Below are 72,089 nucleotides of genomic sequence, written 5' to 3'. Positions count from 1 at the left end.
AGTGCATCAGTAACTTTGTTGTCTCTGCCCCTCTTGTACTTGACAGTGAAATCATACCCCATGAGCTTTGAGATCCACTTGTGTTGAGCCTCAGTAGCCACCTTTTGCTCCAATAAATGTTTCAGTGCTTGTTGGTCAGTTTTGATCTTGAATGTTTGGCCCAACAAATATGGCCTCCACTTGCCCACTGCACACACTAGTGCTAAGAATTCTTTTTCATAAGTTGACAAGGACAATGCCTTGCCATTCAAAGCCTTGCTAAAAAAAGCAATTGGTTGACTATCTTGCATTAGCACAGCTCCTAGCCCCACTCCTGAGGCATCACACTCAATTGTAAAGGCTTTAGAAAAATCTGACAACTTCAAGACAGGAGGCTTTGTAACAGCAGACTTCAAATGATTAAAGGCCTCTTCAGCTTCTTCGTACCAAACGAATGAATTCTTTTTTAATAACAATGTTAATGGTGCAGCAATGGATCCATAACCTTTGATGAACTTTCTGTAATAACCAGTGAGGCCTAAAAATCCTCTTAAAGCCTTCACTGTTTTTGGCATAGGCCAATCAAGCATTGAAGAAATTTTAGTTGGATCTGCCATTACCCCTTTCCCAGAGATAATATGCCCCAGATAATCAACTTCAATAACCATAATTTTGCATTTTGATCTTTTTGCAAACAAGGACTGCTGCAGTAAAACAGATAATACTGCTTTTAAGTGTGCAAGGTGTTCCATCATGTTATGGCTATAAATCAAGATATCATCGAAAAAGACTAACACAAATTTTCGAAGATAAGGCTTGAATACATGGTTCATCAAACTCTAAAAGGTTGCAGGTGCATTGGTAAGCCCAAATGGCATTACCAAGAACTCATAGTGTCCCTCATGAGTTCTAAATGCTGTTTTAGGGATGTCACCTTCTTTTACTCTTATTTGATGGTAGCCTGATCTGAGATCAAGCTTGGAAAAAAATTGTGCACCATGAAGTTCATCCAGTAGTTCATCAATGACTGGAATTGGGAACTTGTCTTTGACAGTAGCTTGATTAAGTGCTCGATAGTCCATACACATCCTCCAAGTGCCATCAGCTTTTTTAACAAGTAGAACAGGAGATGAAAATGGGCTTTGACTAGGTCTTATAACCCCAGTCTTCAACAAGTCTTGCACAATCTTCTCTATTTCTGATTTCTGGTAATGAGGATATTGATATGGTCTTACTGAAATTGGTGCAGCGCCTTCCTTTAAGAGAATCTGGTGGTCAAAGGCTTTAACTGGTGGTAACCCCATTGGTTCCTCAAAGACTGACCCAAACTGTTGCAATACTTCCTCTACTTCAGCTTGCAACTCGACCATTTCCAGCCTTGGTTCCACTGCCAATAGCTGCAATAACCACCCTTGTTTCCCACCAAATCAGACTTCAACAATTTAGCTCCAGCTTCCCATTCTGTTACCTCAGAATTAATACCATGAAATGAAAACTTCTGGCCCTCCACTTCAAACTGCATAGACATATTAGTGAAATCCCATTGAATGGGACCTAATGTCTTCAACCACTAAACTCCTAACACAATATCACAGCCCCCAAGAGTGAGGACATGAAATGGAATATGAAATTGAGTACCTTGAATACTCAACATCTCTTCACCTGTACCCTGACTGAATATTTTAGTTCCATTTGCCACTCTAACTTGCAAACCCCCATCCTCTATTACCTTCAATTTCGCAGATTCCACTACCAAAGGATCCAGAAAATTATGAGTGGAACCTGAGTCTACAAGAATTTCAACAGTCATGGAACCAATTGTCCCCAGTAACTTCATAGCATTACTATTAGTGCAACCTGAAATAGCATTTAATGAGACTTCAAGTTCTTCACTGTCCTGCTTCCTTTCTTCATTAGTTGCAGGTAATAAATCTCCTTCACTATTGTCAACCAATTCATGCTCCACACTAGTTCCCCCTGCAACAAATACACTTTGGAGACCTTGCAAACATGATTAGGACTCCACTTATCATCACAATGATAACAAATGCATTTTTTTCTTTTTTCATCCATTTGAGCAGAAGTAATTTTCTTTACAGGAACCATGCTCCTCTGACCTCTATTAGATAAATCACTCCCATGGTCACAATGCCATTTATCACTATAATGCCCAATCTGTCGCCAAGGTTTTCTCGAAGACAACACATACTCCTCCTGCATTTTGGCTAAACCAAAAGCAGCTCCAAGATTTAGTGGATTAAACATCTTTACAGGGAGCCTTATCTCATCTTTCAATCCACTAACAAAGCAACTCAGTTTATGTTTTTCAGACAAGCCTTTCAACCTGTTTGACAATACTTCAAACTGAGATTTATACAAACTAACAGAAGATGTTTGTTTAAGTCTGGTTAATGCTTCCATTGGATCATCATAAGTCGATGGTCCAAACCTGACTTGCATTGCTACCACCAAAGATTCTCAAGAATTGAACTGCCCCGAGTCTAAGGCATCTTGGTACCACACCAAGGCTTCTCCTTCCATATGGTATGAAGCCACCATTAATTTTTGATGGAAATGTACTTGATAAAAATCAAAGTACAGATTGGCCTTAAAGACCCAACTCGTAGGGTCAATACCAGTAAATCTTGGAAAATCTAATCGAAAATTTCTCTGAAACATAGGCCTATCCTCCTGACCTCTAGGTTCATTAGAAACTTCTCTATCACGACGACAGTTGTCATTAACAGTTTCAACTACTGAACACAACATATCATAGATTTGTTTTAACCTTTATGCCATACCATGGATGGCTTGCTGATGGTTCTCCAACTGCTTCTAAACAATTTCTTGCTGTTTCTGATATCCGTCTAACTGACCTTTCATGGCAGCACGAGTACCATCCGCCATAACTACCTCCACAAGATCGACTACTACTGATACCACTTGTAAGGAACCTTATAGCTCCTCACTGTCAATCACTCCGAATCACACCAAAATAGAGAATGCACAAACACAAGAATTCAGATCGATAATCAAGATTCCATAGTGAATCTTGTAAAGAATCTTCGAGGGATTCCCAACCTCCAAAAATATGAATTCACTAATTTCTTCAATACCCTTTACATCAACTCTCTTGCTTTTATAGCAGCAGTCGAGAAGCAGAAGCAATATATTGTTCTAATATCAAAACACAAACCATTACAAGCTAAATGCAAGACAAGAAAGCAACCAAGATGAAACGTGCCGTTTCACTTATTCCTTACAATAGACCAAAACACACCGTTTTACTAAGTGGAATCATTTCGTTATTTCTGTTACTCAGCTAGTTAATTCTGTTGCTCCTTCACGCATACTGCACTGCCATACTTCCCTTTCCTCTTCAAGGCCTCGCCCACTACACCCGTGACAAACATCCCATGTAATCTATCATTCCCCCTTTTTTTCTTCAATTTTCCAATATCTTTTTTATTGTCTTTTCTTTAGTCTCTTATTTTTTATTTTTTTTTTCTAAGAACGCATATTATATATCAAACAGCTAACACAACATAAGAAAAATAAAAAAAAATAAATAGGATTGGGAGCCAATGACTTGGTTCTCATCCATTTCCCACAAAAGAAAGCCACTTACAGCGGTTTTGTTGCAGTTTGACTTAACTGCAATACTACGACAAAAAATTGCTGTAAATTGTTTTGTGCTACACTTTACTAGTCCGATTTGGTAGAAAGAAATTCTCACTTCCTCTTTCTCTTAATCTTTGATTAGGAGAAGCGAAAATATAGGAAAATAATATCCGGAGGATGGTCTTCTATCCCGATACTAGAGAGAGGATGATGTTTATATCTACAAGATCTAAGGCAAATGATCCCATTTCTACTGTGCATGGTGGCAAAACACACACCATGGCGCGGGTGGCGCATGGATCTCACGCGCTTCATGGGACTCGCATGCTACTTGACTGGATGAATTTTTTCCAATAGCCGAAGACTAGTAGATTGGTCCATCTTCGTGCTATTTTTGAGAAACAAGAAAGAAATTAATAAAATATCACTAGATAGCTCTGAAAAAAATTGAAAAGTAGGAGGGAATGAGGAGTCGAAGCTCCAACTCCAATGAAAAAGGTGCAAGGATCTTTAAGATAGGTTTTGGGAGAGAGCTCACGGGACAGAGAGCTTACAGTTCTTGCAAGTTTTAATTTATGTAGGCCATGGCCAGATTTTGTTCCGTCCAATAGATAATAATATAGTAATAAATAACAACAACAACAATAATAAATATATGCGTTTAATGGAGCACGTGGAATTGGGAAATTGTGAAATGCATGTGCTAAGATACGACAGTAGTATAAACTACAATAGAAGTGATTGTGGTGGAACCGATATTTGATAGAAATAAAAATAAAAGTCTATTCGACAATCAAGTCTATTTCACACAAAGAGGAAGCTCTACATAATATTTTATAGCTCTAAATAATCTTCCTTGTCTTGTCTTTAAACATTTAACGACATTTTTAACGTGTTAGATGATAGACTTATAAAAAAACGTGTGTAATGATAGTAATTTATAATTTTTATGTAAATATTTTCTGGTCATTTTCTCAGTTATATTATATTGCAAAACCCATCCCCACAGCATATTACACATTTTGGGCAGATTGTTATATAAGAAATAAATTATAATTTATATGATTTTCGTTGGAGAAAAGGAAATATATTTCCCTAAAAAGTAAGGATAATTTGTCATTTTTTTAGTAAGATGCCTTTTTATCCTAAGTTTTATCTTAAGAAAGGAAACTAAATATAATTTGCGATAATAATATTTGTATAACATTTTAATATGATAAGTGTATAGGCGTGCCTCGGAGATATATAACTTTAAAGTCTGTCAGCCATTTTTCCGCAGGGGTATTAATAAAATAAGCATAAAAAATAATAATACACATACAATATTTATATTTTGAATTCCATTTTTATTGGTGGGTATTAGTTTTTTAAAAAAAAAATCTTTTATTGATTGAATTATACTTGAACTTAGCTGAGATCGTGCTCTTTATTGTTTTTTAATAGATGATGGACACAACAAATCTAGCCACTTTCTTCCAAATGCAAGTTTCCACCTTCGAAGAATCCCAGTATTCTCTACTATAAGTAAGAGTGGTAAATTGTGTTAATGGATCGTGTTTATATCATGTTAGATAATATATATAATATGGATCAACTCAAATACGACCTGTTAAACTTAACGGGTCAGATTTCCAAACCCTAACATGATTTATTAGAATAACGGGTTGACACGATCCATTTTAACTCGTTATGAATTAGTTAAAAATATATCAACATGTTTCGACCTGTTTCAACCCATTTATATAAATAGGTTGAATTAACCCAAATAATTCATTTGACCTTATTAACATAATTTTACATAAAAATTAAAATCATAATATCTCTAAAAAATATAAAACTAATTACATAAGTCCAAAGTTATAATCCAAATAATAAAAATACCAAAATTACAATCCAGAGGAAGTGTGGGAGACGATCGTGATTCGTGAGAACTAACTCTAATGAGAACTTGAATTAATCCAAATAAGTCACTTAACTTGATTAACATAATTTCACATAGAAGTTAAAATCACAATATCTTTCAAAAATATAAAACTAACTACATAAGTCAAAAGTTACAATCCAAATAATAAAAACACCAAAATTACAATCCAGAGGAAGTGTGGGAGACGGTCATGATTAGTGAGAACTGACTCAACTAAGAACTGAAAGAGAGTCTAGAAATACAAAATAGGGTTAGGGTATTTTTGTTTTTATGTTAAAAATGATATTATTATAATTTTGAGTAAAAAAAGTTTAACGGGTCATTAACGGGCTAAACAGATTGACCCGTTAGTGACCAGTTAATGAATCGTGTCATAACGGGTCAATCTGTTTTGACCTAAATCCATTAACATCAAAGCCAATTCCGTTAATTTTGTGTCGTGTTCTTTTCAATTAACGAGTCATGTCATATATTACCATCCCTAAAGTCTATAAGTCTACAACAATGAAAACTTTAGTAAATCAATGACAATTAATGTAGTCTTTGTAGGCTTTTGTGCATGGGCGATTTACATCTTTAAGGTTAAATTTGAAACTCATTGTTTTAAATTTCGTTAATGTAATCATTCCGATTTAAGTACTAGAATGAAATATTTCAATATCGATGTGTTTTCGTGTACCGTTTCAAAATTAACTATATTATATATATATGTATGTATGTATGTATAAATTATCTACTAATAGAATAAATACATGTATATCTAAGTGTGCATCATGTATGTGTGCATGTATATATGGTATCATTGATGATTTATAAAATAAATATATGTTGAAAAAATTAAGAAAGCATAGAGATTAGTGTCGAAAGATAATATTAAAAAATCACAAATTTGAGTTGAAACACAAAAAAAATAAAAATAAAATAATGATATTTAAAAAAGAGAGAGAATGAGAGGACATATTTAAATTTAAAGAGACTAAAATTATATAAATGTCTTTTATATTTTATAATTAATTAAATATCATCTAGATTTGCAAATTACAACACTGCCATTAAAATAGTCTAAAATGGAATAGTACCTAGAATGTCGATTCTGACTAGAATTTGAATGAAATGGTCGGAACGAACCAAAATTTAAAACAAAACAGAACGAGGAGGTGTATAGTATATGAGTAATGCTAGAGAGAAGCCATTATAACAGTGCACACTTTGCACTCACTGCGTGGCTGCTTCTAGTTGATTGTTCCCAACACTCACTTGGGGAGATGTGTGGTGTAGATGATGCCACATCATGTGTGCAAAATGGATGTTCCTAATAGTAGCTTCTATCTATATTTATTCATAGTATATAAATCTTATAACGTTCACTTGGGTAAGGACCGATACTGGCTATATATGTACCCAAATTCAAGTATATAATACAACTCGAGTACCCAGATGAATCCGACTAACTAGATTATGCCGATCGGTACCCAGATGAATCCGACTTTTTAAAACCCATGAAAATGGATCCTTGAATTGTATCAAGATTTTGCCAAAAAAAAAAAAATCTATTTTATCAATCAACTACATACTAGTCCACTTGATCAGGTCTAGATCAACCCCATTGGTGACTAGTGAGTTCAGCCCGAACCAAACAAAATTCACTAGTCATGATGAAGAAGCAGATCATTAAAAAAAACCTTTAGTGTAGATAACCTAGGTCTTTGCACCAATTTTCAGCTCAAAATGTCGTAATTAATCTTCCGAATGTTAAGACTGCAACCCAAAAAGAGAAAAAATTACACACATAATCAAGTATCCAACAAATAGCAATGAAGAAGAAAAATCTCATCCAAAAACTATCACACAAAAGAAGTTAAAAAATGAACAAGAGAGATATAAGAGAAACACATTTGGGGGGTGGGGAGATCAAGGATTTAGAAGCTTTGTTGCAAGACAGAGATCCAGATATAAGGGGATTATAGTAAGGCTGAGGATGGCAAGCAAATGATCTCTGAGCTTGGAGATCTAGGGTTTGTGCAAGCAAGTTCTTTTTCCTGATCATTTAGGTTTGTGTTAACGGGTTGGTGGTGCTTGGCTCTTGTTTTCTTAAAATGGATGATGAACTCTCATAACGATGGAAGTCTATGACGTTATCGGAAGCAAGAACGGGGTGAGGTTCTGATTTAGGATGGTTTGCTTTTGCATACCATGTCTCCAACTGAGCATTGTTTTATCTTCAAACTGTTATATGTCAAATTCTTTAATCAAGAAGTGTTTAAAACAATGATGAAGAATCTATGGCGTCCATCTCGGAGCTTTCATATATTCGGCTTGGGGAATAACCTTTCCCTTGCGGAGTTTTCTATTGAGGGTGGTAAAGAGAGTGCCATGCAAAATGGCTCTTGGATATTTGATTAGAGTCGGGTGGTAATGACAGAGTATGATGGCAGTCTCCAACTTTCTAAGGTACCAATGTTGTTTGCCTCTTTCTGAGTTCTATGTATGATCTCTCTTTAGATGGTATACATTCTTGTGTTGTCCGAAGAATTTTTGACACTTTAGGCCTGGTTGAGGATATTGATTTCATTGAAGATAAACTGGGTTGGGTAGAATATGTGCGTGTTCGAATTTCTCTGGACATAACCAAGCCACTGCCTTGAGGCAAAAGTGCAGTGGTGGGTGCTTCAGACATCATTTGGGTGCATTTCAAATATGAACGCATTCCTACCTTTTGTTATTGTTGTGGGCAGTTAGGCCATGGATATAGAGATTCTATCTTGTGGCTGAACAATAGGACTTACGACCCGTTTGACTAGTGAAATGAGATGAGATAGTTTGTGAATAGTAGTAAGATTATTAGTTGAAATTAGATGAGATGAAATGAGATGAGGTGAGATGGTTCTATATCCAAACGGGCTCTTAGTTTGAGAAGGAAGGTTACCCTTATAGCTCCTAGATGCGCATTGCAGGTCCTCCTTTGAAGGGTCATGTCTGACAAACTGATGTTTTGGTTAAGAAGTTGGATGATGTGCCCACTTGCTCAAAGGATATGCATCATATGGTCAGTGAGTCATCGTCGGCTATGACAGTGGTGTTTTCTAAAGCGGCTTCTAAGGAGAAAGTGGTTACTAGTCCTATGCAGTTGAGTCCGACAATTGAGCATAAGGAAACAACAGTCACATAACACTCTCCTTCTTCACAGACTGTAGATGGGCCTCCCCAACTTTTCTTCAGGGTTGGGACAATATCCTCTTATGGGTGTAGCCCAAAACTGTACTGATATGTTCTTAGAGGGTGCTATCTCCAAACCAGGGGCTTGTCATCGATAGACTTAAGGACCATTATGAGAGGGGGAAAAATCTAGGTCACTAGTGGTTCCAGTGAATAGGTATCCTTGGAAGCCAATCACTAAGGGATTTCTTGTCCATTCCTATATGAAGAAACATAAATTTGTGGAAGATGAATCTCTGGTGGAAACCCCTGTGCTATCAGCAGAGGTTAACATTCAGCCCCGCCAATAGCCATGAAAATCTTGAGTTGAAGCTCTCGAGGGCTTGGGAACTGTCAGGGAGTTCGAGCCCTTTGTGACCTTGTCTGAAGGGAAGTTCCCATTCTTGTTTTCATCATGGAAACAAATTCTACTCGTCATTGTATGGAAATGCTGAAATTCAAATTAGGGCTTTCATGTTACTTAGCATTTGCTAGTAAGGGATAGAGTGGTGGGATATACTTATTTTGGCGCACAGTGGTAAATTTAGTATTGTCTTCTTATCCGAAGCAACATTTTGATGCATGCATTTCATATGCTCAGAGGACATTAACTTGGCGGAGCATAACAATCTATGGTCACCCTGAGGCTGGTTGTAGAAAAGAAATTTGGAACTTGTTATGGAGGTGGTAGGAAACAGAGGTAGCGACATATGGACCCTAGAGGAGCTCTAGCGACGCTGCTGTGCGTTCTTCTTCAAGCCGGAAAAAAAAACCTCCCTCCCGTGCGGCGTTCCTATAAAAAATATATATAAAAAAATCGTACATCTTCCGTAAAAACCAAAAGAACCCTCCTCCTCTCTTGCGTCCGCGTAGCCCCTCATCCCACTTATTGAAGACCAAGTCAAAGATCAAGTCAAAGACTCATTTAAATGAGAGAATGCATTTGACTTTTCTTTGCATATGTTTTTTTTTTTTGCCTAAAAAGAATAAATAAAATAAAATTAGAAAAGAAATGAAATAAAATAAAATAATAGAATATAAAAAATATGTTGTGTATGTGAATGTACATTGTTCAATTAAATCACAAGTCATAAAATTAAGTATAAATCATGCTATTAACCAATTTAAATCACAACTCGGATTTATTCATCTTAATAATTTTTCATCTAAAACCAATAATAATGTAATGAAATAAATAAAATATATTGGTTCTAAATGTATAAAATATGCAATAACTCAACTCAATCACAAAAACTTGACTCACTAAAAAATGAGCAGCACAAAGGCTATTCCAAGTACAGGAAGATGTCGCGTAATAATTAAGAATAAATTCTTAAATCGTCTCCTCAAGAAAAATTACTTAAAATCAAACTCATTTAAAATGGTGAAAATATTCACAAAGAAAAAATAAAAATGATGGCATGTGCAATGAATGGAAGAGTGCAACAAGAATGAAAATGACACTAGTCATGGACTAGATTCATATTTTGGATTTTTGAGTGTCAAAATGAAATGTAAAAAAAAAAAACTAACAAATTGAAATTAACAATAATAAAATTCAACTAAACTAAACAATCTTAATTAATCTAAAAATTAAACAATAAAACAGAAATTATTTAAGTCCTAATTAAGCTTTAATCGATCTAATATGTAATGGAACTGAGATATCAATAAAACTAATCTAAGAATTAAACTATATTAGAAAGTAAATGACAAAATACGAACTAAAAATTGAAAAGTCTCAAAATCAAGATTCTAGGGTTCATCATTGTATTCAAATCACAAATTCTCAAAATTAATCTATAGCAATTATAATCACTGTTAAATGAAGCTTAAAAGAGTAAGGAAAATAACGACATTAAGTAAAATAAATAGCAAATAAATTGCCCAAACTTCTAAGCTAAAAATCTCAAAAATACTCCATAAACTTTAAACTGAAATTAAATAAAAAGTAAGGAATGAAAAGAGCAAACCAAATAAATGGAGATGGAGGTGATAGACAATAGAGATAGCTGTAGATAGACCTTGGAGGAGTTCTTCAACTCTGGCGGCGCTACTGTGCGTTCTTCTTCAAGCCGAAAAAAAAAACCTCCCTCCCTTGCGGCGTTTGTATAAAAAATATATATAAAGAAATCGTGTCTCTTCCGTAAAAACCAAAAGAACCCTCCTCCTCGCTTGCGTCTGTCGTAGCCGCTCATCCCACTTATTGAAGACCAAGTCAAAGATCAAGTCAAAGACTCATCTAAATGAGAGAATGCATTTGACTTTTCTTTGCATATAAATTTTTTTGCCTATAAAAAAATAAAATTAGAAAAGAAATAAAAGAAATAATTGAATATCAAAAATATATTGTGTATATGAATAAACATTGTTCAATTAAATTACAAGTTATAAAATTAAGTATAAATCATGTTATTAATCAATTTAAATCACAATTCAGATCTATTCATCTTAACTATTTTTCGATCTAAAATCAATAATAATGTAATGAAATAAATAAAATATATTGGTTCTAAATGTATAAAATATGCAATAACTCAGCTCAATCACACCCCCCCAACTAGTGTTTTGTTAATCCTTGAGTAAAATATTGAAAATTAATTGAGATGAATATTGCATAAATATCGAAATCTAAACAGAAACAATCAAACACAATTATGAATTCTCACAAAAGTGACACGTTGCTACTCAACCCTAGGGGCTATACCCACCAAGACTATCTCAACAATCTTTCACATAGAATTGAGGCAAATGTCCTAGAACTCAAATGTGTGTATGGAGCTAAACTGGTTGTGTGTTTCTCATTACTAGCCATGATTTGTTATAGGAGTTTTCAACCTTAAGATTAATCATTGTTGATTCTAACTACCTCAAAGCCCAAGGGACTACCAGTTTTCATGCCAGCTCTGTTTTTAAAGGTTGAACACTCAACCCCCAAAGTCTTGGTAACTATTTCTAGCAATGTTTTGAATACCGTACCGGAAGCCATACCGGTTAAGACATTGGAACGAAATATTTCGATATCAATACCGTTTCATGTATCGTTTCGGGATAGTCGATATATGAATAAATTATAGATATAAATATATATAAGTTATATTCCAAAATAATAGTCTATATATGAATAAATTATATATAAATACATATATATAAATTATAAATAGTTTAGTCTGAATTAGGGGTCGAAAAATAAGCTTGTAGTTTGAAAAAATGAAAAAAAAATAAAAATTGGAAGGCCGAAATATCGGCCGGTATCGGCCGAAATATAGGCCGATACAGGTCGAAATTGAGGCCGGTACGAAATGTATGGGGTACCTGTACCAACCCAGCGGCCGGTACGGTACGAAATTTAAAACAATGGTTTCTAGCCCTTTACTTAGGAAAGTTCACTACGTCGCCTTTATTCTTTTTTTTTTCTAATCTTTTCACATCTCTTTTTTTTCTTTTCATTTTCTTCTTCTTTTTGTTTTTTTTTAAACATGGTTCGGTAGTCTTGCAGTTTACTTCTCTTGTGTTAAATCAGTGAATAGTAAATAAGGAACACTACAAGCATAAGCATGTGCAAAATATTCTTCAAAATTTGCCTTTCGTTCTACAAAAATCTTATCAAGTCTCATCTCAATAAGTATAACATCCTGGTGTTTCAAGCTACACATCAACAAAATATGATACATAAAAAATCATGCTCTATGCTTAAGCTTCAAAATAAATCTTCACAAAATGATTCCACTCAACTACTTCACCAAAATGCTCAAATTTCACAAAATACCAGAAATGGAGTGTGTGTCAATCATATGTGTATCAATGCACATCACATTAATGCAATTTTTTTTTTTAACTCTGTGCAGACACGCTACCCCCCAACTAGTGAGAGATATGGTCCTCAATGAATCGAACGAAAGAAAACAAAGTGCACAGAAATAAGCAAGCAAAAAAAAAAAAAAATCAACATGAAATATAAAATCAAAGCAAAACAAAAAATAAAAATAAACAAAATGTAAGTAAAGAAAACTGTAAAGGGGGGAAAAATCAAAACACTTCCCTAGAATCTTGCACAAGCAAGATCTCTTTGCGTGGATCAAAGACCTTCAGAAATGACTTTAGACGTTGTCCTTTGATAGCGAAACAATTGTCATTCTTCGGATTGACAATGTCTACTGCGCCGTGAGGATGAACCTTCTTTACAATGTACGACTCACTCCATCGGGATTTCAATTTACCAGGAAAAATATGTAAGCAAGAGTTGTAAAGAAGAACTTTCTGGCCAAGTGTAAAATGCTTTGAATGAATTTTCTGATCATGTAGAATTTTCATGCGTTCCTTCGCAAGCTGAGCGTTGTCATAAGCATCCCGATGAGTTTCATCCAATTCATTGATGTGCAATTTTCTCAACTCTGAAGCTTCATCAAGTGACATGTTAACATGTTTTATAGTCCAAAGAGCTCGATGCTGAATATCAACAGGTAAATGACAAGCTTTACTGCTGAGAAAAAAAAAATGACAAGCTTTACTATAAACTAATCGATAAAGGGACATCCCTAGATTTGTTTTAAAAGCTGTTCTATAAGCCCACAAAGTATCAAGAAGCTTAACTGATCAATCTTTCCTATTAGGATTGATAGTTTTCTCTAAAATGATTTTGATCTCTCTGTTTGCCAATTCTACTTGCCTATTTGTTTGAGGGTGATAAGGGGTAGAAACTCGGTATGTGATACCATATTTCTTCATAAGTGTAGAAAATGGTTTGTTACAAAAATACGAACCCCCATCACTAATGATAACTTTGGGCATGCCAAAGTGAGCAAATAGAGATTGTAAAAATTTTAGGACAACACGATGGTCATTTGTTTTGCAAGCGATGGCCTCCACCAATTTTGAAACATAATCCATAGCTAATAAAATATATGTGTTTCCAAAGGAAACTGGAAATAGTCTCATGAAGTCTATTCCTCAACAATAAAAAATTTTTAAAGTAAGAATAGGGGAAAGAGGCATCATGTCTCTTTTGCTAATAGATCCCAATTTTTGACGAGGCTCACAAGCTTTACAAAAATTATAATCATCTTTAAACATAGAAGGCCAGTAAAAACCACTTTGCAAAATTTTAGCGACTATTTTCTTTGTGAAAAAATGACCACCACATGCACCCCATATGACAAAATCTCAACACAGAACAAAACTCATAATCAGGAATGCATCTTCAAATCAATTGGTCCGAACAATATTTGAAAAGATATGGATCATCAAAGTAAAAGTGTCGTATCTCAGAGAGAAATCGACGCTTATCTTGGGTGGATCATTCAGAAGGCATTCGCTCAGTCACCAGATAGTTGACTATGTCAACATACCAGAGATCTCTATTAATCACAAACAACTGTTCATCTGGAAAACTATCGTCAAGAGGAAACCTGACATTTGAAGAGGAGGATGGTGGCAATCTAGAGGGGTGGTCAGCTACCACGTTTTCAACTCCTTTATTGTCCTTAATATTGATGTTGAACTCTTGAAGTAGTAGAATCCAGCGAATCAAGTGTGGTTTTGCATCTTTCTTAGTCAACAAATACTTAAGAGCAGAATAGTCAGTAAAAATGGTAATAGGTGAACCAAGAATGTAAGTTCGAAATTTATCAAGTGTAAAAATCAATGCAAGCAATTCTTTTTCAGTAGTGGTATAATTTTTCTGGGCATCATTCAAGGTTCTATTGGCATAATAAATCATAAAAGGTCTACTATCCACATGGTGTCCCAAAACAGCTCCTAAGGCATAATCACTAACATCAATCATGATTTCAAAGGGGAGGTCCCACTGCGGGGGTTGCATGATAGGGGCGGTGGTAAGCGATTCTTTAAGGGTATCAAAAGCTTTTTGGCACTCATCAGTCCAAAGGTTTTGCAATAGAACTGAACCCTTGAATAAATCGCCTATAAAAGCCAGCATGACCAAGAAAAGAACGAATATTCTTAACCGTCCTAGGGATAGGAAATTTAGATATTAATTCAATTTTTGCCTTGTCGACCTTTATACCTTTAGAAGAAACAATATGTCCCAAGACAATGTCCTGAGTAACCATAAATTGACATTTATCCCAATTAAGTAAAAGATTTTTTTCCTCACATATCTGGAGAATACGTGCCAAATTATGCAAATAACTATCAAAAAATTTTCAAAAACAAAGAAGTCATCCATGAATATTTCACAAATATCATCAATCATGTCAGAAAAATACTCATCATGCATCTATGAAAAGTAGCTGGAGCATTACACAAACCAAATGGCATTATGGTAAAAGCGAAGGTGCCAAAAGGATAGGTGAAAGTGATTTTCTCCTGATCTTTAGACGCTACAACAATTTGATAATAATCACAGTATCCATCCAATAAGCAATAAAATGCATTACCAGCCACTCTTTCTAAAATTTGACCCAAGAATGGTAAAGGAAAATGATCCTTCCTACTGGTTGAATTAAGTTTTCTATAATCAATGCACATGCTCTAACTAGTAACTATTCTAGTTGGAATCAACTCATTTTTATCATTTTTTACAACAGTTAAACTAGATTTTTTTGGTACCACTTGAGTTGGACTTACTCACTTACTGTCTGAGATTGGGTAAATGACACCCACTGCGAGCAGCTTACGCACTTCCTCTTTGACAACTTCTTTCATGGTAGGATTGAGCCTACGTTGAGCATCACGAATCGGTCTAGCATCATCTTCAAGATGGATTCTGTGAGTACAAACAACAGCATCAATACCTTTGATGTCGGCTATTGTCCAACCAATTGCGCCTCAATGCTTTCTTAAGACTTCAATCAACTGGGCTTCATCCTTTTGATTTAATTTTGAAGAAATCACCACAGGAAAAGTGTCTTCTTCAGGACCAAGAAACACATACTTTAAATCTTGAGGAAGTGGTTTCAGTTCCAACTGGGGAACTTCTTCTTCTGAAGATTTAGTATGTCTGGTTGTGGTAGAGTTTCAAACTGGGATTTCCATCTCACGCCTGCAAATTGTACTTCAAGTGTCAAAGAAGAATATGCAAAACAATCCAAAAATTCAAAAGACATTTTCATCAACATGGTCAGTTTTTTCATCAAATAAAAATTCATGTGACCAAAAAATGGAATCATTATCAGAGAAAAGAAAAGTTGAGCAAATAAATTTTGTTGGTGTCAAACTCTCCACAGCATTCAAATCACTTATGTCATCAAAATGTACTAGCATCTTGCAAGTATTGAAAACGTTCAACTCAAGTGCCATGTTCCCAAAAGTATGCTTTAGAACTCAACTTCTGCAATTAATCAAAGCATTTGATGTAACTAGAGATGGACTTCCAAGAATGACAGGAGCTTGGTAAATAGTGGAGGCTGGCTGCTGCATATCAAGAACTACAAAATCCGCTGGGTAATAAAATTTTTCCACCTGGACCAGCACATCCTTAACAATATCCCTCGGCACCTTAACTGATATGTCAGCCAACTGTAGCATGATGGAGGTCCTTTTCAGCTCACACAATCCCAACTGCTCATACACTAAGAACAGTAGTAAGTTCACACTACTCTCCAAATCAAGTAAAGCTCTCCCAATGCATGACTCACCGATCATAATGGAAATGTTGGGAGAGCCGGGATCTCCGAACTTCTGAGGAGTCTCGCTCAATATCAATGCACTGACTTGCTCCGTTAGGAAAGCTTTCTTATTTACATTTAGTTTTCTCTTCATTGTGCACAAGTCCTTAAAAAATTTTGCATACAAAGGCACTTGTTGTATGGCATCCAAGAATGAAATATTAATCTTTACTTGCTTGAAAATCTCCTGAATCTCAATGTGGTATTTGTTCTTATGGCCAGCTGCTAATCTCTGATGATAGGGAACCACAGGTTGGTACCCCCTACTAGTTTCAATATCTGCACTCACAGGCTTCTTCAATTCTGCTCTCACTACCTCTGGTTCTTTTTCAGCTTCATCAGTCTCTGTTGCATCTTCAGGTGTAGGAGCAACTACCTGTGTGTCCATAGTCATCTCTGGTTGGGAAACTTCCTTTCCACTTCTCAAAGTAAGAACGACCTTCGATGTCTCAAAAACCTCCCCTGAGACATTATGCACTTGTTGTTGTTGTTGCCGGTATACTTGAGGATTAGGCTGAGGCTATCATGAGAATTTTCCTTTCTCTAGAGTGCTCAATGTCGTGCTCATCTTATTGATGGTGTCTCGCAAGTCATTTATGGCCTGAGTGTTCTGATTGTTTGTGGTGGCCTGAATTTGCATAAATTGCTGAAGTGTATTAGCCATTTGTGCCATACTGTCAGAAGGAAGGTTAGCGGAAGCAGATGAAAGGCTGGAATGAGTGATAGCGGTTGTTGAACAACTGCAAAAAGAGAACGAGGAACTCAAGCGGCAGAAGGATAATAACTTGCCCTTAAACGGGCAACCTGAAGGGGATGCGCACAGTGCCGAAGAAGTTAATAACGAAGAAGTGGAGAAGAAGAAGATGCATGATGAAATACACAGTTTAATAAACAAATACGAGGAGATGGCTAAAAGGATGGGTGGCTTCTATTCTGTGGAGCAACTCTTCACACACACGAACCTCCTTTACAGCAAGGAGGTCATGGCGGTCCCCTTACCGGCTAAATTCTAAGTGCCATAGATCAATTTGTACGTTGGGTCTAAAGATCCCATTGATCATCTTGAGAATTTTAAAGCACACATGACTCTCCATGGCTTCCCAGGGGAGGTGGCTTGTCGCGTCTTCCCGTTAACTCTAAAGGGGATAGCACGGGGATGGGTCAGGCCCTTTGCCTTGGATTAATTGGCAGCTTTGAGGAACTCGCTAAATAGTTGCTTACACAGTTTATGGCAAGCAGAAGACGCCGCAAACTAGCAGCCTATCTTTTAACCATAAAACCGAAAGAAGGGGAGAATCTGAAGAACTACCTAACATGCTTCAATAAGGAGAGACTCACCACTGAGGATCAGGATGACAAAATCAGCTTAACTGCACTATTGGGAGGAGTCTGACCCCGAAGCCCCTTCATGGCTAAACTGGCTAGATGAACTCCATCCACACCCTAAGGGAGTTCATGGATTGAGCAAACGACTTTGTCAATGCAGAAGATACTCTACAAGTTATGATAGAACCACATAAGCAGGAGGCAAAGGCAGAAAACAGAAACTAGTTCAACTCTAAGGACAAAGACAAGAAACCAAATGGGCGAAGCCACCCAGATGATAAATGAGACCGGTATACCAGCCACCAAGATCATGGGCGCCTACTTGTGCATAACAACCACAATGTACAAGAAGCTGGTAGAAACCCGACAAAGGAAGAGTTTGCACCTGACAAAGGATGACGTCATTGCACCTACCACCAAAGTTACACCCATTGGACCGAAGACTGCATCACACTAAAAAGGCGGATTGAAGAAATGATTGGGAGTGGGGAGTTGGAAAGAATGCTGGTTGATTACATGAAGTCATAGAGGGAGGCAAATCGAGAAAGATGAGGCAGAAATCCCAAGCGCTAGAAACAAGAGGAGCAGAGAAGAAATAATTCCCCGTGACCTAAGGGAGATCATGCGCAGGCCCCCTTGGGCGAAATCTGCACTATAGAAGGCGGATTTGCTGGCGGCGGCGCCACGACATCCGATAGAAAGGCCCATGCATGAAGAGCAAGATATCATGAGGTATACATGGCAGATCAGCTGCAAAAGTACCCTAGGGCAGAAACGACCCCGACCGTGTCATTCACGGATAAGGATTGCGAAGGGGTTATGTCCCCTTATGATGACGCCTTGGTTGTTACACTACTGATCTCCAACTACACGACCAGACGAGTCTTGATCGACAATGGAAGCTCTGCTGACATCCTCTTTTGGAATGCGTTCATTCGAATGGGGACAAGTTACGACCATCTCCCTTCCCATTGAAAGGGTTCTCAGCAGAAGCTGTTCAACCTGTAGGGGCCATCGCCCTTCATGTAGCAGCAAGACAAGGTGCCTACACAGTCACCAACATGATTGACATTTTAGTAGTCAAGGTCCCATCGTCTTACAACACCATATTGGGGCGCCCAACCCTCAATAACTGTGGTCACCTCCACATACCACCTTAAGATGAAATTCCCAACAGAAGTGGGAGTAGGCGAAGTCCGAGGACGATAGATATTAGCTTGAGATTGCTTTGTTCAGGAACAAAAGATAGGAGCACCAACGGTATGCTCAGTAGTAAAAGAATAGTTACCGCCAGCACCTCAGCTGGAAGAAGGGCAAGACATGGAGACCAGGGATGAAGGTAGCCTGTTACAAGCTGAAGCCAACGAGCCCTTACACGTAGTGAAGCTGCATCCAGAATGCCCAGCCGCCACCACAAGGGTTGGCTCCATGCTCCCGCCAGAGTATCAAGAAGCACTGGAACAATTGTTGATCGAGCATAGAGATGTATTCGCTTAGAGCCACGAAGAGATGCCCAAGATCAATAATTTGATCATAGAGCACAACCTTTGTATTGATCCAGAAGCCAAGAAAGTAAGGTAGAAGAGGAGGTCGTTTAGCGCTGAGAAGTGCAAGGTTGTAGCAGAAGAAATCGAGAAACTCTTGGAGGCGGGCTTCATATAGGAGGCACACTATTTAGAATGGCTCTCCAACGTAGTACTAGTCAAAAAGGCCAATGGAAAGTGGAGGATGTGCGTAGACTTCACTGACCTTAACAAAGCTTGCCCCGAAGATAGCTTTCCATTGCCGCGAATTGATGTCATCATGGATGCCACAGCTGGACACCAATTTTTAAGCTTTCTAGATGCCTACTCTGGCTACAATCATATTAGGATGAACAAGGCAGATGAGGAGAAGACGACGTTCATTACTGACAAATAACTCTACTGCTATCGAGTAATGCCTTTTGGGCTGAAGAATGCCTGAGCAACATATCAAAGGTTGGTCAACCAGATGTTCAAACACCAAATTGGAAAGACTATGGAGGTGTATGTAGACGATTTATTGGTAAAAAGTAACGACGCCGAATAGCACCTAACGAATCTCAGGGAGTCCTTCGCAATATTGCGAAAGTACAAAATGAAGTTGAACATAGCCAAATGCGCATTCGGGGTAAATTCAGGCAAATTCCTAGGGTTCATAGTCTCGCAGAGAGGAATAGAGACCAACACTGAGAAGATAGAGGCAATCTTGAGAATGACGTCGCCTTGAACCATTAACGATACTCAGTGCCTAGCAGGTTTGTGTCCTGGTCCACGGATAAATGTCTTTCATTTTTCTGTGTTTTAAAGAAGGTGCACCCTTGGAATGAAGAATGTGACCAAGCTTTTCAAGAGCTGAAGAAGTATTTAGCCAGCCCGCCCTTATTAAAGCAACCTAATCAAGGGGAAGTTTGGTACATGTACCTGGCAGTATCCCCCCAAGTCGTGTCAGCTGTCTTAGTAAAAGAAGGAGGGACGCAAGCGCTAATATACTATACAAGCAGGGTCCCCTACGAGACCCCGAAGTTAGATACCCGCAAATGAAAATGCTGGCATTCTCACTGGCAGTGGCCGCCAGAAGGTTGCAACTGTACTTTCAGGCCCACCCAATAAAAGTCTTAACAGAAAATCCTCTTGAAAGAGTGTTGCAAAAACCAGATTCCTCTGGGTGTTTGGTCGCATGGTCCATCAAGCTCAGTGAGTTCGGAATAATCTACTCCCCCAGAAATGCTGTCAAGGGCCAAGTAATCACAGACTTTATTGCGGAGTTCAGTGGTTTCCCCATTGAAACCACAGCCCCGCTCCCGGGGAAGCCTTGGACAATCAATGTTGATGGCTCAGCATGCCGACTAGAGGCGGCATAGGAGTACATATCATCACGGAAGCAAGACAAGACCATTATTTTATAGTGACGCTTGCTTTCAAGGTCACCAATAATGAAGTAGAATACGAAGCCTTGATAGTAGGGTTATCCCCCGCTAGGGCATTAGGCGCCATGCAAGTAAAAGTTAAGGCGGACTCTCAAATAGTGGTTAACAAGATCATAAGGGCCTACGTCACTAATTGGGAAAAGCTTAAAAAATATCTCGAGCAGGTATTAGCATTGCGCGACCAATTCGAACACTTTGCCATAATGCAAATTCCCAAGGGTCGATAACTCTATGGCAGACAAATTAGCAAAGGCGGCTTCAACCAAAGACGAAGCAGAGTTGCCATGGGAAACTCAACGAAGACTAATTGAAGTGCCAGTTGTCAGAATCTCAGTTGCACAGGTAGGACCCAGAACGCCAGAATAAGTCATGGAAATAGAGGAATTTTTGGATACAGGAAAGCTTCCTGTGGGGAAGAAGAAATATGCGTGATTTGTCAAAATCAACGGCGTCCTGTACAAGAGGGGCTTTGCAACACCCTTACTCAAGTGCATCTCACCAGAAGAAGTGCAATATATACTCGCATAGATACACAAAGGCATCTGCGGCAACCACTTAGGTGGAAAAGCATTAGCAAGGAAAGCCCTGAGGATGGGGTACTATTGGCCCAACACCCTTAAGGACGCCCAACAGTTCTCCAAGAGATGCACCTAGTGTCAAGTGTATGCCTCAGTTCCCATTGCCCACTAGAAAAATTAGCATCCGTCACTTCCCTGTGGCCCTTTACCCAATAGAGAGTTGACCTGGTCGGTCCTTTCCTACCTGGAAAAGGCAGGGTGAAGCACATGATTGTAACAGTTGACTACTTCACGAAATGGGCAAAAGTGAAAGCATTAGCTACCATAACGGCTAAGGTTGTAACCAGATTTTTATGGAAGAACATTGTGTGTAGGTTCGGGATCTCCAATACAATAATCTTAGACAATGGGAAGCAGTTCGATTCCGAACATTACAGGGCTTGGTTCCAAGAACTCAGGATAAAAGTGAAGTACTCATCATCAGGTCATCCATAGGTAAATGAGCAAGTAGAATAAACAAACAATTCCTTACTCAAAATTTTGAAGAAGAAAGTAGGCGATCGGAAGGGCGAATGGGCAGAAGAGCTAACATGAGTTTTATGGGCTTACAAGACTTCGGTGAAAACCCTGACAGGGGAGACACCTTTTACTTTGGCATACGGGAGTGAAGTAGTTGCCCCCACAGAAGTCGGCTTACCAACACACCGAGGCAACCACTTTGATCAGGCGAGGAACAACCAATCTCTTAGCGAACAACTAGACCTCCTTGAAGAAATAAGAGAAGAAGTGGAGTCCAGAACATCCTCAGCAAGAGAAGAATATAGCAATACTTCAACAAACGGGTCAAACCGAGATCTTTCAAAGTCGGCAACCTAGTCCTAAGAGAAGTGGGAGCCACCACACGAGACGAAGGGAAGCTTAGTTTGCGGTGGGAAGGGCCTTACGTTGTGATAGCTACTAACTACCCAGGATCATATCGACTCAATTATAGTGAGGGGAAAGAGTTGCAACACTCGTGGAATGCCTAGCACCTAAAAAGGTTCTATCCTTAGAAAGTTTATCTCTTTATTCATCTGTATTTATTTAATTCAGAGACAAAATTCTATTCATGTTGGAATATATGATCTTTTGGTCAATTATTTTGTTGTTGAACGGGCGTGGAGGTCAGAAGAACCGCACAACCCTCTTCAAAGATCGCCAACGAACAGGCGTGAAGGTCGCACAGACCACACAACCATCTCCAAACGAACGGGCGCGGAGGTCCCAAAGACCACACGACCCTTTCCAAACGAATTGGCGTGGAGGTCGCATAGACCACACATGACCCTCTCCAAACGAACGGGCGTGGAGGTCGCATAGACCACATGACCCTCTCCAAACGAACGGGCGTGGAGGTTGCACAGACCACACAGCCCTCTCCAAACGAATGGGCATGGAGGTCACACAAACCACAAGGCTATCTCCAAATGAACGGGCATGGAGGTCGCAAAAACCACATGACCCTCTCCAAATGAACGAGCGTGGAGGTCGCACAGACCACACGACCCTCTCCAAGTAAACGAGTGTGGAGGTCGCAAAGACTACATGACCCTCTCTAAATGAACGGGAGTGGAGGTCGCAAAGACGACACGGCCCTCTCTAAAGCCATACACCAAAAGTCGAGTTACACACTCATAGTGCAAGTTTAATGGGCATGGAGATTAGAAGACCTCACGACCCTCTCCCAAAAGATAGCCACTAAAAGCTGAGTTTCACACTCACAGTACAAACTGAACGGGCGTCGAGGTCAGAAGACCACACAACCCTCTCCTAAAGGTTAGCCACCGAAAGCTGAGTTTCACACTCGAGGTGCAGTCGAACGGGTGTGAAGGTCAGAAGACCCAACTATCCCCCCCAAAGGTTGCTATTGAAAAGCAAGACTAGCGAAAAGAGCACCAGCCAACACACCCTAGTACAATCCACGAAGGCATAAAAAGCCATGAGACCAAACGATTGCCAATTCCACGAGGAAAACACGAAAAGACCATATCGCCAAAAGAAAAGAATAAAAGCACAAAAAGAGACAAGGCAGTGTAAACAAACCACACGCTCATCGGCCAACCAAAATTAACAAACACGTTCAAGGCAAAAAGCAGCAGAATGATGAAAACTCAAGTCCAAAAAAGGCTTACAGATATACAAGGATTCACAAAAAGCCCAAAACATGGGCCCAACAATTGTTACAAGTAAAAAAAAATTTCTCATCCTTGAGGTGGGGGACAAGGAAAGGCATCCAACATCACATCCCTACCCATTGAGTCTGCATATTAATAGGTAGCGACATCAGGCGTAAAGTTTGCAAAGTTTAAACTCCTTAGGTCAGTCCAGGGGTTGGCCAACAAATGCATCTTCAAGCACGCTAACCTCGCGCCATACCCATATCCAAAGGCCTTGTCCCGGACAGGGCAGGCAGCAGAAAGTTGGGGATACAACCAATCAATCTCGTTGTTCGCAACAGTCAGCTCAGCATCTAGCCTTCCTCAAGTCACCTTTAACTCGTTTACTTCCAAAGACTCCAGACTCGCCAGATTCTTATCCGGGCGAGCATCAATCGTGGCGCGCTTTTTCTTGTACTTGGCAAAAGCAGCCTTCTCCTGGTCCTAGTCACCTTGCAGCTCGGAGATCTTGGAGTCCTTCTCACTGCGCTCCTTCCAGAACTCCTTTCTCCTAGTTGCCAAATCCTTTGCCACCCTCTCACGCTTCTTTTCAGAAGAAGCCAAAGTAGAAGCCACCTCATCAAGCTTCTTCTTAGCACCAGCTCAGGAGCACTCAGAGGAGTCCAATGCACCCTTAAGCCACAAAACCTCTGCCCGAATGGTGGCCCTCTCCATCTCAGCAGCATGTAGGGCAAAACTGTCGCTGGCTTGGAGGCTCTCAACACGACGGAGTTTGGACCGAAGGATGGATGACTCCTTATGAAGAGAATCGAGATCAGCTTCCAAAGATTGGACATGACCATTAGCCTGCTCTAGATAACAGCGCAGGTAATTCCTCTCATCCTTAAGGCAGCTATTCTCTTGCTTGGCAAAAATAGAGAACTTTTGCCTCTCGCGAACCTCCTCCACCAAACTGGATCTCTCCTCCACGACCCAAGACGCTAGGGCTTCAACATTCTACACAAACATAGTAAAGTTAGGAGCCAATGCAGCCAAAGAAAGTGCCTGCAAACAAAAGCAGACAAGAAGGAGAAGAAGCCTTATTGGGGCCAACATTCTTCTCAGGTTCCTTGTCCTCTCTGTGACTTCCTCCGAAGGAGGCAAAGAAATACGAGGATTGACATCCTCCTCCCAGGAAGCGTCTCCCACCGAACCGGCTTCAGCCTGTGCTGGACGCCCCAACGAGAGATCCAAGGCGGCTGTAACCTCAGGGGTGGGAGCGAGCATGCCACCTTCAACGTGAGCGCCAAATGGCTTACCAACAAACTCATCTTGGCAAAGGTCTGCTTGCCGACCAACCAAATCTTCACCCTGGGCCCTTGCCTCCATGATCACCTGATCTTCAGGGACCTGCCCACCTTTGCGAGGAGTAGTGTCCCCCTCCCCGCCAAAAGACGACGGCGTCGGCGAAGGGATGGACACCCTATCCTGGTCCTTGGGTGGAGTCTCTCCTCCTAAAATGGTGCAGGCCAGAGAATGCGAAGAGCATGCCAACCCTACACTGGAGCCCGCACTGCCACCCACAGCTTCAACCCTAGGGCTGCCAACCGCAGGGGCGGGAATATCGAGGCTTAACAATGGGGAATTTGAAAGGGCGCCCACAGAATGATTCCTCGAAGGGAGCCCAAGATCGTAAGCCAATGAAAGATCCTCAAGAGCTTGTTTCATCAAAGCATCCAGGTCATCAAGACCGAGGCTCAACAATGGGGAGGTTTTCTTGGGGGACGCCACCGGCATGGCCTGGCCAGGAACAACAACACCCATGCCCACCCCTTGTGCCATTCTCTCGGGGGAGCCAGCGATGCTGCTAGGTGTTGCACACTCAGTACTATGGCATTTCATTTTTTTCCCCTAATCTGGGGAGCACTCTGTTTCGTCGAAGGTGGAACTGGTTTGAGCTTTTTCCCCATGACATGGGCGCGGCTAGGCATCGATAAAAACCTGTCAATACTGGAGTCAGAAAGAAGATTGTCCGACCACAGACCGTCGCAGTCATGGTCCTTCGCCCATTCATGAACACGATTTACGCGATTTTGTTGACTATCAGTCAACCCCAACGACAATAGTTTATCATCAGGGACGCACCCCCAATTAGCCGCGACATGGCAATCCTTAATGAGCATTTAATCAGTGGGATACTCTTAACCATCACTAGAGATTAAGAAAAACTTACTGGTCAACTGCTTGGTGTTGGAGTAACGCCATTCGAAGGTCGCCAGACGTTGCCCGCGCACACGGAAGCTACAAATGTTCCTTGGCAAGGACATCACCCCGTAGAAACTCCTTTGCCATGAGATCAGAGTATAGCCCTTCATCAACACATCCCCTCTCCAGGACATTTATATCTACCGATTCATGAATGCAGAAGGATTCCCTCAGTTCAACAAGGTCTTCCACACCCAGAATCGACCGCCAAGAATACCCATCGAAGGAAGTGGTTCACGGGTGAGAGAAGATTTGGGCTTCTACTCGGTCACCTTCTTAGCATGACTGCGACTAGCCATTACGGAAGTCTTTAAGAAAGGAAATGCAGCGAAACAGGAAGGGGTGCGAGGGAATCTGAAGAACAGAGTGAAGGGGAATATGAGGGAAGATGAGGAAGATGAGAGAGCAAAGGAGAGTAAGGCAAGAGGTGACGGGAGGCTAAACAACGTGTAAAATGCACCCAAGAAAGGCAATGATGAAGATCCTGGGGAATCCGAAAGGTTTGGCTATGCCCGCAGTTACAATCCTTTTTGAAAACCCATTAAATGAGTGAGAACAGTTATGGCTGACGTAAGACACGTCTTTCCTAAAAAAGAAAAAAAGTGGATTGATATGAACAGACTAGCGGGGTAAGTAACCAACAAAAGAAAGAAAGGCCAATGCCTGGTTGTTTAATTTCCCACGTGCCAGCACAAATGAAATTAGCGGGGTAACTGGAGGGGACATTTAAACCCCTGGGCTGAGAGCCCATCTACGGCCAAGCCTATATATGAGGCTGAGTCCATTCGCAAGTCCAGGAAGACTTGTGGATGGCTTAAGGCTAAGAGCCCTACATGCAAAGAACTCGCAACCACAATTACGGGTGAGATAACCCCGAAGAGTTGGGGATGAGGCTCCAGATGGGGTACGAATATCTTGCATGAGATAATTCTTACAAAATAGAAGATATCATCTCTGTTTAAATAAATGATAAGTACAAAGGACTGATGATTAGAGTTAATCGTCACCATGCCGCATCCTTCTATAAATAACTCGGTGGTGGTAACATCTTCTATCTTCATCTTTTATATACTTATTCTCATACTCTTACTGACTCAAGCATCAGAGTTTACACAGGGCGCCCAGTGCCATCCCTTCATTGCAGCACGTGTCATCCGTGCAATTGGTGATGTGAAACACGTTCTTAACAAAGTTGATAGCCTCCTCCAAAACCCGGTTATCCGGATTTCAAACTGAACTAGAATAAAACTTGCTCCGGTTGAACTAAATTTAATATTAAATTCAATGTCTTTAGGAAAGATTTGCTTGATATATTTTGAGTACGAGTTGAACCTAAACTTGCTCGTATTTCTGTCATTTAGCGAGAAGTCTTGGGTGGGTGGTTTTGTCTTGCCAAAATTTTCAATTTCCCCGAAAGTTCTAAAAGAAAACATTTCTTGTCATGAATATAAAGTATAAAGTGCAAGTCTTGATCTTCACGCATGGAGGAAATCCTAATTCTTGATAAGTACGCCACTCAAAGCTATCATTCCGTCAAGGTGTTAAATTTTTTATATTTTATGCTCCATAAATTCTGTTAACGTATCATCTGCATAGTTCTTTACATTCATATTTTCAAATGAAAGGAGAAGAAAATTTAATGTCCTTGAGATGCAAGATGAGGATCACATTCTTTGTATCCCATCTCAAGCATATTGCCTCTCATATATCACGAATGAAATTGGTGTATGTTGTTCGTGATGCTTTTTTCTGTAACTTATTGGTAATTATGATCATTTTTAATTATCTGACTACATTCAATGGTTAAATTTTAGACAAATAGACAGACACATTATATAAACCCTATATCGTCTCAATCGAAACCTGCATAGAGATTTTGAGTAATGCATATGAGCATTTATTGTTATGTTTATTTCTTTTTTCATTAAACTATTTAATTCAGGCAAATAATTCACTTAGGATCTGTTTGGATACAAGAAATGTTTCATCTAATCTTATCTAATCATTACAATTTTTCTAAATTTCAATAAAAAATATAATACACAATTCAACTTTTTTAAATTCCAAAATAATAATAATATTAAAAAATAATTTCTAACAATATTGTATTCAACTTTCATCTCAACTCAACTCAGTTCAACATCCAAACGGTTGCACTACAGTTGAAATGCCAGTATATATAATTGTGAAGTGTGACAATCACATAAATATTCTATAAAAATAAATATACAAACCGACATGATTTTATATGATACGTTAGACAAATTTTACAATAAAAATAATTTTACAATTTAGGTCTGGTTTGGATAGTGAGTTGAGATGAGATGAGATGAAAGTTGAAAATTGAATAAAATATTATTAAAATATAATTTTTATTTTGAGATTTGAAAAAGTTAAATTGTTTATTGTATTTTGTTTGAAATTTTGAAAAAATTATAATATTTAGATGAGATTAGATGATATAGTTTTTCTATCCAAACCAAATCTTAACGTACCACATTAAGTTACGTTAGTTTATGTATTACTTTTGTGGAATCTCTTTGTGGCTAAAATATTTCTCTACATAGTTAAGACTAAAGTAAATAGTCTATAAGCCCATAGAAACTCTCTTAGAATTCCTCCAAATCGCTGGAGGAGAAGGAGGAAGCCCGAAGGAGGAAAGAAGGAAGGGCTTCATCCTCCTTCTCCTTTCTCATTCCCTCCATTCTCTTCATTTCTCCCTCTCTTTCCCTCCTATCTCCATCCCTCCTTCCTCCTCTTCTCCCTCTGTTTCTCTCGCTTCTTTTCTTTTCTTAATTTATTTTGTTTACTTAAAGGCTGAAAAGAGAGATCTACAGTTCTCTAGCACTTCTAGTGAGGTATGAGCAGCATAAGATGCTTCCTAAGCCGATCATTGGGAAGATAGTGGCAGATCACTGGATCAGATCATTCAGATCTAACTTTTATGGCTGATTTCAAAGTCTATCAGAGTATATCTAAACTGTAATTTGTCATTTTCACATCTATATTTATATTTTCATTGTTATTTCCTTTTGTTTAGTTAAAAAATAATAAAAAAAAGATCATCTCTTGGACGTTTTGTCCGTAGAGGTTAACTCCTCTCCTCCCATGAAGGGTGGGGTATGAGTCTCTCTTTTAGGCAGAATGTTGTCTCTTAAACGATTTGTTTGTAGAGAGCTACAACAGTAGTTAAGACCATACTAATTACAAAGGAATTTGTATACTGGTGGAATTCCAAATGCAATAGTTGGCTTGTGATTTAGGAGTTTCCTTGTATGTATCCGATCATGGATATAACTTTTCTATGATGAATTAATGAAATCAATTTTCCGAAAAAAAAAAAAAAACAAAAGAGGGAGAGAGAGAGACTAAAGTAGATTAATTTGCCCGTTATAACTCAAAACATACTGATCCATAAAGTCAGTTGAGAGAATGATGTAAAAAACAAATAATTGCAGTTCTAATAGTGTCCCGTACAATCATTTAACAGAACAGTTGTCACCAAAAGCACATGTTTAACGTTATATATAATGCTTTATGCCCTCCCTGCCTACTGAGAAAGATTTAGAACAAGCTGGGTGGAAACTCACTGGACTTTGGGACCCAAGACATTGTGGATGGAATAGAGAAGAAGCAACAGATAAATAATGGCTCCAATGAAGCCAGCAATAAGAGCTCCTTTTACTTGGTCACAGTACTTGTGAACTTGGTCACAAATGGGCAGCCAACCTGCAGAAGAATTTCCTTTCTTACCCACCTGAGCTATTGCCAAGGCTGCTGAAATGCTTGAAGTCAGCAACATGGTGAAAACCTGGTCCAAACAATTAATGCATCTGTTATATTATATATATATAGGACCATAGGTACGTCAGTTTATGTTGACAGGCTAAATCTATGAGGTTCTAAGATAGAGTGTTATGTCAGATTGAAGAGGGCATTACCGGTACTGTGAAATAAAAGAGCAATGTTAAAAATTCAGGACCACTTTTGCTCACTGCAAATGTTACTGTTATCTGCCTTTTCATATCTGTACTTGAACAAGAACATATGCCCAGAAAAGAATCCATCTGGTTTAAGTTCTTTAAGAATATAAATGAAAATCCAAAAAGCAGGCGTAAATACACATTTTGATCAGTAGTTACCACTATTTCTTAAAGATTTGTTATGCTTGAGAGCCATTTTTGTTGTACCTCAATGGGATATGAGATTACCCAAAGCAATTGCAGGGTATAAGAAAGGCTTTGTAAACAATTACCACATCCAGGGCAATGACCAATCGCCAGAGCGGACCCTTCGAAGGAAGAAAAAGAACCAAAAACCCATATACACTAGCAACAGCTTCCGCGATCACAAAATACCTATGACAAGCTTTAAATAATCAATAGAAAGAAGAAGGAGAAGATAACTCTGCAAGTATTTAAAGACACTTACTTGAAAGCTGGCGTGTTGTCGTACTTTGCCTCGAAGGATAGAGCAAAGAAACTAGCTTTTTCATGGCTAGTGGCCATGACAATTGCGGCTGAAAGAGTGGCACCAAGCGCCAATAGCCGTACCAGAAGGAGGCATAGCCACTCTGTCTTTGCCATGGATGATAGCTTAATGTGCATAAGGAAATGGGATTCCAAGGTTGAGATTTAATGTATGGAAATGTTACCTAATACCTAGGAGGGGTGGAAAGGCCTAAAATAAAAGGACCCCATACTCGAGAGTAGGAAGGCAGATGAGGGGTGGTGGACTTGTATTCATACTTTTCTGTGCCTTGTTAGTTGAAATTCTCAACTGTCACCACCATTGTCCAGTCATAGGTTTTCTAATTTTTCTTCAACGTAGACTTTTATAAGGTATGAAAGGCGTGGCGTTTCCCATTTTGTACGTTAGTCTTCCTTGATATTAAGGTTAATGAGATAATTATAGTTAGCATCAAGAGTAGGCAAATCTAATGTGTTTGTGGGTTAACAATTTGATACCTACCACCTACCCAAGTGTACCTTAAGCCTCGTTTGGATAGTCATATGAGATGAGATGAATTAAAAAAATTTATGAATAATAGTGAAATAGTTTGAATTATGTTTTTTGTTGGGTTTTCAGAAATAAGAAAAAAAATTAAAAAAAATATTATAAAGTTAAAATATTGTTAGAATATAATTTTTATTTTAGAATTTGAAAATGTTGAATCATTATTTTTTTATATATAGAAGTTTAGAAAAGTTGTAATGATTAGATCATGAAAAAGTATGAGAGAGTTGAAAAATGTTTGTATTTTAATAGTGTTTGGATGTTGAGTTCAGATAAGATGAGAGTGCTTATTAAACGGGAGCTTAGTCTTTTATTCTATGCAATTTTATATGATGAGCAAGTAAAAGTAATGCATATCAGGAGCTACAAACCAAATTCAAAGGTGAGCATGAAATTGACGTTTTTGTATGTTTTGAATGCCTTCCATGATCGAGCATCTTTGAGGTGCCAAATTATAACCTTCATAGACAAAGCGATCAATGATTTCTTAAGATCTTAGAGATATTAGGGAGTTGCAACAAACAGGAAAGTAGAAAAATTAAAGAGATTCAAACCCTCGAAATAAAAATAAGAAATTATATGGATGGTATAGTATTATTTTGGACAGTTGTGAAGACATCGATTTGTATGATCAAATTTTTCATGCCCAAGCTTTTAGCTTTTTTAACTACCAACAGAGTCGCTTTCGCTTCTCCAAAACTAGGATTGTCATGTGGGTTCTTGTAGGCCCACGCATGGAGGGTGTCTATCATAGTGACAAATTCTTGGTGAAATACACAACAATAAAATTAAAATAACAATAAAAATTAAGATTGAAATCAAACTAGTTTAAATTGAGATATGGAAATCTTACTCCCTATAAGGAGGAGATTCAAGTCCTCAAAGGTAAACAAAGTTTCCTATGAACTAGTGTAGCAGACCTCCTGTTCTTGACTTGTCTCTTCTATAATACAACAACCTAATTGATTTTTATATAGTTTGAACTAATTATGCACAAGTGGTTGAGCAAAAAGCTCCTGAAGGGAGTAAAATATCTCTGACCCAGATAAACTAAGTCCAGCCCATCAAATGACCCTTATTAGAAGACAATAAAAGGGAAGATGAAGAACAAATAAAGAGGAGATAACGAGTGGACAAGAAAAAAGAAGATTTCAGAGGGAAAAGAATGAGGTGACGGAAAGGAAAAGAAAAGAGAGAAAAATGAGAAAAACAAGTTAGGCACGCAAGCGATGAGTGAAATAAATCTACCATTCCTCATCACTCCTAAGGCCAAGATAAAAAGGGATAAGTGACTCACTAAAAAATGAGTAGCACAAAGGCTATCCTAAGTGCAGAGGATGTCGCGTAATAATTAGGAATAAATTCCTAAATCGCCTCCTCAGGAAAAGTTACTTAAAATTAAACTCGTTTAAAATGGTGAAAATATTCACAAAGAGAAAATAAAAATGATAGTATGTGCAAAGGATGGAAAAGTGCAACAAGAGTGAAAATGTCACTAGTCATGGACTAGATTCATATTTTTAAATTTGTTAGTGTCGAAATGAAATGTAAAAAAAACTAACAAATTGAAATTAACAATAAAAAAAAATCAACTAAACTAAACAATCTTAATTAATCTAGAAATTAAACAATAAAACAAAAATTATTTAAGTCCTCATTAAGCTTTAATCGATCTAATATGCAATGGAACTGAGAGATTAATAAAACTAATTTAAGAATTAAACTAGATTAGAAAGTAATTGACAAAATACAAACTGAAAATTGAAAAGATCCAAAATCAAGATTCTAAGGTTCATCCTTATATTCAAATCACAAATTCTCAAAATTAATCCATAGAAATTGTAATCACTGTTAAATGAAAACTTAAAGAAGCGAGAAAAATAAATAATACAAAGTAAATAAATAACAAATAAAATGCCCAAAAGTCTAATCCAAATATTTCAAAAATAAATCACTAACTTTAAACTAAAATTAAATAAATAGTAGAGAGTGAAAATAACAAGTCAAATGAATGGAGATGGAGGTGGTAGGCAATGGAGGAGGCGGCTGGAGCGGCAATTGGACACTGGAAGAGTTCTTCAAATGTGCGGCGCTGCTCTCAAAAAGTCTCCAATTTCGTACTAATGATATACTTAAATAGGGTATGAAAGAAACCCTAATGTCTTCATATTCTCGCACACAAAATCGCTTAAATTTTATGACTAAACTTGGAAGCCACGTACGTGCTTTAGGAGTTCAAATTTGAAAATTCTTATTAGAGACAACTTTGTAGCCCTTTAAGATATATTTCCAATGCATCAAGAATTGTATCAATTCAATATTTGAGCGGAAAGTTATGATTAAAATACTAAAGTGTATCCATTCTATCTCCTAACACATTTTGGACTTTGATCCGAATTACTCTCAAACCCCATCAGTATTCTTATTTGAAGAGTCTTACAGTCGTTGAAAGTTCTTAGATTGTTCCAACGTCTTGCCCACTTGAAAATCTTTTGAATTTGAAATTAGAAATAAAATAAAATAAGAATAATAGAATATCAAAAATATGTTGTACATGTGAATGAACATTGTCCAATTAAATCACAAGTTTTTACTAACACCCCGTATTTTAGTGTATTTTTAATGAAGGAATTATTTTTATTTATTCAAAAATTTCTTCTCTTCTTTTAAATTGTTGGATTTTTAGTTGGGTTATTTTTATGATTTGTAGTTTACGAAAATTATTTTGAAGTGCTTTCTCTAAATTAATTATTGTTATGCGTTTAAATTTTTTCTCAAATTAAATTAACTTATTGTTGGGTTTAATTATTTATTTTTATTTTAATCATTACGTTTGAATTATTTTATTTCACTTGCTGTTTTAAAATCGTTTCCGTTGGATCATTTTTGTGACCCAAGATGTGAGAATTGGACCTCATTTCTTTCCCTACATTTTCTCTTTCCTCTTTTCTTTTTCTTCTTTTCTTCTTTTCCTTTCTTTCTTTTTTCTTTCTCCCTGGCTCTTCCGCGCGCACGTCTCTCCCTCTCTTTTCCCGTGCGTCACCCCTCTGCCCCAGCCCGCTGGCGTTGACCGACACCGCCCCTCCCATCAGCTCCCCTACTGGCCGATGACCTCACCCTCCGATTTCCAGCTCCTCTCGCGCCGCCGTTAGCCACCATGAGCTTCTCCAAGCCGCGGGACTCCTTGCGCCGCTGCGCCGCTGTCGCACCACCATTGGCCACCATTTCTTGACCACTTCATTCTCGACCTCCTAGCAACCCATTGGACCCAACCCCACCTCCGATCCGTCATCGGTGAAGCACATTCATCAACATCTCCGATTTGGATATTTTTGGTCTTCATCCACCCATTGCGCGGCCACCCACTGCCAACCACCACCACCACTAGCTTCACCGACATTCCTAGGCCCTACCCTATCAATCTCGGGTCTTCGTTTACACCCGTTCAAAAGTGGGTCTTTGAGACCCACGGCCACAGTGCATTTAGCATTGTTTTGTTACTGCGTTGCCGCTTCTTGCACCTCCGTAATCCTTCGGAAATCATTATATAGCACTGTAAGTATTTCTCCAAAGAACTTTCGTGATTTAAATGTATTTTTGCACTAACTCATTTTACTGTATTTGGTTGAACATGCAGGACTGAGTCCGAAGAGTACGGGGGTCGGATGGATTGGTGATTGGAGTTGTTTGTGTGATTGATTGGGTTGGTAATTGTTGGTTTGGATATTGTGTTGTTCATGTACATTGCATTTTGCACGCATGATCATGTTTGTAAAGGGAAACTGGGTTTTCGTGTATTGCATTCATGTTCATGTTTATTGAAACTGGGTTTCATGTGTGAGAATGTTTTTGAGTGCGTGTGTATCACGACCCCAAGCCGAGATGGGGCATTATCTCGGTGGAGCTCCTCTGGTTACTCGGGAGCGGAATATATTGAGTAACGTCCCCTGAATTGTCACTGGGCGACAATGGGATCGGACGAGATGGTCTCGTGCCGACTCCGTGGTCCTTCTGCTGGCGGGGACTAGAGGATGTCTGGCCATGAATGCGCTGGGTGCGGAACTGGGCATCGCTACGAAGCCAGGACATGCGGATGGTCCTAGGGGAGACCATGGTGCATATGGTAATAATGGATTAATGAACTATTTTCTGGAAAAATAGTATGTGTTGGATTTCTGTGTAAATTATTTTCTAGGAAAAATGTTTTACGGATGTTTTGGGCCAAATGAGATTTTGGCGTGTGTTGGAAAATAATCATTTCGAGAAAAATGATGTTTTGAGGAAAATGCATATTTCATCATATGCATGCATGTTGGTTGCATTAATGCATTTTCATTACGTGGTTACTTGGGTTATACTTACTTGCGGTACCATTTTGTGGTAACGCAGATTTTGATGCAGATGAGGAGAATGAGGGCGAGCCTGAGGACGGCTCCGCCCGAAGAGTGATCTGGGATCACTTGCTTAGTTATTTTATTTTACTGTATTGTATTTTAATTTTGAATGACTGTATAACTACTTTTTAAACCTTACTGATGTTTAGATTGTATTTAAATTTTGGTACTTAGTTGACTAATCCGCTGCATTATTTTGTACATCGTTGCTTGTTCACACACACTTGGCACTTTCGTTAGGATGCGTGACCGTGGTGTCATCATCCTGGTGTCTCGATTCTCGTTTTTCCTTACATGGGGGTCGGGGGCGCCACAATAAAATTAAGCATAAATCATGCTATTATCCAATTTAAATCACAACTTAGATTTATTCATCTTAACCATTTTTTTTTTATCTAAAACCAATAATGATGTAATGAAATAAATAAATATATTTTTTTCTAAATGTATAAAATATGCAATAATTCAGCTCAATCAATAAGACCGAATGAGAAATGGGACTTCTTTTTTAGCTTCTTCAAACCGGGAGACGAGAGCTCCAGAGACAAGCTCTTCTCCAGAAAAATAACTCTCAAACCTCTATTGTATAGAGAGAAATGAGAGATCATGAGAGACTAAAAATTATTTATATTATAGTGGATTTACCCTCCAAACGATGATGTAGGCCCAATGCCGAATTATGTAAATCTGTGTCTCCATCTCATTTATTTTTCTAGCATTTATTTCCAATTCATTGCTACGGACATACGTATGCACTCCATACAGCCACTCTGGATTGCCATTGAGGGCTCCAAACCACGTCGATCTTGGCCCAAACCCCCCACCGTGAGCTGAGAATGACTCTTTCTCCCCTTCAAACCTGTTGTGCAATTTTTTACATTAACATTTAGAGTCGTTTGTGGGCCTGACGTTCTTTTCGACGGCCACCACATGGGTCATTGGCGTCTTATGCCGCCTCCATAGTGGTTGACCACCCCCCCTCCCCCCCGGGATTGCACGTGGTCGAGATTGGAGTCGACCTCCGCCATGTGACCACATGCACACGATTGCATGTGGTCGTGACTACTCAACCTCAGCCACGACCACGGCTATCTTTGACGGGGTGGTCCTTAACTAGCCCCCTTATGAAGGTAGCCTCTGCCATGCGACCACTTGCATGGGATTGCATGTGGTCGTGACCACTTTTTCCGGCCCAGCCGTGGCCCAACAAGGGCACTGGAGACCACCATGTGGACTGTCAGTGTCATCTATTTTCAACGGGGTGGTCCTCGGCCACCCCCCATGGAGGCAACCTCCGCCATGCAACCACATGCACAGGATTGCACGTGGTCGAGACCACTTGGCACACCAGGGGCGCCAGCGGCTACTGTGTGTACCGCAGACATCATCTGGCCCCGCTGAGGTGTTCCCGCAATCGGAGACTGCATCGCAGGCAACTGGTGCACACTGTCGTTGATATGAACCCGCGGGAATGGAATCCCTTGAACCCACAATCAATTTGAAAACTCCCCAAGAAAGCCAAAATCAAGTCAATGGATGGAGAACCTAAATCCGTTGAGAACTCGTTTCAAGAGAACCTAGATTATATTAAAATCTAGAACCATTGAAGAACCTGTCTCAAGAACCCAGATTACAAAGAAGGAACGCCACAAATGTTGTGATTTGCTTTTGAATTTATCAAAAGTTCTAACAAGAACAAGAGGAGTAAAACTCAGCTCACAATAAATAAATTCATCAAAGTTCATAAAATTCTTAACATGAGGCAATAAAGAGTATTTAAAGCAAAACCAAATCAAACCCTAGCCAAAATAAAGCCCCTTTTACCCATGCCCCTGGATGAACAGTGTCGCGGCTACAATGTCACCGCTACAGTAACGCTACAGTGACCTCTTGAAATCCTAGATCCTAAAAAGTAACTTTCCAAATAAGCCATTGGCCAAAATACAAAGTCTTCCCAAAAACCCTAGTTCATAAGAAATAATAACTTTCCCAAACATGCCCTTGAATGAGTGCCCCCTTAAATCTTTCTCATAATAAATCTAATTATTCTAAACTAATTAAATAAGTTCTTTAATGAATTAAACAAGTTGAAAACCTTCAAGTGTCCAAAGCCTTTAAGTCATGTTGTTGCCCTCTTCCATAACTTGTATCAAATGAATCAAAATAAGATTTTCATCATTCAAGCCCATCTTGAATGTTGGGCTTTTGCTAGACTCGTCCCAAGTAGATTGTATCGCCTCATTAATCTTCTTGGCTCTTGATCTTGTAATTGTCTCATCTGAAACTTGCAAAAAATCTTTAAGACTAAGCCCAATTTAGTTCCCATCAGTCGTGCACCTAGAGGAGCCCTTCCCATGGCATATGTGGGCCGGCAAGGCCACCAACGACCATCACTAGCCCCGTCGATGATCTCTGTCGCCGATGGGGCATCCTTGAGGCCACTCAGCCACCCCTCGCTCAACCATGCACATGAGCAACCATCCCACTATGCACGAAGGCAGGCAACTGTGCCCGGCCTGAGCTTGCTTGGCCAAGTCTCCTCAGCCATCAAAGAGCTACCTTGCTTGGCTTGCAGACCACATGCTTGGCCTGAGCACTTGCCTGGTCTCAGCCACCAACTCTCGCTTAGCATGAGCCACTAGCTGCCCACTTGAAGGGTGGTGCCAAGAAGGTCATCGTTTATGCTCCAAGCAAAGACACACCTAGCTACTCAGCCACAAGCGGCACGCCCAAAATGTTCTTGCCACCTTTCTCGCAACACTAGTCCCTCGGTCACAGGCAGCCTTTCTTGCCCATAGTGATGGTCAACGGCCACACAGCTCCTCAACAACATTGCTCAAACACACAGTCCCCCAACTACAGGTTTCTCGGCTCCTTTACTCAACCATGGGTTCCACGGCCTCAAGGAGCCTTACACTGCCGCATGAAGTCACATGGCCATAGGAAGATGCCCAACCAATGAGACTTGCTGAGCCACACGTTGGCAACGGTCGGTCTACCCACGTGGTCAAAGCTCATCTCCTTAGCGAATTATTTGTTGCTCCACATATTTGTGAAAAAATATTTGCACTCTTTAGATAATGCGTCAGTCATCAGAAGCCACGATTAAAAAATAAATAAAAAATCAGCAACGAACAATCTTAGTCAAGTGGAAATTGGAAACAACGGCTTCATCACTATGTTATTGTCTCTTTCACAGTTTGCTATTTAGGTTTGGTTTTTATTAATCAATTTGGTTTTTGGAGACTTTTCCCGAAAAAAAAAAAGACAAAGAAAAAACTCCTCGAAGTTTCACGAGAATCCTAGTGACAGCACATCTCAGGAATATACTTTGCTGGAAATCACCAGCTTGACGCGAGACACCGACTACTCAGCCCCACTTTAGCACCACTCAGACTTCTTGAATTTGTCTTCATCTAAATAAATTACTCGGTATCGCGAGCACCCCAGAACTTCATGATTTCCAAAACATGGTTGCTCACATTGACGGGCCCAGCGCGCCTCAAACCTTCACCACGCTCTAGTAAAGCGATCCAGGTTTGCAAATCTCACATGTGTGATTTGGGTTATTTATGCTAACCGATTTAGCTTGTTTAGCACGAAAGCCAAGTCACTGGACTCACTGCGAACCAACAGGCAGGGCAAGTCCCTTTACTGCCCGACATCTCTCTCGCACATAAAATCCGAGTCAATGAACTTGCACTTGGACAACAATATCAGCACAACATCTTCTCTAGCAAACGCCTGCCATAACCACCACCACCGGGTTACCTTCAGGAATGTGCCTTCGAGTTCCACAACCGCCTTGCACGGGTTAATTTTAGGAACGAGTTGACGGGTTCAACAACTGTCTAAGATGGAACCAGGGGGTCGACGGACTCCCTAACCACTTAGTGCGGGTTACTACAAATAAACCCTATCATCAATACCAAAATGAAAATGCTAACAACAATTCACATCAAGGGAAAAAAATCTGCTAACACCATAAAAAACAAAAACAATCAGTAGAATATGCACTCTTTGCTAACGACAGAACGATCTCATGCAATCTATCAAGCAAACGTCCATACAAGCAAACTCAAAACTGGTCTCTAGACTCACCTCGAACTACGGGCGGCGACAGTCCCTTGACTGCCTGACTCTCCCACCCAAGCCAAGCTCTGCATTCTCAACTAATGCGGTCAAGCACATCTCTTGCCTATCCCACTAAACCGAGCTTTGTGCTTGCACCTAGTGCGGTCGACCACATCTCCCTCCCAAGCCAAGCCCCGTGCTCACAACTAATGCGGTCAAGTACATCTCCCACCTAAGCCTAGCTGTGTGCTCCCACCTAGTGTAGTTGAGCACATCTCCAGCCCAAGTCAAGCTTTGCGTTCGTAACTAATCCGGTCAAGTACATCTCCTACACAAGCTGAGCTTCATGCTCGCTCTGTGCTGTCTAGTATATCTCCTGCCCAAGCGTAGTTTCGCGCTCGCAACTAACGCAGTTGAACACATCTCCCCTACCTCACCAAGTTGAACTCTGCGCTCGCACCTAGTGTGGTCAAATACATCTCCCGCCTAAGCCAAGCTATACGCTCGTACTTAGCATTGTTGAGCACATCTCTCGCCTGATTCTCCAAGCCGACCTCCATGCTCGCACTTAGCGCGGTCGAGTATATCTCCTGCCTAGCTTCGCGCTCAAAAATATTTATCACTTAACGCAAGTAAAACAGAAACGGGGGACCCGCTCCTAGAATTTATTTTTCTAGTGTTTTATGCAGGCTATCTCTGTTGCAATTTAACTTAAACATTCTCAATGTTTTCTTTTAGAGCAAATTGAACTTAAGAATCGCAAGCAAGTGAAAGGGGTACAATATTCTTCGGCCTAGATAAATCAAGCCCAGCCCATCAAAGAACCTCTATTAGAAAAAAATTGAAGGAGAGAGGAAGTCAGAAAGGAGAGAGGGCCCCCATTAGAAGAAAAATATGAGACAATGAGGGGACAAGGAAAAAGAAGATGCTAGAGGGAAAAGAAGGAGGTGACACAAAAGAAAATGGAGAAAGAGGGAAAAAACAATTCAGGTATGCAAGCAATGAGTGAAATAAAGCTGTAATTCATCATCACTCCCAATGCCAGTATAAAAAGGGATAAGACTGAACAAGAAAGGAAACTTATTCTTCAGCTTCTTCAAACCAGGCGACGAGAGCTCTAGAGATAGGCCCTTCTCTAGAAAATAATTCTTCAACCTCCATTATATAAAGAGAAATGAGAGATAATGAGAGACTAAAAAACACTCATATTATAGTGGATTTGCCCTCCAAATGATCCGTAGACGTAGGCCCAGTATCAAATCACGTAAATCTGTATTTTCATCTCATTTATTCTCCCTGGATTTATTTCCTATTAATTACTATAGATGTATGTACGGACACTGTACAATTGCTCCAGACTGCCATCGAGGCTCCAAACTATGCCAAACAAGGCCTGAATCCCTACAGTAGGCTGGGAATGACTAAATCTCTCATTTCTGCCTATTGTATGATTTTTTACATTAATAGCTTCAATAGCAAATACACATCTCTCTTGCCTTAGAAATTAAGGGTGTTCAACCGGTCCTTTTTTTTTTCCAGATCCAGTCCGAAACCCAGAAATCCGGGTGCATCCGGGCGGTTATCCGCCAGGATTACACCCAAGAGGTTAAAATATTCCGGATCTGGTTATGTGACCCGGTTATCCGTAACCGGGTCCTTTAAAAAGAAAAAACCGCATCTCTTTCGTTCTCGAATCCGCTTCTCCTCATTCTTGAATCCGTTTCTCTCTCGCTTAGGTTTGCAGCTTTCTCGTCTTCTCCAAGCTTCGAAATGAGAAGCGTCGCGCATCTGGGTGAGACACGCGGAGGCTACCATCAAAGGCTCTCTCTCTCGAAGCTCTTAAGGTACATTTCTTTATACTTAGGGTTTTCTGCCTTTTTCTTTCATTTTGTTGAGGTTGTGTGGTTTTGTTTTGATTCGGGATGACTATCCTCGTTCAGCATCTTGAGTTTGGTAATTTTTTTCCGCTTCAGAGCTCTTTCCAGCGACTCCTGCTTCATAGCTTCTCTCCTTGGCAGTAATTTCCCGCGTTCGCAGCTCCTGCTTTAGAGCTTCTCTCCAGATCTGATCCCAGCAACAGGGTCACATCCCAAACCCTACCACTCAATCTCTATTCCTTTTTGCTCACTTTCTTTGGCTTTCAATCGCAATATTTTTTTTTTGGTTAGATCTAATTTCTTCTTTTCTTAACTATTGTAGTGTGTGATCAGAAATTTTTCTTGCTTTGATTTGGTTGGTGTTGCTTCACTGTGGAATAAAAATGATAGAGGATCTGATTTTATTATGGGATTTATAATAATTTTTTACTTATTTACTAAACCTCAATCACCCTGCCCCCTACGTTGGAAATGGAATAGTTTACCTTACCGGTAATGCCTTCGCTGTGAAACTTAAACCTTGCTTTGAGCTAAATTCGTTTATGTTATTTGGGTTAGGAAGGAAGAATGAGCTATTTCTGTTGTTTTAGATGAATAAGCTATTTTGGTTTCTGTTATTTTGCTATGGATGAATGAGCTATTTGTATTGAGCCACGAATTTCAGGGTTGAGCCTTGAGCAGTTTCTTTAGCCTTGCTTTGAAATAGAAACCTACTCATTTTTCCTTTCTCTGCTTCTCATCAAGAAATGGTGTTAGTTTGAACCAAAAGGCTAATCCTAAATGGCAATGAGTTACAGGTTTCTCTTGTGACACTTCCATCCCTGGCCATTTTCTTTGTTATGGATTGAGCTTGTTTCCTCTATTTTCAGTGCTTGTAAGCGTTAATACAATATTCTACTTGAAAAGTACCAAGAGGGTGCTTGGATTATGACCAATTGCTGAATATTGCAGGGTTGTTCATGACCCTAACACTTGTTGCTCACCCCCACCATCAAAGCTAGCTGTTTGTTTACCATTATATATCAACTGGTGAGTAATTATCAATTATTCATATGTTCTGTTAATTTGTTTGATTTGATACATGACATTGAAAGTTTAGAAACAAAGTCTCAAGAAACTCTTAGTACAGGCAATACATTATCATAAATTTCATTAGATTCTGATAAATTCAAAACCCACAAGAGTTTGCCCTTCATGGCGTGAAACATGTTCCTGGAATTGATTTGAGAAACAAGTTATGTTCATCACAATGTTGGGGCATAATTAAAGAAATATCTATCTATTAGGCCTACTTAAGAATAAAAGTAGAAAAGAGAACTCACGGTTAAAATGATATATTTAATTACCCAAAAGCAAAGCCAATTACAACACCAATGTAGGCTTTATCTGAAGTTAGTTCCACCTAAAGTTCCCCATACTGCAATTGGCAAGAACATTATTTATTCAATATTTCACAGGAAGCATTTGAACTGAAATTTGCAGTAACTTTGTGAACATTGGTTTTCTGTGTGTCATCAGTGCATTGTGAACATTTGAACTGAAATTTACAGTAACTTTGTACAGGTTATATTGGATCGGAGTTGCTGCTATTCTACTTGAAAAGTACCAAGAGGGTGCTTGGATAATGACCAATTGCTGAATATTGCAGGGTTGTTCATGGCCTTGCAGCCCCATATTGCACCATTTGTCTTTGCAAGAGAATATGTCTTTGCAAGGGAATATGGGTTGCATTTGGTCTATTTTGTAAATTTATTTCTTTTGTTCTTTGTAAATTTATATTTTAGTTTAATTAGTTGTGATGTATTATTATTTCTTTTATTTTTTGTAAATTTACGTCTTGCATTGTGATGTAACAACAATATTATTTATTTTATATTTTTATTTATTTTGCTTGTTTATTTATTATCAGAATTTAAAAAAAAACTAAGTGCTATAAAAATATTTTTTTAAGTTTTAAAGTCTTTTTAAAAAAAAATTAAAATTAAAACCGGATTAAATCCGGTTATAACCCGGATCTGGATTAAATCCGGATATCCGGTTACAATCCGGATATCCAGATTGAATCCGGTTATCCGCCAGGATTAATCCGGGCGGATAACCACATGGATTTTAGCATCCGGATCTGGATGAACACCCCTATTAGAAATGATCAAAGAGTTCCCCACACTTCGCTTTTTTTCTTTTTTTATAAAACTTCTCTCTCATACGTAAAAATAGGCAGGCTATCACACTGATTCACACATCTATATTCAGAAAAACCAAGAAGCTTATTAAGAGTAATAAAATATGACCTCATAGACACTTGGTGAAAAAATGTAAACGTTGGATAATAAAGGGATTTGGCTCATACGTAATGAATGGAGTAAATAATATGAATTAACTATATAGTAGACGTTTAAAACAAAAGAAATGACAATTGGAAATGAATAGAATTAAAGCAGCTACCATCAATGTTGATTAGGAAAGGAAAAAAAAAAAAAAACTGAATCAATTTTAATATGCACTCAATGACCAACAATTAATCCAAGGTAATGCTCAATCTTAATGATCATTAAATGAATTTCAAATTCTACTATTATTAGACATTAAAAAAAAAAGATTACAATATCCTATTTATTAAAAAATTCTAAAACAAATTGAACTAGTTTATAAAAATCTACATTGAAATAGTTTACAATAATGCTTAAGACACGAGGAACTTGCACGGGAGAAAAACAGGAGGCCAATTTTTTTTTTAAATTTAAATTTTAAATTTCATAAATTTCAATATATTAATAACTGACACATGAAGAAATAAGTTTTTACGGTTAACATTTTTCTTGTTTTAAATGACATTGATCCAAGTCAGAGTATCTAGGATGTCTTGGTTGTGGACCGAGAAATTCTATTTGCAGTTCCTACTTGGAGATTGTATGTATAAACTTTTTATTAAATGGAAAAAAATATCATTTTAGGAGGGACAGTTTTGTAATTTTAAAAAATTTTAAAAATAAAATTATCTAAACTTACATTACAGCCCTCACTCTGTACGTAGCATTGTTCTTGCGGACCACTTTGTTCCTTGAGAACTATGCCATGACCATAGCAATTGCAATTGCAGCAAACAAACGAAAAGAGTGAAATTCGTTGGCTTGGGTTTAAGAAGAAATTTACAGTATCCAACACTCAATTGGGTTTGCAGTGTTGATGGGCCGAATACAGTTCTCCCCATAGCACCTATGCAAAATGACATTTTAAGAAAACATGAGCTGTTAAATATGGATCGAGTCGGATCATTTTGGGTCATTTTTTAGGCTCATGTTAAGATTATTTTAAATAATAATTTCAATTAAATTTATATGTAAATAATAAAATTAAGATGTTTAAGTGAATTTTGTGTAACAATATAAATCTTCATTAAAATATGCTGAAATAAGTTGAGATATATTGAACTTTTTATAAAAAGTTAAAAAAAATAACCAGTCTCATTAATAATTGATTTATTGTTGTAATCATGAAATACTTATTTTATTTATATATTTTAATAATAAAACACAAATAGTACGAGTAAATTCTCCCAATGCATTAAAAAATTAGTTTCACACATTTTTTGTTCCCAAATTTATTTAATTAGAATTTTCTAAAAATTATAAAATATTATCAAATTCTTTTTAAATTTATTAAATTCAAAATTTTCCGATTAAATTGAAAATTTGAAATTATTGATAATTGAAAATTTCCCGAAAGTATAAATTTTTTTTTCTAAACATTTTTTTAAAACTTCTTAAACATTATATAAAAATAAAAAAAAATTATAAATCCATTAAAAAACAATTCCTTAACTATTAAATAAAATTAAAAATGAAAAAGCTGAAAAAAGTCGTAACTTCCCTTCGGCAGTAGGGTTTTCCAATTATTGATAATCGGAGGTCGAGCTTGTTCGTACGGCTTGGCACTGGGCAGCGCACATCAACGGTTTTTGGAGCTTGTTTGCAGGACTTGGGTAGTGCGCATCAATGATTTTTACACACCGCAATATTCTGCAACTTTTTCTCTCCTCCCTTTCTCCCTCCGCGTCTTCCTCTGTCTCTCTCTCTCTCTCTCTCTCCAACAATTGCCACCCACAAAAGCAAAACCGCTAAAAGAAAAAACTTTCTCACCAACTGTACGTAGGGAGGCGGAGATTGAGGCCTCCACAGACCGCTCTCCAAAGAAACCATTAGCAAAAACATGGCTTCTTTGAATCATTTTCTTTGTTTCTCTCTCTTTTCCTTCTTCCTCCTGTCAAGCTTGGCCTCCTCTTCCACGTTTCTTTCCAGTATTATTCTCTTCTCTTTCATTTTCAAAAGAAATCCATCTCTTCTTTTTGAGTTATATTAGTTGTATCATTATTAATAGTGTTCTGATTTGTTTTTCTATTACTTGATGTTGCAGATGAATTACTTGAGTTTCATGGATCCACTGGCCGTGCCCTCCTTCAGACGAAAAAATGTAGTACTTTCTTTGACTATTCCTCTTTTAGTCTATTTTTTTTTCCTCCATTTATGTTGATACAATAATGCAACTGAAAAAGGTGTGCTCTACTGTTAAACCAATGCTTGGGACACAACTTTCCTGTGTTTGCATCACGGTTCATTTTATTGGTTCTAAATGACATTGGCAACATTGTTAAATAATGTCGATGATGCGAAACTTTTTTCCTTTTTATTTCCATTTCGGTTTGATTTCCTCCTTTAGAGCTAATTTAGAGTTGTTTTTTTACGATTTTATCATCATTATTGAAGATGGGAAAGAGGATGCACACGTATGGTTGCTTTCCAATTGTTTTATCCCTAAAAGTAAAAAAGCTGTGCATTCTGCAGATACGTCAAAGATATATAGTTACCACGTTCCTACGCCACGTATCTACTTTTATTTTTTATCTTTTTATTTTTTTCCTTAACAAGTATATAGTGTAAAGATAAAAAATAAAAGAATTCAATTAGGTCTTATTTATTTTCACAGATAAGATACAGATAAGATGCATGAGATGAAATGAATTGAGATAAAAGTTAAAAGTTGAATAAAATATTATTAGAATATATTTTTTTAATATTATTTTTATTTTAAAATTTGAAAAGTGGTGTGATATGTAGTTTGGGCTGCTGGGTAGCAAAAACCATTTGTTTTATCTGTGAAAAATCACCAAAATTTCAAGTTACACCTAAAAGCTAAGGTCTTTAATTTTTTCAAAAAATAAAATTCATTTTGATATTTTCTCTCCAGTAGTCTACTGAATTGGCGAAATCAATATGTCATGTTAGTTTGTCCTTTTTTAGGAAGAAGTACTTGCAATAATTTTGAGGGGGAAGAAAGGTACTTGCAACAATCTGTTCTGAACGCTTTGTATGTCTTTCATTTTGAGACTACAGAGAATGAAAAGAAAAGGAAGGAAAAACAATTGAAAGCAAATACAGTATAAATTTTGAACTTATAATGCTGTGCTAGCACGATTGATATATCTATTGAAGGGTTGTGGTATGGAGATTTTATGTTTCACCATGTGCAGCTTGCAGTGTAAACTTTGAGTCTCAGAACTATACAATCCTCACCAGCCGGTGTAAAGGACCCCAATACACACCCGAGGCTTGTTGTGGTGCTTTCAAGGACTTTGCTTGCCCTTTTGCCGATGCAATTAATGACCTGACAACCGATTGCGCTTCAACCATGTTCAGCTACATCAACCTCTATGGAAAATACCCTCCGGGCCTGTTTGCAAACCTGTGCAGGGAAGGACAGCTTGGACTTAATTGCACCAATGTAGAGGAACCCAAAGGGAAGAGCAATAGAGGTCAGATGGCTGCTACACAGTCCACTTTGGTAATGATCACAGCTTGCTTGCTAATCTTATTCTTCCATTGGTTCTGAGGGACTAAATCTGGATAACCGCTCTACCTGTATTTATTGATCTATTATCATCCATCCTAAATATATAGTTGCCTCAAATCTGGCTTCCTTGTGGGTTTTCTCCAGTTTGTAAGCCAAAGTTGGTATAGACTACCATAACCTAATTGTTTGTGCACACATAACTGTGAGCCTGTTTTGAGTGTGACATTCATAGAAGAGCTTTGAACTACTTTTGCTGGATTTCTCATCTTGTAAACGAGAGTCTACCTCGGAGACTTATATGAAGACATAATTGGTTTATTTGTTCAGAGCATTGGAAGGTTGTTTTATTAGATTTCCCGTTCTGGAATCTGGATATAAACCAGAAAATTAAGGCTCTATTTGGATTGACAGATGAGATGGTTTTAGATGAATTGAATAAAATATTATTAAAATATTATTTTGTAATATTATTATTATTTTGAGATTTGAAAAAATTAAATTATTTATTATATTTTATATAAAAATTTAAAAGAATTATAATGATGAGATGAATTGAGATTATTTCTCAATCCAAGCTGGGCCTAAATCGAGCACCAGGACTGGGTAAACTTGGTCTGGTTTGTGCAATTTAAAAGTCCTGATGTTTGAGCGCATTACATCATTATCTTTTTGGGTCAATTGACATGCGTGTGCACTTGATTACTTTTGAGTTTTGAAATGTAACCTCCAGTGGTTATCATCGATATTATATATAATTAATATTGAGTGATGTCTTTAAACAATTGGTATGGGCTCCAGAACGGAACAGTAGTATGTGACATGTCATGCATATGCACCATTAATTGAGTTGGTGCACCTGATCTTCAAAATTAATTAATGGTGCACGGCTTTCATTTAATCATATATATGCAAGAATCATGTGCTACGATTTCTGATATTTTATAGTATTCTTAAGCAAGCTGGACCACTTTTGACCGAATACTTACAGTAGTTGGCACTATTTATGAATTATTGAATCAACAATATATATATATATATATAAAAAACGTCGGGAAATTATTTCTGGGTTTGATTTGGGCGACCAAAAGATAGTTGTATGATTTGTGGCAAAGATACTTTAATTTATGCCACTCTATTTTCATTTCCACTACATTCACTAGCATTTATATCCAATCAAATAGATAAGGAAGAGTGAGAAAATGAAAGTATAAAAATTAGATCCCTGGGTGGGTCCTGCTTCTTGTGATTAAAGGTCTGAGCATTTTCTTTGCATAGTGACAGGAAAGGCATGAAAGGGAAGTGAGAGAATTCGTTCACCGAAAGAAACGAAAAAAGGCAAAAAAAGAAAATCAACATCCCAATCACATGGAAAGGTATAAGGTAGCGCTGTTTGTAGGGAAGTGTTGGTTGTGTGTGGGATATACTATTTACATAGCATGTGCAAGCAACTTGCACATTTACAACCCCAACTGGTGCTCTGCCTCTGCCTCTGCCTCTGCCTCTTCTCTGCTCTCATCCGCCATGCTTACCATGATTGGGCTCCACGCGCCGTTATATGTCCATGTCATATCGACTCATTTCTTTTATCTAATGATCTTATCTCATCTTTAATATCAGTTATTGGGTACGTTAAATGTTGGATACATGTCTTTTACATCATATTATGCGATTAAGTGTTTTGGCATTTTGGGAAGTATAGACACTGATATCCAACGCGCCGTTAATATCTCATATCTGTCTTATCACAAGGCATCTTTGGCCGAAGAGGCATCTCATCATCTCTCTTCTTTCTAGAGAACCCTATTGGACACCCGTAATTTGTTTATGGGGTAGCACTAGTCGTCGAGTTGGAGATTCTTGTTGTATCTTTGAAAAAATGATCAAAAAGACAAAGCAAAAATCTCAATCATTTGTGAATTTGATTCTGAATAATGCAATCTACCGCCAAAGACAAAACCAACACATGTAGCAATTTGAATCAGGAAATGGCACCCAGAAAATTGTAAAGGGTGATGAATTCAACCATAAGCTGTATACCATATTAAAACAATTCCCATCTGTTCTTTGTTGACATAATCTAATGAATAATGCTAGAATGTACACCGCTAAAACTATTTTCTTTGCCGACCAATCTTATTAGAAAACCCTTTTATAAAAACAATCAAACTATTAATACCATTTACTCTAATTGATATAAAAATAACATAGGTCCACAAAATGAATGAACTTGCAAATATTATTTTGTTTTGATAGCCAATCAATTTTCTCTTTCAAATTTTTGCAGTTGGGAATTAATTACGAGAAAGAGAAATTCTATACATTAGTCACTATTCAGTTTCATATTCTATATTTTTCTTTTTTAGAATATGAGATGTGAGATAGTGAATAATGATTAATGAGACGAATATTTCAAAAGAAAGGGTTACATGTGATTCAGAGAGAGACAGAGATTTATTTCTAAACAAGGGAAGTTGCAGATTTGAACCAAAAATAAGTGGCACCACAACTGAAATATTACAGTTAATCTTTTCCTCAATTTAAAACCAGGGAAAAAAGGTTAAAAATTACCCCCATAATTAATTGCCTTTTCTGAAGAGTAAAAGACAAGTGGAGATAGAAGTACAGTGATCCGGAGGCCTGGAGAAAGCTGCAATCACTAGAAATTTTCCAATCTAATCCTTCCTCTCGAAAGGAAGAAACTTGAGGAACAAGCTTATCTGTGGGCAGTGACCAGGGTTTCAATGAATCTTAGACCATCAAACCTCGGAGCAAATTTCTCAGTCGAAGATGATGACCTTTGATTTTCTTGGTTTTGTTTCATTTCAGCCTCCTAAAGAATCAAGTGTAGAATAAAGAACAAAAAATATTAGTCTTGCGATTAGATATGAGAAATAAATGGCGCAGAAATTAAATCGAAATGAAAGGGGAAAAACTAGATGAAAATTACATTCTTTGGTCGTCAAGAAAGTAAAGGAAAGAAAAAATGAAAAGAAAAAGTTGGGAATTATATAGAGCCATAGGCTTTAGTGTGAAATCAGAGAAACAAGTCAAACCTCAATTTGTCAGGCCTTGGTTTTCTTGGAAACCAAACAGGGAAGAACCCAATAAAATTGAAGAAACCCAACTCAGAATCAATGAGTGACAGGAAGAAGAAGACCCCAGAAATAAGATTTAAGGTTTACCTGTTGAGTACAGTTGGAGGAAGAAGAAGAAGAAGAAGAAGAAGATGAAGCAGAGATGGCCGTAGCAGAAGCTGCGGCCACTGAGGCGGCAAAGAATCCTGGTTTCTTCATTTTCTGGAGATACGGATTCTGGTACTACCAAGACAAAAAGAAACAGCAGTTGGAAAGAGAATTTTCCCAGCAAGAAAACTAGAGAGAAAGCGAGAGAAATTTGGGGAAGTTGTGGGTCGTTGACGGCAAATTTATAGAGGAAGGGTCTACGGTCAGTGTTGGTTCGTATTCTGAATATTTACGCGGCAACTCTCGCCATTTCTTTATCAACTGAAGTTACCCATTCCACCCTTGACATCCTTCATTGAAAAATTTTGAGTTGACCAAATTCCCATTTTTATTGCGGCCAAATGACATCTATATCTTTGAGGGTGAGTAATTACTAATTAGGTAGGATTTTAATAGTGGGATGAGATGAGATTATTTTAAATTAAAATTTAATAAAATATTCTTAAGATATTATTTTTTAATATTATTATTATTTTGATATTTAAAAAAGTTAAATTATTTATTATATTTTATGTAAAATTTTAAAAAAATTATAATTATGAAATGAGATGAAATGAGTTGAGAATTCAAATCGGATCAAGTCCAGAATATGAACATCATGTAACCTTTGTATTCATAACCTATGGTATGATGTCATATTATTAAAAGAATAATAAGATATTATCTGAGAAGAAGAGAAGAAGAGAGTAATATCTTATCTATATTTTAAGAGTGTCTAATAATGAATAATTTTTTATAATTATTTTATAATAAAAACTATGTAAAGTACATTATTTTTAACAGAATTTATAATATGATAATTGTGTTATTAGAATACACTTAGCTGTTTATAATTGGCAAACACGTGTTATAGATTTTATTTCATTTCATACCCATTTTATGTATAACAAACGATTTTTTTTTTTTAAACAGAAACTTCATTCAACTAAAACTCCAATACATCAATTGTTATCAAACCATAAAGAATGGTGAACAAAAGAAGGAATTTGCTCCCACCAAACATTAATATCCACAATGTTTCAAGCATATCTAGCTAAAGAATGAGCTACCTCATTCCCTAACCGATTGACACGTGCCACTTGAACTTCCTGAAAATGCAGAAATAAATGCTTGATGTCCTCGAGCAAATGACCAGCACTATAAAAAAGTAGGTTCTACTAAAAATAAATATTTTTTTCATATTTTTTAATGTGTGATTACTTTTTTTATAAAAGAGATTGCATGTAGTTTATCTATTTGATATTTATATAAATCATTATATGAATGAATATTAATCGTTTTATATAGTATAATTATAGAAGGAGAATTTCTGTTTGTTTTTGAGGGGCAATCCCCCACCAAATTCAGCTAACTAAGAACACTAATAGGGGACTCGACCAAAATTTAGTTAGGTTATACAAAAATTCACTATAATAAACTCAATATATGAACAATAATTTTAACATAAAATTTATTCACTAGCCAAATTTGGCTGGCTAAATATTATTTTTATCATAAACAATTATCTTTCCTCTACTTGTTGTTCCTCCCGCACAAAAATGTTATAGAAAAAATATATTTGTTGTGAATATATGACCATTGAGAAAATATGACTGTTAAAAAAATATATCAGTTGAAAGAATATGACTGTTATAAAAAAATGACCGTTAGAAAATTATTTCCGTGTAAATGTTAGAAAATTTGTGTACTAATAAATATTTAAATTATAATTACAATTAAAATAAATAAAAATATCAAAATTGGTATTTTAATAGAATGTTAATAAATTTAGAGAGTCTACTATTTAATATTTTTGAAAAATAATTAACTAAAATATTAAAAATAAATTCTCTAATTAAATTTTAATCAAATTTTATTTAGTCAACTCCTAAACAACACCAAATAGGTTGGAGTTGTGTAGTAGGTTGTACAGATTGCCTTTAAATCAAATGGGGTTAAATTAGTAAAAAGGAAATTTCCTTCTAGATTCTGACAAAATTTCAGGGGGATAAATTCGTAATTGTGAAAAGTTCATTCATTGATTTTTTCGAGACGTACTGTTCTAGTTAGAAGTTAGCTCCCCAATTGGCTGGTGTTTACCAGAAGATAGTCAATTATTTATCGACACGTGTATGGGGAAGATGATGCCACCGAATTCACACCATTTTCACAAGGCCATCGACATTCGACGATTCGACATGTTGTCCGGATGGTGGAGTGGGGACGTTACAACGGCTGGTTGGAATCTGTTTCGTTTCCAATATTTAGCCCCCTTCTTTTCGCATTATTACGGTAGAGGCCCCTGTAATAATTAATTAACTAATTCATTAATGATGGTAATTACTGGCACCTACGGCATACAATTAGATAGTAAATTCGATAATTAAAATGAGGATCATCGATAACATTTTTTTATTACTAATACGGTTGGAAGGGCGTTATCGACATTTAGCATGGTAGTTTGATCGGCGCATGGAACGTGAGGTGTGGGAGAGTCTGGACAGATGACGATGATGATGTATCATCTGGGTGTCGGACACGTGTAGTGACAACTGACTTGTAAAAGCCACCCATTAATTTACTTTAACTACCTTGTTTATTATTATTTATGCAAGAAAACAAAACAGTCGGCCTGAGCGGACCAAAACAAAACCACCATAGCTCCTGAAGGAGACGTGAGGAAGTTGTAATTGTAGATGTATAACGAGGACCACGTCCAAAATTATATAAAAAGGAAAAATATAGACATATAACTTTTTTTTATAATTTTTTATATAATTATATTTTAAATTATGAGAATTTTTGTAAAGTAATTTATAAAAATAATATCACTTTACATAAATATGCTTATTTTAAAATATGATTATATAAATAATTGTAAAAAAGATTGTATATATATTATCAATCATATAAAAATAATATCACAAATTGACGTGAGTTTATCTGATCCATTAAATCTATTTGATAATAAAAGTAATTTTACAATTTAACAGATCACATTAAATTATATCAATTTATGTGATCATTTTTCTATAATTTATTTATAGTTAAAATATTTTCCTTATAAATACACGTAATTTTATGTCAAAATTCGTGTGGAACCTAATTGTTTTACTCAAGACACTCTCCATCATTGTTGGATGGATAATGTTAAATACAAATTTTAAATAGGTAAATTTATTGTAAGTTTTTTTTTCTGTGAAAAAATAGGTCTCATTAATAAAAAATAACTTTTTTAATACTTTTTCTAGATATGGTCCACTTTTGTATAAAAACTTACATGGTGTTTGTCTAGTTGAGATTTATGTAAATCATTTATCTTATTGGATACTAAAGTAAAGTTTGATTTTGAAAGAGAGGTGTCCGAAGAAATAAAGTCAAAGTCTCCTGTATAAGTCTTGGATAATCTTTTAAAATAAAAATTAGGTATACTTAATATTTATATGAAAAAAATGTAATTTTACTTAAACTAATTGCTCTGAATGTATACACCTCAAAACTATATCTAATATTATTAAAATGAATAATGCTAGATACAATCGTAAAGTACGTAAATGCCGTACAATCATTTTGAAAAAAATGAGTAAATACATAACCAATATGAAAAAAATTATTTTTTAAAGAATAGACTACTTTTAAAAAAAAAAAAAAGATTACGCAATATTTATGTACTCTACAATTGTATCTAGCATTACTCATATTAAAATATATAAGCAAAAAAATATTTGAGACGCTCAAGTATGTAGATACATATTTTGTATTAAAAATTCTCTCTTTTTATTTCCTAGATTGACCTTTTCCGACTAGCTTTACTATTTATAGAGTCATAAATAGATTTTATTTGGTTACCAAATTCTTGTCATTTGATTGGGGTTGATTTTGCATTGTTATGTTTGTTTAGTTTTGTTATATTGCTCCATACAAAGAACACAAATGAAAAATGCGGATTAATTAATGAGTTTTGCTACTCATTATTCTCATACACCACATATCACATTTAGTTTTATTTATTTAATTTTTTTTTAGTTTTATTCTTTTTAAACTAATTGAATTATTCTACTCATCATCCATATACCACGTATTTGATAGAGAAAAAAATTAAAAAACAAAAGTATAATGTGTGAGATGATAAATAGAATTTTTCTTAATTAAATATAAAATCAATTCTTGAATTTTCACTTGTTTGTTAAAATGCTCTCTAAATTTCTAACTTAAGCGCCCAGAGGAGAAAATGGGCCACCCCTCCACCAGCCACCCTACACCTCCCAATGGCCACTCCATACTAGGAGTGATAATATGTAACAAGATTCATTAACTCAACACAAATATAATACGATAATAGTGGGTTTAGGTTTAACCTTAACGGATTTGAGTCAAAACAGATTGACCCATTAATCAATCAACCCGTTAAGACACGATTGTTTTAACGGATCAATAACGGGTAAACCCGTTATGATCTGTTAAGAAAGTTAAAATTACATTTATACTTTTATACCTAAAAACTAAAAAACCCTAAGACTAAAGACTCCCACCGCACTCTCAGTCACTCGACTCACTCACTCACATTCATTTTCATTCTACACTCGCAAAAGACCACCCCTTCTTCGCAATCCTGTCTCGCCACTTAGCCATAAGCTTATCTCTAGATCTCCAGCAACAAGATAAGTTAACATCCCAAATCCTAGCACTTGAATCTCAATCTCTGGTATTGCTTTGATTTGATTTGATGTTTCTTTCCACTTTATTACACTGTTAAAAGAGAGAGAGTTTCTTTTTATCTCCTCCACATACTCAGCAAATGGAGTTTGTGCGTGTGAATTGATGAAGTTTTTAATCGAATGAAGTCTAAACTTGCATGACCTTCTACGAATTACATTGTTAATTTGTTCCATAGCTAGTTAAATTCTAATTTGGGTCTGAGTATGCAATCTTACATCATTAGAAGTGATGTCTTGGTTTAGTAGTTGGACAACGGATGGATGGGTGCTTCAAAACAAAGACCAAACTTTTTCTACAGATGTTTAATTCATGTTGACACAAACCAGTAAGGACCAAACCGAAAAAATAAAAAGGGGGTTAAAAGGTGAAGTTGCTTCTAAATCATTCGGTCATTTTTTTTTTCTTTGGGCTAGAAATAGTATATCCAAGTTTCAAATCTTGGGCACACGTCCATGATGGTTTACAATTCTTCAACTCTATATCATATATATATATATATATATATATTTATATATATGTATGTATGAACTTGAGGATGATTTCATTCTGATCGACTTCACCTTTTAACCCCTTTTTTTTTTTTGGTTTATCCTTGATTCCCACCTTGTCTCCACATTTTGGACATGACATTTTGAATGTTCATATTTCTACAGTTACATCTGAATCAATCTTTAGTATTGGTGGGTATATCATCGATCAGTTTAGGAGAGCACTAAAACCAAATATTGTTGAGATTGGTTATATGGTGAGCAATGTAACATTATTTTTAATTTTATTAAATAATGTACTGTAATGCTTTTCAATACATTAATTGTATTTACTTATGCTATTTTCTAAAATAAGACATAAGAAATGAAATTTGGGGAGTTATGAAGTTGGATATCAACAAGACCAAGGAGAACGCTTCAATTCCTTCTATAAATCAATCAAAAGTTCAATTGTGTTTATTATTATTTAGATTGTAACTTTAATGTTATTACAATATATTTATGTTTGTTTTGTTTATTATAAGTTTGGACTTATATTTAATATTTGGTATTGTTATGATTTTATTTTTGGTATTTGGTATTGTTGGGACTTAAGTTTGGACTTTGTCATATTAGTTGGTTGTACTGTGTCTTTATTTGGTATTTGGTATTGTTGGGACTTAAGTTCGGAATTTGTCATATTGGATGGAACTTGGCTGGATTGTGTCTTTGTGATATTGGTTGGTTGTATTGTGTCTTTATTAATAGGTACCATGTTCTATCTTTCTTTGGAGGACCGATTCACCCTTCAATAAATTCTTTCTTAATTATGCTTTTTATGGGTTTTTAGTTTTTTTATAATATTTGTATATTTAAAAAAAAGGTTTAAATTTTTTGTTGAAATAACATTTTGTTGATTTAAAAAAATTAAATTTATTTAACTATTTTGAGTTTTACATAGTTTTTAAAGTCTTCTTATGTTTTCTATTAACTTTTTTTAATTAACTGAAATCTTTGTTGAACTAGTTAATAAAATCTATTTTTTTTAATATTGTTTATTTTTTATACTTCTAATAAGGTGGGTGTTTGGTTGATACGTGACATTATTAATGCTTTATAGCAACCGCAACGAGAATTGAAGACTATTTCTTTTTAATGAGTAAGAATAATTATACATTTAATCCTAAAATGGTGTTTCTTTGGAATCTTATGATAAATGAGCACGCAAGATTGATGCTTTTGGGAAAATATATGCTTTTCCTTTTGTGATCATTTTGTTTGTCCTCGTCGGGAACTCAACCATCACTCGCTGACTCCAACACCGCTGTCGTTAACACGGTTTCATTGGAATTCACATTCTTCTCCCCAATTTCGAATTTTTATTTTTAATTAATCTATATATACTTCTAACTTTCCCCCGTTATGAAAGCTTAGGGCGAAGGAAGGAGGATTGTGTCAATCTGAAGGTAGTGGGGAAATAGGAGAAGAGAAGGTTGAAATGACCTAGTTGGATACTTATTTGATATAACCATTATAATTTTTTTTTTTTAATTTTCATACGAAATAAAATAAATAATTTAATTTTTTTAAATTTTAAAATAAAAATAATATTAAAAAATATATTATAATAATATTTTATTTAACTTTAAATTTTCATTTCAACTCATTTTATTTCATCTGCAAAAACAAACAAAACCTTAAGTTTATGAAGATAACATGTGGGGCATAATAGTCAATTTGCTTTCTATCAATTGTATTTCCTTTTCAGTTATACAAGTCTCACACTTAAGCAATGTGACACTCTTGTATTGTCTTGATAATTTATAAAAAGGTCACCCTATTACACTACAACTTACACAAAATATTAAGTAAAAGTTCTACTTAATACATATTACATATTAATATATAGTACAAATAATAAATATTTATAAATATGTATAGTATAAATATATATTTATATAATAAAATACATATGTGCGGTGCAGGAGAAATGCGGGGTGGGATTGGGCCCTCCCCGCCCCCACTAGGGGGTCAGATACGGGGGCAGGGCAGTGCGGTGCGGGGCCCTACTGTCCAACCCTAGAAAAAGCTATTGAAGAATTTATATCTGGAAACATTTGGGAGGTTTTAGGTGCCTTGAGCTAATTTCAATTCATAGTTCACAATTTCCTCGGAGATTTCATCTCTTTCATCTGGTTATTCTTTCATTTCCATTCAGTTTACAAAGTCCATAACAATTTGGTATCAAGAGTCGATGATTTTGATGGACGAAGGTACATGTTTCAAGTAGCAACAGGAGATTTGCAGTGGCAGGTGGAGGAGCATGAAGAAAAGACATCAAGTCAAGAATAGATCAATTAACCGACATGATGAGAACATTGGTGGGAAACCAGAACCAACAATTGCATCGAATGACCAGAGAAGGGGATTGACCAGAGGAATAAGACTGGACTTCCCATATTTTGGGTGATAACCCAGCAGCTTGGGTTTTCAAGGTCAATTAGTACTTTGACTTTCATCAAACACAACCTATGCACAAACTTTTCATATCATCTTACCACATAGAGGGAGAGGCCTTGGTATGGTACCAAGATGCTATAGAAATACAATTTAACAGCTGAGAGACATTTACTAGAGCTCTCCAAGTAAGGTTTGAGCCCACAACCTATGATGACCCAACGGATGCTCTCACTAGGCTCAAACAAAATACCACAGTGGTTGCTTACAAGGTTCAGTTTGAGGCCTTATCAAATAGACTAAGAAGATTATCAGATCAACACAAGTTGAGTTGTTTTCTTAGTGGGTTGAAAGATGAAAATCGATTGCCCGTTAGGATTCTCAGCTAGTCAATTTGAGTGCTGTGTTTGGATTGGCTAAAATCCAAGAGGAATAACTCCTAAGCACTAGGAAATCAACGAACTTTGGAAGTGATAAAGGATGGGTAGTGTTGACTGGAACTCAGGGCTCTTAACAAACAAAAGGCAGTAGCAAATGGAAGAAACCATTTTCTGCAACAAAAAGGATCTCCACAGCCCAAATGGATGAAAATAGGAGGAAGAGCTTGTGCTACCATTACGAGGAGAAACGGAGCCCGACTCATGTGTGTAAAAGCCCTAAGCTCTACCTCCTCTAGGGAATGGAAGAATCAGTAGAAGATCGAGTAAATGAAGTATACTTTGATTTCAAGGAAGGGTAAGAGGCGACGGTAGCAAGGAACCCGAGATCTCTATACATGTTATGGCTGGAACTCCAAGCCCCAACACTATGAGGGGGTGAGGTACCATAGTTGGAAAAAGGGTGATTATTCTGGTGGACTCTGGAAGCATCCACAATTTCTTAGACTCAACAGTGGCAAGAAGAGCTAAACTGAAAGTGGATCAATTCAATCAGCTATTTATTAAGGTGGCCAAAGGGCAATTGATGAAGAGTGAGAACTGCTGCAATAGCTTGTCAATTAAGATTCAATGTAACCAATTCAACTCATCCTTTTATTACTTGGTGCGGGAGGTTGTGATGGAGTTTTGCAGGTGCATTAATGGTTGGAAACCTTGGGGCCAATTGTATGGGATTTCTCTAGATTTTAGATAGGGTTTGAGTATGGGGGTAGTAAGATGGGGTTGATTGGATTGAGCCGTAAATCATTAACTTTTGAAGGTAGTAATAAGATGGTTCTAGACTCTATGAATAGTGGGAAAGGGTTGTTACTCCAGCTGCTACCTACTGAAGAAATAAAGTCTTTGGAGCCCTACAATGAAAAATTAGCACAAGTGTTGAAGGAGTACCAGAGAGTTTTCGATGATCCCAAGGGTTTACCACCAAAAAGAGGACATGACCACATAATAATTCTGAAGGAGGTAACACCACTCGTGTCTGCCAGGCCCTATAGATACCCCTATTACTAGAAATCTGAGACAGAACAGATTGTGGCATAATTATTACACTTAGGGGTGATTAGACCAAGCACCAGCCCTTTTCATCCCCTCTTCTGCTGGTTAGAAATGCTAATGGAAGTTGGAGGTTTTGTGTCAATTATAAGGCACTTAATCAAGTGATAATAAAGAACAAATTCCCCATACTAGCCATTGATAAACTACTTGACGAATTGTATGGTGTTGCTAGATTTTCAAAGTTGGATATGAGGTCAGGGTATCATCAAATCAAGGTGGTAGCAAATGATGTGGAGAAAACAGCCTTTCGCACTCACGAAGGGTACTATGAATTTTTGGTGATGCTATTTGGGCTCACCAATGCCCCCTTAGCCTTCCAATGGTTGATAAATGAAATTTTCAATCCCTTCTTAAGAAGGTTTGTATTGGTGTTTTTTGACGATATACTTATATACAATAGAAATTTGGGAGAGCACTTGGTTCATCTAAAGAGGGTCTTAGAAATGTTACAAGAGCATAAATTAAATGCTAAGAGATCTAAGTGCAAGTTTGGAGTTGTTGAGATAGATTACTTAGGGCATTTGATTTCGGTAGAGGGAGTTAAGACTGACCTTAAGAAAATCATGTCAATACTGGAATGACTTACACCCACAACTGTCAAATCCCTAAGGGGGTTTTGGGATTAACTTGGTATTGCAGGAAGCTCATAAAGGCTTATGGTTCAATTGCTGCTTCTTTAATATTATTACAAAGAAAAAAATTCCTTTAAATGGATTGAGGAAGCCATCCATGCCTTTGAGGAACTTAAGCAAGCAACATGTAACACAACCCCCTTGTGTTACTCAGTCTTCTTATTGGGTACTCAGTTTAAAATATAATATGCAAATACAATAGCTTCACCCTAGAAGTTAAGAGGAAGACCATAACTTAAAAGCATAACATTCACCATCTCAATAAGAGTTCTATTTTTTCTTTCGGCTATACCGTTTTGTTGAGGTGTGTAAGGGGCCGTGACTTGGTGATCTATCTCAGGAGTTTCATAGAATTTAGTAAACACATTTGATAAATATTTAGCACCATGATCAAACTCAAGGCCTTAATCTTTTTATCCAATTGATTTTCTACTTCCGCTTTATAAGAAAAAATTTCATCTTTACTCTTGAGCAAATAAATATGTGAATGTCTAGTACAATAATCAATAAACGTAAGAAAATACTTATGACCACCACCAGCAACATTTTTAAGATCACAAACATCACTATGAATAAGTTCAAGAATTTCATATTTATGCTCAACATTTTGAAAAGATTTTTTGGTTATTTTTTATTTAGTGCAAATCTAACATTTTTTTAACATTATCATCAAAATTAGAAATCAAACCAAGATTAGACATATATTTTATGGAACCATAATTTACATATCCTAATCTACCATGCCATAAATTAAAAAAAAGATGCAATATAAATTGAATTCTCATCCATTACATTCAATTTAATCAAGGAATAGTTTTTCCCTACAAACACCCCATTCTTAGATAAAATAAATTTATCCGATTCATATACAAGCTTAAAACCTTTCTTATTCAAAAGATCACTAGAAATTAAATTCTTTGCCATGTCAGGAACACGGTGTACATTGACAATAGTCAAAACTTTTCCAGAGGTAAACTTTAGCATGACGGTTCATTTTCCAATGACCTTGGTTCAAATATTGTTACCCATTTTTACCTTGGTTCCATCATCAACCATTTCATAAGTCTTAAAAAGACTTATATCCCTTGAGATATGAATTGTAGCTCCATTATCAAGCCACCATCCATTCTCGGATGTCACATGGTTGGCTTCACAAATCGTCACCACGAGATATTTGATCACGACATTCGCTTATTCTTTCTTATATCGACATTGATAGGAATGATGCCCTTTCTTGCCACAAACAAAACAATGATATTTTTTCTTATTGTTTTGATAGTTGGGGTTAGGGTCATTTTTCTTGAATTTTTTATCGTTCTTTGCATGAAACTTATTCTTCTGCTTTTTTTGTTGACATCAATGACATTAACCTTTGTTTTGATCATTTAAGATGAATAATATTTTCGGTCTCTATTCCTAGAATCTTCTTCAATGCGTAAATGACGTTGAAGAGATTCTAAAAAAATATTTTCTATCATCATGCTTAAGCTTTCTCTTGTAATCATTCCATATTGAGAGCAATTTATTAACAATTGCTCCCACCAAGAAACTTTTAGCAATATCAATTCCTATCGATTTCAGATCACCAACGATAAGCAATAATTCATATATTTGGGTTAAAATTGGCTTATCGTTTAGTCATCTTAAATTGCATAAAAGTTGAAACAATAGACATTTCGATATTTGCTTCCTCGATTTATATTTTGTTTCCAAACTCTTCCATAAACTTGTTACAGAAGGAGCAGATCGATAAATATCATATATTGAATTTGACAACGCGTTGAGGATGTGACCTTTGCATAGAAAGTCATCCTCTTTCCGCTTCCTTCGCTTCTCCTTCAACTTGACACTTTCTTCTGGAGTAGGGTAAGGAATTGCCACCAAATTATCTTCTAAAATGTATGCGAGCTTCAAAGTGGTGAGGAAGAACATCTTTTGCTACCAGCAAATAAAGTTTTGACCATCGAAAAGATCAAGAATGAACTAAGTCTCAGTTCTTCACTTTAATGGACTGCATGGCCTCCATGACACAACATATGTTCTAAAATTGTTAAAAAATTATAATGAAAATATTAGTGAAATACACAATAATATAATAAAAATTACAATGAAATTAACATTCAAGCAAAACCAGTTTGGATTGAGACACGGAAATATCGCTCTCTTTAAGGAGATTCAAGTCCTCTGCGATCTACAAAATCTCAAATTAACCGGTGCAGCAGAACTCCTCTTGACTTGACTCCTCTAGGATACAACAGCCTAACTGATCGTTATATAGTCTGAACCAAATCTACATAAGAGGTTGAGCTCAAAAATCTACCAAAAGAACATATTTTTTTTTTTATCTGAAAATATTCTAAAAAATATATAATCACTAAGAGGTTGAGCCAAATCTACATAAGAGGTTGAGCTCAAGCTTATGTTTCTTATTTCACTTTCTCTAAAGTATTTTTTTTCCCTCAATCGTTCCGTACAAAGAACTAAATAATATAAATATATATAAGACTAAACGGGAAAAGAATAAAAAGACGTAAACGGAAAAAGCCTAAAAATGAAATAAATGGCCAATTTTAACAACTTAAATAAGCCAACGTCTATAACTTAAATAAGCTATCTCAATACCCAAATCCAAAGCAACGACAACTAAATAACAAGCTCGTTGGCACTTCAACATATATCAATATATGGTATTTGAATGGAGTTACTTAAAGTGGAAGAAAGTAACAGTAAAAAAATAAATATTGTTAAAAAATTACCAACAAAAAATAATGGAATCATGAAAGTAGAAAGTAAAGATCTAGAGTCTAATGATCTATGGTAACGACGATATCTTTAGAAGATATTTTGTCCTCTTTCAACGTGCTGTAAAATATTGACAAAATTATTCTTAAGATACATTGAAGCTGGCCACTATTTTCTTGTTGTTCTACAACAACGTTTTTATAGAACAATTCAAATACTCTTTTTTTGAGAATTACAAGATAGAGAAATATATTTTAAAATATGCATTTTAATGCTTATTTTTCTTATTTTGTAACAAATATTGTCTAACTGCTAGAAAACGATTAGTTTTCTTGTTACGTAACAAATATTAATATATAACCGTTTCCTTCTTTATATATTTCAATGAGTTGACATTCTCTATCAATACACAAGATTTTATTTAAACATATAAGAAAAATGAAATATTAGATTATTATTTAAAATATCTAAAATAATTTTATCATTTTAATAAAATCTAGGAAAAACTCCATCCGTTACTCTTGTGGGCAGGCAGATTCAGCGGATGAGCCTTGTTACAGCGACATGGGTAGGATATAACAATGCTATTTTTAGAGTAACATATTTATGTATGTGTAACTCAGGTTCAATTCTTTTATCGCGACAGGTTCAACTCAGGTTCAACTCTGGTATATTATACCAATATCGTTAATAAATTATGATCGAGTTTCGTTTAGTTCTTAAATCCATCTCAATTCATTTCAATTCATTATTATAATTTTTTTTAAATTTCAATACAAAATATAATAAATAATTCATTTTTTTTAAATTTTAAATAATAATAATATTAAAAAATAATATTTTAATAATATTTTATCATTTCAATTCAATTCAATTTAATTTAATATAAAAAATCTGCTTGAAAAATTTTAATTTTTTTTATTATATTTTTAGCAGCATAAGCCAATTCGTGAATGTAGGTAGGAGAATGAATCGATGCGAGAGATGATTGCTTTCATGATATTATAAAACTCAAGCAATCATACTTAGTATTGATCTTGACTATGATTATACGTTCCAACCGATTCATCAGCACTTTCCTCTCTCTCTCTCTCACTCTTTTTTTTTTTTCAAACTTTAAAAAAGTGTGTGATGCATTAACGTGGCTCCAATGTTTAGGATATTAAAATGACAACCATCCTTTTGGGTCAAAAAGCTAGCCGTAAAAAGCAAGCACCCATCTTTTGCAAGAACACAGAGAGAGAGAGAGAGCATCTGGCGGTCAAAATGATGTCATCAAGCATTTAAGAGTTTTCAATTCAATTGCACTTGTATCGTTCATTCATTGTTTATAAAAGTTGGAATGCTGTCTCAGAAATTCAATATGGTAGAGCAATAATAATATCCGACTGGTGGTGCATGTACCTTTCACAGCACCTTTAAGGCTCGTGATCAAGACACGCCTTTTCAGCTATCATCATGACACAAACCCAAAATCCAGCACTCACACTCAGCATAGCTTTTATAGTGCATTTTGGATAATTTAATGGAAAAGTATATAGTACTTCTCCAGTATAGCCTCAAAAGTGTGAACAGCTCAAATCCAAGACCACTACGCCACCATTGAATCAGTTAATACGTGCAACAAGATGAAACCCTAGGGGAGGAAGGTTCTCGAGTGTTGAGAGAAATTGAAAAATGATATTATTGATCTGAATAAAATGTGCAATGTCAAAAGGTGTATAAAATATATAGTATTTAAATTATGTACAAAATAATCAATTAAATGTACATATGATAGGTGTATAAAATATACGTGATACCTCTTTTAAGATGGAAAGTAAATAGAATGTACTCCCATCTTGATGATTAAGTGGTGAAACTGTTGATGATCAAGAGGCTTGGTCAGAACATTAGCAAGTTGGTGATGAGAAGCCAAATGAAAAGTCTTGATGACTCTAGCAAGAATTTTTTCATGGATGAAATGGTAGTCTAGCTCAATTAGCTTTGTCATTTCATGAATAACTGGATTGACAGCTATGTGCAAAGCAACCTAACTATCACATAACAATTGAACACTATTAGAATGTGATATACCAAAATCAAATAGAAGAGTAAGAAACGAGATAATTTCACAGGTAGTAGATGACATCGAATGATATTCAACTTCTGCAGAAGAACAAAAAACAATTGATTGTTTCTTGGTCTTCTAGAAAACCAAAGAATCTCCAAGAAAAACACAATAAACACTTGTAGAGCGATGACTGTTAGGACAAGAAACCCAATCTGAATCTACAAAAGTCTTAATGGTTAAAGAGTTATCATCTGGAAATAAGAGGCCATGACTAGGAGTACTCTTTATATACTGTAAAATTCTATAAGATGCTGTTAGATGGGGCTGTCTTGGCTGAGCCATATATTGACTGAGCTTATGCACAGAGTAAGATAAGTGTATTAGATTGTGATTGTAAGGTAGAGAAGTCTACCAACGAGTCTACATAGACAGTAGGATCAGACAATAAATCTCTTTCTTCTTTACTCAACTTCACATTCTGCTCCATGGAAAAAGAGACAAGTTTAGATGCAAGAAAACCAACATCTTGAAGAATCTCTAAAGAATACTTTCTTTGGTATAGAGAAATATCATTTGGAGACCGAGCCACCTCTAATCCAAGAAAATATTTGAGCTGACCAAGATCCTTAAGCTTGAACTTATCATCAAGCAAGGACTTCAAGTGCTCCACATATTTCAAATCATTACTAGGCTATGAGAATATTATCAACACAAACAAGAAGGGAGATGAAAGAGGAACCAGTGGACTTGGTAGAAAACCATTGGCGAGAAGCTTGTCTTAGACCATATAATGATTTGTTCAACTTACAAACCTTGGACCCCCTTTAACATGGAATCCAGGAGGTGATTTCATATACACTTCTTTAGATAAATCTCCATGCAAAAAGACATTGACATCAAGTTGTATAAGATGCCAACCTTTGACAGTAGCAATAGCTAGTAATGTACTAGCAGTAGCCATTTTAGCTACTGGAGGAAAGGTCTAAGAATAATCCAAACCTTCCTTTTGGGTATAACCCTTGGCAATCAACCTTGTCTTGTAACGCTCTATAGAACCATCAACATGATACTTAATTTTGTAAACCCATTTACAGCCTATGAGTTTCTTCCAAGAGGTAAAAAAGTAATAGTCCATGTATTATTATTTTTCAAGGCTGTAATCTCAGAAGTCATAACATCTTTCCAATAAGAGTGCTTGACTACTTGGTGATAGAACTCGGGTTCAATATCAACAGTAGTGGACAAGGAAAAAGATTTATGGGAAGAAGATAGGCGAGCATAAGAGAGAAAATTGGAAATATACTTGGTGTGTGAGAAAGTAGAAGAAGAGAAACTTGTTGTAGGATCTGATGCAGATTGTGCGAAAGAAGAAGAATTGCAATAGAAATTCTGCAAGTAACCAGGTGCTCCTCTGATTCTAGTGGATCTTCGAGGAAGTTCAGGTTCATTGGTGAGCTAGTAGGACGAATTTCAGGGTGAATAGTAGAGGAATGATGTAATGAAGAATGAATAGGAGATGACTGATCATTAGATGAAGAAATATTATGAGTGTGAATAGATGAATTATTAGAGGAAGTTCAGGTTTATTGGTGAGCTGGCAGGATGAATTTTAGGGTGAATATTAGAGGAATGATGCAATGAAGAATGAATAGGAGATGAATGATCATTAGATGAAGAAATATTATGACTGTGAATAGATGAATTATTAGAAGGAGACACTGTTTAAGGCACAAGCAATAAATCTAATGTTGAAGTTACATGAGGAAAGGGAGGACACGTGTTAGAAGGAAGAGATGAAGGAGAGGAAAAAGTTTGAGAAGTAAAAGGGAAAACATGTTCATGAAAAACAATATGTCTAGAAACAAAACATTGATTTGTTTTAAGATCAAGAAGTTTGTATCATTTGATTCCAAAAGGATATCCAAGAAAAATACAGGTATGAGTTTTAGGATCAAACTTGGTGCGAGATCTTTGTAGAGCGGAGGCAAAACATAAGCAACCAAATGTCCTTAAGTGATCATATGAAGGAGAAGATTTAAACAAAAGTTCAAAAGGAGACTTGTGTTTCAAGAGGGGAGCAGGTAACCTATTAATAATGTAGGTGGTTGTTAAAACAACATCACCCCAGAATTTAATAGGTAAGTGACACTAAAACATCAATGTAGGTGCCGATGCTTTCTCTCCACAACTGTGTTGATGTAAAACACCTTTAGAATTGAGAAATTTAGAAAGTGAAAATTATGCACCATGGTTAGTACGATTTTTAGTTTATTTTAAGATGAAACTGAGTTTTGATCATTTTAGATTTTTTTTTAATAAGAATTGGCATCTTTGATTTACATTTAAGAAGATAATCCCATGTGGCACGAGTTGAATTATCAATAATAGTCAAAAAATATCTGTAACCTTCAATAGTAGAAATAGAATATGGCCTCCAAACATCATAATGGCAAGATCAAAAAGAGCATCAGATAAATGAACATTATTAGAAAAAGATAACTTTTTTTTTTTTTGGCTAATGGGCAAATCATTAAGGGGTTGCTTGGTACAGTCAATTTTGGAACAAATTTACACAAACAGCATCCTTGAAATAGAAGGCTGACCTAATCTATTATGCCAAAGCTCAAACAGTGAGCATTTGGATGATACAGAACAAGCATGTGAAAATAGATTATTAAAAGAACAAGCATTATATGAAGCAGGAAAAAACTGAGGTTTAGAAAGATTAGAAGAGCCTGGTTGCTGTAGTATATAAAGTCCTCCTTGCTGTCTACCAACTCCAATCAGCCTTCAATGGATCAGGTCCTGAATGAAACAAAGATTAGATGAAAACAAAAAACAAGTAGTGAGTGACTGAGTAAGCTTGCTGATAGAGATTAATTTGGATGTGAATGAAGGTACACATAGAACACCATGTAAAACAAGATGTTTAGAGATACGAACAGAGCTAATATGTGTAACAGACACAAATTGACCATTAGGAAGCTTAACAGATGAATGTACAATATTAGTAATAGAGGAAAAACAATTGACAGAAGGGACCATATGATATATGGCTCCCATATCAAGAATCCAACAAAGAATCAAATGAATCGGATGTAGTGGAAGAAAAAACAGAGTGACTATTATCACAAATACTGTAAGGAAAAAATATACTAGAAAATGATGAATTCGAAGTTACTGCATTAACAACACGAGAAGATTCATCAGAAGTGTTTGGAGGATGAAGCATGAACAAAAACTGTTGATATTGAGCCTCAGTTAAAGAGAGAGGAGAAGCAGTCGAGGAATGGTTTTCATTAAGAACAACCTAATTGGCCATAGACTGTTGCTTCGGCTTTGGTTTATAACTCGGTGGAAATCCATGCAGCTTATAACACTTTTCAACAACATGACCAGTGATTCCATAATGTTTGCACGATGGTCTTTCCTTCTTGGAGAAGGATTTAATAGATTAGATCCGGGTCTATCACTCTTAGAAACAAACACACGTGAATCAATAGAATGGAAGAGGAACAATAGAAATTTCTCGTTGTTGTTTTTCTTGTAAAACAAGAGAGAATACTTTATTAAGAGGGGGCAGGCGCTTCATAAGCAAGATATGAGCACTGACAAAGGAAAAAGACTCATTCAAACCCATTAAAAACTGTAAAATGTGCTCCTGTTGAACATAAGAGTTCAACGTATGTACAACTCTACAAGAAAACATGCTTGTAATTCACTAACTCATCCCAAAGAGCCTTCAGGCGAGTAAAATAGGTACTCACCGAAAGCTACCCTTGAGAGAGAGCAGAAATAAATTTCTGTAGCTAGGGGAGGAAAGTTCTTGAGTGTTGAGAGAAACCGAAAAATGATATTATTGATATGAATAAAATGTACAATGTCAAAAGGTAAACGTAAAGTAAAATGCAAAGTATTTATATTATGTACAAAATAATCAATTAAATGTACATATAACACGTGTATAAAATATACGTGATAACATGCATATAACGTTTTGACTTAGCTCACTTCGAAAGCATTTATATTTAAGTCATTCTATCTATAAATCGGGTGTGTTTACGTGATAAGAATTGACTTGTACTAGAAATTTAAAACTTAAAAATTTTGAACTTAGAGATATATCCTTTGATGCTAACTTGCAAAGCGGGCATGTAATGTCGGCAAGAGAGAACTTTAAAACCATAGTGAACTTATACAATTCTTTGGAAAGAGTGAATGTCAACATGATCCCACTGATTACATTACGAAAGGGATGGAAGAAGTTAGGTCTCCACATTTGCCTTGTGCAGATAAAACGTACCGACCACTCCATTTATTTTGTTTTGGGTCAGTGACCATCCATATATAACGAAATAAAGATATAGATGCTGACAATATGATGATGAGGACGACGACAAAGCAACTCTTAGAACTGAGGAAGATGGTGACACAAATTGCATACTTTAGGAAAATGTCTTGGACTTTTCTGCATAACAGTGGAGTTCTGACTAATGGGTAACGTAAATTGAAAGCTTTTTCCCATTAATTTAAGCTTACAAATTAATACCATTTTTATAGGCCATCCAATTGACTCGGTTTAAACTTTGCATTTCTCCTAAGGGTGCAAATCAGTCAATTCGGTCCAATCTGGTGATGGACTGAATATTTTCGATCCATCATTTTTTCAGACCAGGCTGGACCGAACACCCTTAGGAATCGGACCGGACCGAAACCTTTTGGTCCTTTAAAACATGGACTGAGACCAACCGGTCTCAGCCTTGGTCCGGTCCGGACCGAAACGGTCTATCCATTCGGTCTGGACCGACCGTCTATCACCCCTAACTTCTCCTTCCATTTCCCTGTCAAAGTTCTTGTTGCCTCTGATCCCCCTTTGTGTTATGTGGTTAAAGAGAATAGTAATGACTTCAAACAAAAGTCATCCAAAGTTCAAATCCCAGAGGGTATATACCAAAAATGATTGTATTTGTTTTATAACCTAAAAATAAAAAAGAGAAAACAAAGTGTTCGCATATTAATCAAGTAATGATGCCACGTACGGCAGAGTGGTCATCTATTCAATGGCGTCTCTAAATACAAAGTTGATACAGAAGTTGATAAAGAAATCCTTGCAGCCAAAGATGGGCATCTCTCCCAATCTCACAATTGAAGAAGAGAAATGATACTTATAATTATGAGTGTGCAAGTATCATGCAGTCATTTTGAAAAAAATAAATAAATATGGGACCCATATGAAAAGAAATTAATTTTTTAATAGTAGATCCCACTCTTTTTCAAAATGACTGTGCAGTATTTGCACATTCCACAACTGTATGTAGCATTTCTCATTGAAGAAAAGACAAAGATAAATGATAGAGCCATAGAAAAATTGTACACAGATTTTTTTTTTAATTTTTAATTTATTTAATGATTAAGAAAGTATTTTTTTAAATAATTAAATAACTTTTTTTATTTTTAAAAATATTTAAAGGAGTTTAAAAAATAATTGAAAAAAAAAAGAATGAAAAAAGGAAAAATAATTTATACTATTCCCATTTGATACTAAATTTTCTGTGGGAGTATCATTACTCAGTCAAATTTAGATTTGAAAACAACCGCCACCGTCGGAGCATAAGACCCGGTTTTGCCATGTACCGTATGCAAGGTGGCCATCTAATCAAAATCGTTCCTATAGCATTTGTGATCAGCTTGTCTATAACCAGAAATAAAAAATAAAATAAAAAATTTTAAAAACTGCTTTATAATTAAACGTGATTGATATGGTATGTCATATTGTAAAATTAGTTTTACGGTTGAATAAACACATATGCCATGTTATAGTCCATTGAAAATAAAAAACCTCCCCAGAGCTCCTGCGATCGTGGAGGCCTCTTTCCTTGTCTTTGTACAGGTTTCAAACTCTTCCATGACTCTTCCATCATGGAAGAGTCTTTAGAAGATTTTTGTAAACGGATGTCTCTGTTGGAACAAGAGAAGGAGGAGATTATAGTTTAAGAGGAACTACTTGAAGAAACTAATTAAAGGGGAGAGCACTGTCTTCTGGTGTCTCTACTCACACTACAATCACGAGGCCTTCAAGCAAACCTTGCGGAAACTATGGCGACCAGTGAAGAGGATCTGGTTCAAGGAGTTGGGCTCTAAACTGCTATTAGTAGAATTCGAAGACCAGAGGGAGAAGGCTAGGGTGCAACGTGAAGAACCATGGTCTTTCGATAGGCATCTGGTCTTGGTGCAACATTTTGCAGGGGGCTTACAATCAAACAAAGTTAAGATAATGTTGGCTTCCTTCTGGATAAGACTTTATGACCTTCCTTTGGATGCCATGAATGAGAAGGTGGTGAGGAAGATTGGGAACAGAATTGGTTCAAGGAGATCAACATTGAAAAGGATGAAGTTGCTTGGGGGGAGTTCATCAGAATTAGGGTTAGCTTGGATGTCACAAAACCTTTGCTGCAAGGCAAATGCATTAACTTGCCCTCCCATGGTGTTTGCTAGGTTTGATTCACATATGAAAGGCTACCATCTTCTGTTATGTTTGTGGTAGATTGGGACATAGTCATAAAGATTGTGAAGACAGGAAGGAAACTCGAGAAATGATAAAGGAAGAGGATTATCCATTTGGTCCATGGCTGCGAGTTGGTGCCTAGGTTTTCAACCACCGTAACCAGCAGGCTGAGCAAGGCCAAAATTCCCTTGTTCTGCCACCTTGTTCAAGCTCCAAGGGTAATGTAGAAAATTCGACAAAAATAGGAGTAGTCTCAGATCCTACTATCTTGGGCAGTGTAGGTGGGAGCGTGAATCAAGGCAGTGTACCACGTGAGGTCAACTCTATAAAGGCAACAGTTACAAACCACTTTGCTGGATTAATGGAGGAAAAAAGGGCCTTACCACTTAACATATCTATGCTAGATGGGGGAATGGGAATCCTGCAAGAGGGAAGGACAAGAATAAAGAAGGTTTTCACGGGTAAAACAACAAACATTTTGACAAAATTGGACTCTAACAGGAGCTTGAGAGATAAAGCCTCTCCAATAAGAATAGATTTGGCCCATAACGAGGATTCCCTATCCAAGTCTGGTTTTAATAAGGAACAATCAACAAGGGGAAAGTCGCAAAGACTAAACATGAGGATTGGAAAGGAGAATAGCCCTCAAATTTCTAAATGTACCCTGAAAAGGAAGGAAGTAAGGGAGAAGGAAATCGAGTCAGGGCCTTTACCTAAAGCTAAGCAGCGAAAGGTTATGGGGTTTGATAAGACTACAACTATAAGATCTGTGGAGGATGAAAATCAGCCCCGCCGAGTGCCATGAAACTGCTAAGTTGGAATTCCACGTGGGTTCACAATTCACGTGGGCTTGGGAACCCATGTGGAATTCATGCCCTTTGCGACTTAATCAAGAAGGAAGCTCCCAAAATTTTGTTTTTACAAGAAACTAAATTAACTAGTAGGGCAATGGATAAGATTAAGTATCAAATAGGTTTTCCAAACTGTTTAATAGTGGATTGTGAGGGGAGAAGTGGTGGACTAAGTCTACTGTGGGGATATGAGGTTGACTTAT

General features: G+C 36.7%; 3 protein-coding genes across 3 annotated transcripts; 1 reads left to right on the top strand and 2 right to left on the bottom strand.

Moving 5' to 3' along the window:
* Window positions 1-28,923: 28,923 nt before the first annotated feature.
* Window positions 28,924-30,320, bottom strand: LOC108999364 (CASP-like protein 1C3). The gene is made up of 3 exons (XM_018976259.2): window positions 29,973-30,320; window positions 29,797-29,899; window positions 28,924-29,352 (listed from the first exon to the last, which is right to left on the bottom strand). Exons 1-3 carry the CDS (start codon window positions 30,146-30,148, stop codon window positions 29,128-29,130), a joined length of 504 nt encoding a protein of 167 aa, XP_018831804.1. The 5' UTR covers window positions 30,149-30,320; the 3' UTR covers window positions 28,924-29,127.
* Window positions 30,321-44,776: 14,456 nt separating this feature from the next.
* Window positions 44,777-47,216, top strand: LOC108999653 (GPI-anchored protein LLG1-like). The gene is made up of 3 exons (XM_018976562.2): window positions 44,777-45,199; window positions 45,316-45,372; window positions 46,430-47,216. Exons 1-3 carry the CDS (start codon window positions 45,112-45,114, stop codon window positions 46,786-46,788), a joined length of 504 nt encoding a protein of 167 aa, XP_018832107.2. The 5' UTR covers window positions 44,777-45,111; the 3' UTR covers window positions 46,789-47,216.
* A 1,962-nt stretch (window positions 47,217-49,178) lies between these two features.
* LOC108999662 lies at window positions 49,179-50,182 on the bottom strand. Its single transcript, XM_018976573.2, has 2 exons — window positions 49,932-50,182; window positions 49,179-49,579 (listed from the first exon to the last, which is right to left on the bottom strand). The coding sequence occupies exons 1-2, from the start codon at window positions 50,040-50,042 to the stop codon at window positions 49,463-49,465; spliced, it is 228 nt and encodes a 75-aa protein (XP_018832118.1). The 5' UTR covers window positions 50,043-50,182; the 3' UTR covers window positions 49,179-49,462.
* Between the last annotated feature and the right edge of the window lie 21,907 nt (window positions 50,183-72,089).

The sequence above is a fragment of the Juglans regia genome, chromosome 1, assembly GCF_001411555.2.
Source record: "Juglans regia cultivar Chandler chromosome 1, Walnut 2.0, whole genome shotgun sequence".
NCBI classification, from domain to species: Eukaryota; Viridiplantae; Streptophyta; class Magnoliopsida; order Fagales; family Juglandaceae; genus Juglans; species Juglans regia.
Note: the sequence above shows the minus strand (reverse complement) of the source record. Positions and strands in the feature narration are given on the sequence as shown.

What these genes read in the sequence shown, in the direction of transcription:
- LOC108999364 (XM_018976259.2), bottom strand. Translation starts at nt 30,148, where the DNA reads ATGCACATTAAGCTATCATCCATGGCAAAGACAGAGTGGCTATGCCTC. An exon ending in GACAACACGCCAGCTTTCAA is followed by an intron (nt 29,900 to 29,972) that starts GTAAGTGTCTTT and finishes AGCTTGTCATAG; the next exon opens with GTATTTTGTGATCGCGGAAG. An exon ending in TGGTCATTGCCCTGGATGTG is followed by an intron (nt 29,353 to 29,796) that starts GTAATTGTTTAC and finishes TGTTTGGACCAG; the next exon opens with GTTTTCACCATGTTGCTGAC.
- LOC108999653 (XM_018976562.2), top strand. Translation starts at nt 45,112, where the DNA reads ATGGCTTCTTTGAATCATTTTCTTTGTTTCTCTCTCTTTTCCTTCTTC. An exon ending in CTCTTCCACGTTTCTTTCCA is followed by an intron (nt 45,200 to 45,315) that starts GTATTATTCTCT and finishes TTGATGTTGCAG; the next exon opens with ATGAATTACTTGAGTTTCAT. An exon ending in CCTCCTTCAGACGAAAAAAT is followed by an intron (nt 45,373 to 46,429) that starts GTAGTACTTTCT and finishes CACCATGTGCAG; the next exon opens with CTTGCAGTGTAAACTTTGAG.
- LOC108999662 (XM_018976573.2), bottom strand. Translation starts at nt 50,042, where the DNA reads ATGAAGAAACCAGGATTCTTTGCCGCCTCAGTGGCCGCAGCTTCTGCT. An exon ending in CCTCCAACTGTACTCAACAG is followed by an intron (nt 49,580 to 49,931) that starts GTAAACCTTAAA and finishes TTGATTCTTTAG; the next exon opens with GAGGCTGAAATGAAACAAAA.